This window comes from Eufriesea mexicana, unplaced genomic scaffold (assembly GCF_001483705.2).
Source record: "Eufriesea mexicana isolate 0111107269 unplaced genomic scaffold, ASM148370v2 scaffold4954, whole genome shotgun sequence".
NCBI lineage: Eukaryota > Metazoa > Arthropoda > Insecta > Hymenoptera > Apidae > Eufriesea > Eufriesea mexicana.
The window spans coordinates 153976-226064 of NW_016912911.1; positions in this window are offsets into that span (position 1 = coordinate 153976).

The following is a 72089-nucleotide window of genomic DNA, read 5'->3' on the forward strand; positions in this document are numbered from 1 at the left end:
AATCCAACAGCTACAGTAGTGTGATGATAGCTGTACATAGCACCGAGTTTTCGGTTCTTAATATATCTAGCTATAACAGATCTGCCTTTTCCCTATCAAGAATTGCTGTAGAATCCATTTAATCGATGAACAGACCAATCCAGCGTCTATAGATCTCTGTTCATTTATGTACCAAGTTGGGTACTGTCATTTCGAACTACCTCCAGCCATAATTTTAATATACATTTTTTTATTCTTGAATTGCTGTTAAATTAAAGTTATCAGTGAAGAGACTAGTTCAACGGCAAAAGTACAGTGATGACGGCTGCACTTATTTCTGCTATGTGTATATTTAATATCTCGTGTAATAACGGAACTGTCCTTTGTCATTCTAGAACTGCTGCACAATAAAAATCATCATTGCATAGATCATACCAAAGGCTTCAGCGCTTTGTCGATAGACGTAATAGGATCCGTACTGACAAATGTAAGTATCCCAAGACATAAGAGTGTTCGACTACCCTAAACTTGCATTTGAATTAAAAAAATCACTTTACAGGTTAGTCTAACGGCTACAGAACTTTATTGGCGAATGTAACAACAACCGTATTCAGAAACGTAAATTTCAGCAGCCGTTACTGATATATTCGTAGATGGTTCAAGAAGTACTGTTGAATTTAAATCGTGAGTGAACAGAGTAATCTAACGGCTGCAGCAATGTAATGATGGCTGTACTCTGTACTGTTTCGTTAATTACTCTTTTCTCGAGCGGTAATGGGTCAGTCCTTTGTCACTCTAGAATGGCAATAGAACATAAATAAGCACTGAACAGCTTAACACAAAGGCTACATTACCCTATAGGTCGATGTACCACCTAATGTGACGAGAATAGTAAATATCTCTAGACATAAGTGATGTATACACTCATTATTCTAGAACTACTGTGTAACTGAAGTCATCACTGAGCAAATCAATCAAACAGCTATACTGCTCTATTGGTGGATACATCAAGTACCGCACTGGGAGCTTTAGATATATCTAGCTATAACCAATATATGCATTGATTATTCCAGAACTGAAGCGGAATTTAAGTCGTAAGTGAATAGATTAATCCAACGGCTGCAAAAGTGTTATGGTCGCTGCACACCGTATTGTTGTGTCGATTGTTAATATCTCGAGCTATAACGGATATTTTCTTTTTCATACTAGAATCGCTACAGAATCTACATTATCATTAAACAGGTTAAGCTGACGAATACAGTGCTCTGTTGATGGATGTACCAACTACGGTACTGGGAATTGTTAATATCTCTAGACATATCTGATGCATGCATTCGTTATTCTAGATCTACCCTCGAATTTAATTCATCACTGGTCAGACTATTCGAATGGCCACAGTACTGTGATGATGGCTATTCATAGTACTGCATTGTCATCTGTTTATGCCTCGAGCTGTAACGCATATGCCTCTTCTAGTCCTAGAATTACTACAGAATACGAATTATCATTGATCAGAACAACACAAATGCTGCAGTGCTGTGTTGATAGATGTCCTAAGAACCGTACTGTCAATTGTAAATATCAATAGGCATAACCGTGTTGTACATCGGCTGCTCGAAACATGCTTTTGAATTTACACCGTAACTGAAGAGATTGATCCGCCGAGCGCTGTAATTTATCGGCGGATGTGCTATCCATACATTGATCCTTCTAGAACTACTGCGCAATTTATATCGTCAGCGAGCAGTTTAATCCTCGGCTGCAATAATGTAATGATGGCTGAAATTATAACCCTTATGTCAATTATTAATATCTCGATATATTACGGATCTGTATTTTGACATTCTGCAATTGCTGTTGAATCCGAATCATCACTCTACATGTTATTCCAATGGCGACAGTGCTCTGCCGATGGATGTACTAGTACCGTGCTGTCAGTTGTAAATATCTCTAGCCGTATCCGTACTGTACGTTGGTCACGCTAGAATTGCTTTTAAATGGAAGTTATCAATGATGAAATCTGTCCAACAGCTAAAGTACTGTAATGGTGGGTGTTCTCTGTCCTGTTTCTTCAATTGTTAATATCTCCGGAGAAAATGGGTCAGTCCTTTGTCACATTAGAATTGCAATAGGATATAAAGCTTCTCTGGACAGATTAATACAATGGCAGCAATGCTCTATTAGTAGATGTACCAACTACCGTACTGGGAATTTTATGTACATGTAGACCATAACTGATGCGTACATGCATTGTTCTAGATCTATGGTGGAGCTTATATCATCACTGGGAAGATTAGTACACCTGCTTCGTTACTGTGCTGATGGTTCCACTTATTACTGTGTTGTCAGCTGTTAATAGCTCGAGCAGTAATCGATATGCCTTTTGTTATTCTAGCAATGCTATAGAATGTACGTCATTATTGAACAGACCATCCAACGCTTTCAGTGTCCTGTTAATGGATGTACTAAGCACCGTTCTCTCAGTTGTAAATATCTCTAGCCGTAACCGTAATATGTATTGATTATTCTAGAACTGCTGCAAAATTTAAATTTTCGGCGGAGAAATTTTTCCAACGGCTAATGTACGGTGATAATGGTTGTACTCAGTGCTGTCATGTCAATTGTTCAAATATCGAGCTCTATCTGATCTGTCTCCTGTTATTCTGGTGTTGCTATAAAATCTAAGTCAGCATTGAACAGGTTATTCCAGCCGCTACAGTGCTCTGCTGATAAATGTACCGTGTACCGCATTGTCATTTGTATATATCTCTAGCCATAACCGTACTATATACTGATAGTTCTAGAACTGCAGCTAAATTTTACTTATGAGTGGATAAATTAATCCATCGAAGTAAGATCTGTGATGAAGGCAGCACATAGTACTGAGTCGTCTCTTGTTAAAATATCGAGCTATATCGAATCTGCCTCTTCTCACTCCAGATTTGCTACAGAATACAAATCGTAATTGAACATATCAATCCAATGGCTATGTTGTTCTGTTGATGGATGTACTTAGAACCGTACTGTCGGTTGTAAATATCCCTAGACATAACCGTACCATACATTGATTAGTCTAGAATTGCGGTTCAATTTAGGTTATCAGTGAATAAATTATTCCAACGGCTAAAGTACTCTGATGACGGCTTTACTCAGTGCTCTTTCGTCAATAATCAGTATCTCGTGAGAAAATTGCTCAATCCTCTGTCACGCTAGAATTGCAATAGTGGCTATATCATCAGTGCACAAATTAATGCAACGGATACAATACAGTGATGATGGCTGTACTAAGTACACTACGGTCAGTTGTATATACCTCTAGCCATAACTATACCGTATACTGATTATTCCGGAATTGCGTCGAAACATACATTATCAGTGAAGAAACTTGTCCGCTAAAGAACTGTGATGATGACTGTACTCAGTACTGTTGTGCCAGTCGCTATCGTCCCGAGCTGTAGTGAATATGCCTTTCGTTCTGCAAGAATTGCTATAGCATTTAAGTGAGCATTGAACAGCTACGTCCAACAGAGAGAGTGCACTGTTGATGGATGTACTACGTACTGTACTGGCATTTGTAAATATATATACGCATAACCGTACTATGTATTGAATGTTCCAGAGTTGCTGCCAAATTCAAATTATGAGTGAAGATATTAGTCCAACTGTTAATGTACTGTTATGAAGACTGCACTCAGTACCATTTCCTCAATTTTTAATATCTCGAGCTATAACGGATCTCTCTTTATCATTCTGTAATTGCCACAGCATCGGAATCATCATTGAACAGGTTAATCCTACGATTACAGTACTCTCCTGGTGGATGTACCAGCTACCATACTGTGGACTGCTACTACCTCTCGCCATACCTGATGTATATAATGATTATTCCCGGACAACTGTGGAATTAAGATCATCACTGAACAAATTAGTAAAACCGCCACACGGTGCTGTATTGGTGGATATCCAAGTATCGTGCACGGAGTTGTAAGTATCTTTACCTATAACTGAAGTATGCATAGATTATTCCAGAAATAATGTGGAAATTAAGTCGTTAGTGAACAGCTTAATCCAACGGCTGCAGAAATGTAATGATGGCTGTAATCAGTACTTTTGTGTCACATGTTAGTTACTCGAGCTATAACGGATCTGTCTCTTGCTTTCTACAACTGCTATGGAATCTAAATCATCATTGAACATATCTATCCAACGGCTACAGTGGACTATTGATGAAAGTTCAAAGTACCGTACTGACAATTGTAAATATCCGTAGCCATAACCGTACTATTCATTGATTATTCCAGAATTGCCCTTATACATTACCAGTGAACTAATTAGTACAACGAACAAGTTACTGTGATAATGGCTGTACTCAGTACTGTTTCGTCAATTGTTAATACCTCGAGCGATAATGGATCTGTCTCTAGTTATCCCAGAATTGCTATAGGACAAAGATAATCGCTGAGCAGATCAATCCAACGGCTACAATGCACTGTTGATGGACGAACTCTCTTGCGCCCTGGGAATTGTTAATATCTCTAGCCGCAACTGATGTATACATGGATTATTAAAGAAGTACTGCGGAATATAAGTCATCTCTGAACAGGTTGATCCAGCGGCTGCTGTGCTGTGACGATGGCTGTACTGAGTACTGTTATGCCAGTCGTTAATGTCTGGAGCAATAATGGATATGTCTTGTGTAATTCTAGAATTGTTATAGAACCTGCATCATCATTGTGCCGGTTAATTCATCAGCTACAGTGCTCCGTTGGTGGATGTACTAGGTACCGTACTGTCAATTGTAAATTGATGCAGCCATAACCGAAATATACATTTGTTATTCTAGAATTGCGGTGAGAATTAAATTATCAATGGTCAAATTGTGCCAAAGGCTAAAGTAATGTGATGATGGCCGTACGAAGTACTGTTTCGTCAATTGCGAATGCCTCGAACTCTGACGAGTCAGTCCAAAGCTATCCTAGAACTGCAATAGAGCACACATTATCATTTAACAGCTTAATTCAAGGGCACACTGCTCCGTTGATGGATATACTAAGTGCCGTACTACCTGGTGTAAATATCTGCAACCACACCCGTCCTATACACTGATCATTCTAGAATTTCTGTTCCACTTATGCTATCGGTGATGAAAACAGTCCAACGTCTTAAGTACTGGGATGATGGCTGTACTCCGTACAGATTCCTCAATTGTTAATGTCAAGAGCGATAATGGCACTGTCCTGTGTCATTCTAGAATTGCTGTTGGATCTATGTAATCGTTCAACACATCAATCCGACGGCTACAGTGCTCTGTTTATTCATGTACTAGGCACAGTGCCTTCAATTTTAAATATCTCTTGCCGTAACCGTGCTGTGCACTGATTATTCGATAGTTGTTGCTTAACATACACTGTCAGTGATCAAATAGGTACACCGCTAAAGTTCTGTGATGGTGGTCGAGAACAGTAAGCTGTTAATATTCGTCAGTTGTTAATATATCGAGCGATTTGGGGCCAGATCATTTTTATTCTAGAAATGCAATTTGATTTAATTCATCACTGAACAGAATAATGCAACGCCAGCAATCCTGTATTGGTTGATGTAAGAGCTACCGTGCTGGGAATTGTAAATGCACTTGGCCATAACATGTGTATTCGTTGATTATTCCAGAACTACTGTAGAAAGTAAGTCATCAGTGAACAAATTATTCCAGCGGCGATAGTACTGTGGTGATGGCAGTACTTATTGCTGTGTGGTCATTTGTTAATATCTTGAGCGGCAGTTTATCTGTCCTTTGACATTCTATAGCTGCTATAAATCTAAATCATCATTGAACACATTAATGTAACGGATACATGATCTGTTGGTATATGTAACACGAAGAGTACCGTCAATAGGATATGTCTCTTTCCATAACAGTACCATACATTTGTTATTCTGGAATTTCTGTGCAATTTATATTATTTCTTCAATGAAGAAATTGTACATACTGCTTCAGTACTGTGGTGTCGATAGTTAATCTCTCGCTGGACAGTGGATATATCCGTTGACGTTCCCGAAGTAGTATAAGACCTTCAATATCATTGAAACGTGTAATCCGCAGGCTACATTGTTCTGCAGGTATACGTACTAAGTACCATACTCTCAACTCCAAATATCTCTAGCTATAAGCGTGCTGTAAATTTATTATTCTAATATTGCTTTGGAATTTAAGTCGTCGGAGGACAAATTAATCCATCGCATACGTCACTGTGGCGATAGCTGTACTCAGTCATGCTATATCAGATGTTAATTCTTTGCGATATAATTCTTCTGTAATTTGTCACTATAGAGCTGCTGCAGAATATAATTCATCATTCATCAGATTAAACCATTTGCTACAGTGCTCCGTTGGTGGATGTACCAGGTATGGTGCTGCCATCTGCAAATATCTCTGGTCATACATGTTCCATACATTTATTACCCTAGAATTACTGCGGAATTCATACAATCAGTACACAAACTTTTACGACTGCTACAGAAATATCATGATGGCTGTACGCTGTACTCTGTTGTCATTTGTTAACTTCTCCATATGTAGTGCATCTGTCTTTTGTCATTCTGAATAGCTATAAAATTAACAACATCACTGTACCAACTAATCCAACGGCAACAGTGCTCTGTTAAAGGATGTACCGTGTACCGTGCTGCAAACTGTAAATATCTCTAGTCACTGCTGGTCCATACGCTGACCGTTCTAGGATAGTAGTAAAACTTAAACCATCGCCGATCAAATTAATACAGCGGCTACAGCAATATAATCGTGGTTGTACTCAGTTCAATACTTCAATTGTCAACATCACGAACAACAATATATCTGTCGTTTGTCACACTAGAATTGCTCCAAAATATAGATCATCCGTGTACACACTAATGCAACGGCTACAGTGACCTCGCACTGCACGTACTAAGTGCCGCACTGTTAAGTGCAATTGTCGCTAGCCACAACTGTACTATGCATTCATCATCCCAGAACTGCTGTGGATCTTAAATCGCCAGTGAAGTCCTTAATCCAACGACTATAGTGCTACGATGATTGCTGTTCTCAGTACTATGTTGTCTATTGTTAATATCGCGGGCGCTAATGGACATGCTGTTCGTCATTCTAGAATTACTGTACCGTCATCAGTGACCTGGTTAGTCAAACTTTTGCAGTGCTCTGGTTATTGCTACGCTCATTACCGTACAGATATATGTCAAAGTCTCCAGCAGTAATATCTCTATCCATTGATCATTCTACTGTTGCTGAACAACATGGATGATCAGTGAACAGATTTCTTCATTGGCTATTGCATTGTTTAGATGGCTACCCTCAGTTGTGTATTGTGAAATGTCAATATCACTACCGATATATGATCTATATATTGATCACTCTAGAAGTGATAAGATGAAATCATCACTGAACAGATTAATCCAACGGACACTGCGCTGTGTAGGTGGATGTACCAAGTACCGTACTGCCAAGTGTAATTATGTCTAGCCACAACTGACCTGTGCATTGGTTATTCCACTATTGCTAAAAAATTTAAATCATCAATAAACATATTAATCCAAACGCATCGTTGCTCTGTAGGTGGATGTACCAGATATCCACCTGCCAATTGTAATTATGTCTAGCAATAACTGATATAAACATCTTTTATTCTTGATCTGCCGCGCAATATACATCATCAGTGGACAAATTAATCAATTTCTGAAGTACTGTAGTGATGACTGTACTCAGTACTCTTTCGGCATGTGTCAGTGTCTCTAGCGACAATTAGTCTATACGTTGATCATTTTAGAACCCTTACACACTTTACTTCAGGTCTGAAAAGGTAAATCCAATGACTACAGTGCACTGCTGGTGGATGTACTGAGCGCCATACAGCCAAATGTATATATATCTAGGCATAACGGATCTATATTTTGTATATTCTAGAGATGCTGCGGAAAGCGAATCATCAGTGAACAAATTAATAAGATGGCTACACTCCTGTGATTATGGCTGCACTCCGTTCTGCTTTGACATATGTCAATGTCTTCAGCAACAATTACTGTATCCATTGGTCATTTTGCAGTTGGTGAACTACTTAGATGGCCAGTGAACATATTATTTCAACGGCTATGGTATTCTGCAGGCGGCTACACTCAGAAATGCATTGTCATTTGTTAATAACACTAAACATATCTGACCTATCTGTTGATCATTCTGGTTTGATCAAACAATCCGTTCATCTAAAAAAGTTTACATCAACAGTGAACAGATTAATCCAACGTCTGCTGTACTATGACAATGACTGTAATCAGTACCGTATCGTCAATTGCAAATGCCATGAGCGATAATGAGTCAGTCCTTTCTCATTCTAGAATTGCAATAGAATATAGATCATCACTACTCAGATTAATCCAATGATAACGGTGCTCTATTGGCGGATATTCCAGCTACCGTACCGAGAATTTTAAATACCTCTATCCATAACCGTAACATGTACTGATTGCTCTAGACTTGCTTTGGCATTTACATCATAAGTGAACACATTGACCCAACTGCCACAGTACTGTGATCATTCCTGAACTCAGTGCTGTTTCATCTATTGTTAATGCCTCGAGCGTTAATGGGTCAGACTTTGTCATTCTAGGATTGAAATAGAATCTAAATTATAGTTGAACATATGAATCCAACGGCTGCAGTGCTCCGTTGACGGATGTACTTAGAAGGGTATCAACAATTTTAAATATCTGCAGACATAACCGTAATATATATTGAACATTCTGTACTTGCTTTCGAATGTACATCATCAGTGAACAAACCAATGCAGCGGCTACAGCACTGTCGTGATGGTTATATTCAGTAGTATTTCGTCAATTATTTGTGTCTCCAGCGATGACGGCTCAATCATTCGTCATGCTAGAATTGCAATAGTATATAACTCATCGCTAAACAGATTAGTCCAACGGATGCAGTGCTAAATTGGTGAATGTATCAAGCACCGTAAAGGGAGTTGTAAATATGTCTAGCCACTACTGAAGTATACATTGATTATTCTAGAACTACTGTGGAATTTAAGCCTTCAGTGAAGAAATTAGTCTAACGGCTATGGTACTGTGATGACGGTTGTACTCAGTACTGTTTCGTCAATTGTTAATATCTCGAACGGAAATGGGCCAGTCCTTTGCCACTCTAGAATAGCAATAGTATATAGAGCGATTCTGAACAGATTGATCCAACGTCCGCAGTGCTCTAATGGAGGATGTACTGACTGCCGTACTGGTAATTGCAAATATCTCTAGACATAACTGATGTATATATTGATTATTCTAGAAATATCGTGGAAATTAAGTCGTCACTGGAAGGAATAAGGCAACGGCTACTGTGCTGTGATGGTGGGTACAACTACTGTTGTACTAGGAACTGTAAATAATTTAATGTACGGCTGATGTAAACATTGAATATGCAAGATATTCTGTGTAATAGATATCATCAGTGAACAAATTATTCCAACGGATAGAGTACTGCGATGATGGCGGTACTCAGTACTGTTATGTCAAATGTTTATACTTCGAGCTGCAACGGATGTCAATTTTGTTCTCCTAGAATTGCAATAGAAGCCAAATCATCATAGAACCGATTTATCCAAGGACTAAAGTGCTCTATTGGTGGATGTACCAACTACCGTACTGGGAATTGCAAATGTGTCTTGCCATATCTGATGTATGCATTGGTCATTCTATAATATCCCTGGAATCTAGATCAACACTGGACAGAATAATCCAACGGCTGGAATACTGCGATGACGGCTGTACTCAGTACTGCTTTGTCAATTGTTAATATATGAAGGTATAACGGATCAGTGTTTGGTCATTCGAGAATAGCAAAAGATTGTACATTTTGATAGAGCAGGTTAATTGGACGGCTACAGTGATCCGTTGATGGATGCAATAATTGCATTTGTGTTAATTGTAAATATCCCTAGCCTTAATGGTACTACATACTGATTTTTCTAGGTTTGCTGTTGTACTAAATTTATCGGTGAACGAACTGGTCCAGCTGTTATAGAAATGTGATGATGTCTATGCTCAGTACTCTTTTGTCAAATGTTAATGCCTCGAGCGATAGAGGGTCAGTCCTTTATCACTATAGAATTTCAATAAAGCTGAACTCGTAACTGAACAGATTAATCCAACGGCTACAGTGCTCTATTGGGGACTGTACAAGCAAATGTGCAGAGAATGGTATATATATCTTGACATAAATGATGTATACATTCATTATTCCAGAACTACTGTGGAATTAAGGTCATCAGTGAACAAGATTCTACAAAAGCTGCAGTACCGTGATGATGCCAGTACTCAGTACCGTTTCGTCCGTTGTTAATGTCTCGAGTGATAATGTGTCAGTCCTGTGACATTCTAGGGATGCAATATTACGTAAATCATAGTTGACCTGATGAATCCAACATCTAATGTGTTCTACTGGTTATAGAACCAAATACCGTACTACGAACTCTAAACATTTTTTGCCACAACTGACGTATACATTGATTACTCAAGAACTACTGTGGAATATAAAACGAAGGATAATAAATTAATTCAACGGCTACATTACTGTGATTATGGTTATCCTTAGTACTGTGTCGTCAGTTCTTAATATCTCGAGCTATAACGGTTCTGCCTTTAGTCATACTAGAATTGCTATAGAATCTGTATCATCATTGGACAGGCTGATTCGACGACTAGGGTGCTCCGTGGATGCATGTAATATGTACTGTGCTGTCAGTTGTAACTGTCACTAGACAAAAACGAATGATATAAGGATAATTCTGTAATTGCTGTTAAACATAAATTGTAAGTGGACAGATTAGTCAACGGTTGGAGTGCTGTGATGGAGGATGTACTCAGTACTGTTTCCTCAATTGCTGATGTCTCGAACGATAATGGTTCATCACTTTTACATTCTAGAATTTATATAGGATTTAAGTCATCACTGAACAGATTAATTTAACGACAGCAGTACTGTGATGATTGCCGTGCACAGTATTGTTTCGTCACTTGTTAATATCTGGGGCGATAATCGGAGAGTATTTTGTCATTCTTGATTTGCAATGGTACATATCTCATCACTGAAAAGATTAAACCAACAGCTTCAGGGCTCTATTAGTGGATGTACTGACAACCGTACAGCCAATTGCAAACATAGCTAGGCATAAACGTGCAATACACTGATTATTCTGGAATTACTGTCAAATTTAAGTTATCAGTGAACTAATTAGTCCAACGGCTAAGCTAATGTGATGGTGGCTGTACTCACTACTGTTCCTTCAATTGCTCCTGTCTCGAAAAGTAAATGGTTAGTCCTTTGTCATTCTAGAAATGAAATAGTATTGAAGTCCTCACTCAATATGTTAATCCAACGGCCGCATTATTCTATTGGTGGATGTACCAACTTCCGTCTTCGGAGTTGTAACTATCGCTAGCCATGAACTGTATATGCATTGGTTATTCTAGAAATACTGTGAAATTTAAATCATCAGTCACCAGGTTAATCCAACGGCTGAAGGGCTGTGATGATGACCGTACTCTTTACTATTATATCAATTGCTTATACTTCTTGCTGTAACGGATCTGTCTTATGTCATTTTGGGATTGCTATGGAATCTATGTCATCATTAAACAGATTTATCCAACTCCCACAGAGTACTGTCCATGGAAGTACTATGTACCGTGCTGTCCATTGTAGAGATCTCTAGCAATAACGGTACTACGTAGTGATTATTCTAGAATTGCTGTTGAACATAAACTCTCATGGAACAGTTTAGTCCAACGTTTAAAGTGCTGTGACTATGCCTGTACTCAATACAGCTTCGTATGTTTCTAATGTCTGGGGCGGTAATAGGTTTGTCCTTTGTCATCCTTGGATTGAAATGCAATTTAAATCTTCACTGAACTGATTAATCAAACGGCTACCGTGCTCTATTGGTGGATGTAACATCTGCCTTACTAGGAATTGTAAATATCTCTAACCGCAACCGATGTTTACATTTATTACTACAGAACTACTGTGGAAAATAAATCGACATTGAACAGGACAATCCAATTATGCAGTGCACGCTCGGTGGAAGTACTAAGAACCGTAATCACAATCATAAATCTGCCTAGATATAGCCTTACCATAAATTGACTATTCTAGACTTGCTTTGGAATTTACATCATCAGTGGACCAATGAATCCGCCGCTGCTGTGCTGTGACGACTGCTGTACACAGTACTGTTCCTTCAATCGTTAGTGTCTCGAGCGATAATGGGCCATACATTTCCATTCAAGTATTGCAGTAGAGCTACAGTCATCACTGTACACATTAATCTAACTGCTGCAGTGCTCTACTGGTTGATGTACTAGCCACCGTACTGAGAATTGTAAACATCGCAAGCCGTAACAGGTATATACATGGATTATTCCAGAACAGCTGTGGGCCTTAAGACATCAGTGAACAAATTAATAAATCGGTTACAGTACTGTCATGATGTCTGTACACAGTACTGTTTCGTGCCATGTTAATATCTCGAACGATAATGGGTCCATCCTTTGTCATTCCTGTATTGCCACAGAATTTATATCACCATTGAACAGATTAATCCTACAGCTACAATGCTTTATTCGCAGATGTAACATCTACCGTCCTGGGAATTTTAAATATCTCCAGCCTTGTCTGATGTATACATTGATTATTCTAGAGCAATTGTGGAACTCACATCATCGGTGAACAGATTGATCCAACGGCTGCAGTACTGTGCTGATGCTGTACTTAGTACTCTTTCGATTATTGTTAATTTCTGGAGCGGTAATCGATCTGTCCTTTGTCATTCTAGAACAGCAAGAGAACCTATTTCATCACTGAACTGACTTATCGAACTACTACAGTGCTCTGATAGTGGGTGGACGAACTACCGTTCTGGGAAATGTAAATGTCTCTTGCCATAATTGATGCATACATTGGTTATTGTAAAATAACGGTGGAGTTAAAGTCATCAGTCAGGTATTATTCCAACGGCTACAGTACTGTGATGATGGCGGCACTCAGTACTGTGTTGCCAAATGTTAATATCTCGAGGGTTAATTGGTCTCCAGTTTGTCATACTAGGAATGCAGTAAAATCCATATCATCAAGCAACTGATCGGTCCTAATGCAACAGTGCCCTGCTGGTGGATGCACTATGTACCGTAATGTCAGTTGCATATATCTCCAGCCGTAACAGTGCGATACATTAACCTTCCTATAATGGCTGTGGAATTTAAATCACCACTGAACGAATTAATCCAGCGCCTGCATTACTCTGATGATGGCTGTACTCAGTACTATGATGTCAACTGTTAATACCTTGAGCGATAATGGAACTGTTCCTTGTCATTCTAGAATTATTCCAACGGCTGCAGTACTGTGATGAAGGTTGTTCTCTGGACTGATACGCCAGTTGTTAATATCTCGAGCGATAATGGATGTGCCTTTTGTCATTCTACAATAGCTACAGAACTTACATCATCACAGATGTGATTAATCCAACCAGTGGAGTACCCTGTTGATGGTCGTACTAGGTACCGATCTCCTAGTTTTAATTGTCTCTAGCCACAACAGATCTATACATTGTCATTTTACAATTGCAGAATGACTTACATAATTAGCGAACCGAATACTTCAATGGCTCGTGTGTTCTATAGATGGCCAGACACGAAAATATATTGTCAATTGCCTATATCACTACCGACATATTATCTATACATTGGTCATTCCCGAAGTGCTATAGAGTTTAAGTCATCTGTGAACAAATTTTTTCTAAGGCTAAATAAATGTGCTGATGTCTCTACACAATACCGTTTGGTCGATTGCTAGCAACTCAAGCGATAATCGGTTTCTCTTTTGTCATCCTGGAATAGCTATGAAATGTAAATCATCAGAGTACTGATTTATCCAGCGGCGACAATGTTCAGCCGGTGGATGTACCAAGTACCGTATTGTCAATTGTAAATATCTCCAGCTACATCATACTGACGCATTGTTTATTCTGTAATTGCTATATAATTGAAGTCATCTGTGAACAGATTAATTCATCGGCAACATTACTGTAATGATGGCTGTACTCCTTTCTGTTTTGTCAGATGGCGATAAGTCTGGTGATAATTGCTCTGTCCTTTGTCATTCTTTACTTCGAACAGAATTCAAGCAACAGTGATCAGACCAATCCAACGGCTACAGTGTCCTCTTGTTGGCTACACTCAGCGATGCTTTGTCATGTGACACTGCCTCCAACGACGATTGCTCTATCCATTAATCATTCTACGCTTGCTGACGAACGCAAGGGACCAGCGAAGAGATTAATGCATTGGCTATAATATTGTGTAGATGGCCACACTCCTTATTCTATCGTCATTTGTCAATATAACTACAGTTGCCTGATCTATCCATTAATCGTTCTAAAAATGCTATTGTGCTTAAGACATCAGTGAGCAGAATTGTCCAACGGCTAGGACGCTGTGTTGGTGGATGTCATAGATGCCGTACTGTCAACTGTAAGTACCCGTGGCCATAACCGTGCTGTCCGTTAATAATTCTAGAATTTCCCTGGTACTTATATCATGAGTGTACAAATTAATACAACGGCTATAGCACAGTAATGGTGGCTGTACTTGTTACAGCGATGTCGGTGGTTAAAATCTCGAGCGGTAATGGATATGTCTTTTGCCTTTCTGGAATTGCTATAAAATCTAAATCAACGTCGAACAGATCAATCCAACGGCTATAGATGTCTGTTGATGGATTTACGAAGAATAGTACTGTGAAGTGTAAATATTTCTAGCAATAACCGTCTTACACATTGTTTACTCTAGACTTGCTTTGGCATATACATCGTCAGTGAAGAAACTTATCCATCGGCTACTATGCACCATTTGTGGATGCATCAACTGCGGTGCTGGGTATTTTAAATACCTCCAGCAGTTACTGATGTGTACATTGATCATTCTGTAACTGCCGTTGAAGGAAAGTCAACAGTGTTCAAATTAATCCAAAGGCTACAGTATCGTGATGACGACTGTACTTAGTACTGTGTTGTGAGGTGTTAATGTCTCAAGCGATAATGAGGTGTTAATGTCTGTAGGATTGTTACAGGATCCAAGTCATCATTGATTATGTTAGCCCAACGGCTACAGTGAGCTCTTGATGGATGCACTAGGAACTGCACTGTCAAGTATAGAAATCTCTAGCCATAATCGTACAATACGTTGATTACTCTAGACTTGCCTTCGAGCTTGTATCTTCAGTGAACAAATTAGTACAACGTCTACAGTAAAGTGGTCACGGCTCGACACAATACTGTTTAAGGAAATATATAAGGAAACATATCACCACTAAACAGATTAATTCAGCGCCTACAGTGCTCAGATCATGGATGAACTTAATACCGTATTGTCAACTGTAAATGTCTATAGCCATAGTCGTACGATGAAATGATTATTCTACAACTGCTGTTAAACTTAAATTATAAGCGAACATATAGCTCCAACGGCTGAAGTACTATGATGATGACTGTACACAGTACTGTTTCATCATTTCGTAGCGTCTCGAGCGATAATGGGTCTTACCTTCGACATTCTGGAATTACAATATCAGCTAAATCATCCATGAAGAGGCTAATCCAAAGGCTACAGTGCTCCATTGGTGAATGTACCAACTACCGAGCTGCGAATTGATAATATATCTAGCCGTAGCTGACGTATGCTTTGATAAATATAGCACTACTGTGGAATTCAAGCTGTCAGTGAGGAAATTAATAAAACGGCTACAGTACTGTGATGGTGGATGTGCATAGTAGTGTGTCGTCAGTTGTTAATTACTCGAGCGGTAATGGATCCTTCCTTTGTCATCTTATAACAGCTATTGAATCTAAATCATCAATGAACTAATCAGTTCAAAGGCTGCAGTGCTCCGTTGGTGGATGTACCAAGTTCCGTACCGTCCATTCCAAATATCTTTATGCATAGCCGTGCTATGCATTGGTCATTCTGGAATTATCATTAAACTCACGTTATCCGTGATACAATTAGTATAATGGTTAAATCACTGTGGTAGTGGATGTACTCACCTCTGCTTCGTCAATTTCTAATATCCCGTGCTGTGACGTATCTGCCATTTGTTATACTAGATTTGCTGCTGAATCTCAATCATCAGTGAACTGATTAATCCAACGGCTGCTGTGCCCTATAGGTGGACATACCGGCTACTGTACTTGGAATCTTCAATTTCTCTATACATAACATATGTATACATTGATTGTTCCAGAAGCACTGTGGAATTTAATACATCAGTGAACAGATTAATCTGACAGCTGCGGTACTGTGATAATGGCATATCTCGGTACAGTTATGTCAATTGCTATTACCTCAAGATACGACGGATTCTACTTTTGTCCGACCCATTATCGCTCGAGGCATCAACAATTGACGAAACAGTACTGAGAACAGCCATCGTCGCAGTAGCACGGCCGCTGTATTAATCGGTTCACTGATGACTTTACTACCGCAGTAGTTCCAGAATAATCATTGTGTACATCATTTATGGACAGAGATATTTACAATTCCCAGCACGGCAGTTGGTATGTCCACCAATAGAGCAGTGAAGTCAATGGATTAATCTATTCAGCGATGTTATATATCCTAATGCATTTCTAGAATGACAAAGGAATGCAGCTTTACCGATCGAGATATTATCAACTGACGAAGGAGTTCTAGCTACAGCCATCACCATAGGAACGTAGCCGTTGGACTAATTAGTTCATTGTTAATTTAAGTTTAACGGCAATTCTAGAGTAAACAATGTATATTACGGTTACAGCTACAGATATTTACAATTGACAATACGGTCCTTAATACATCCAACGCCTGAACACGGTAGCAGTAGAATTAACCTCCTTACTGATAATGTAGGTTATGTAGTATTTCTAGAGGTATTAACAATTCGGATAAGTGTACTGAGCACAGCCATCAACACAGTTCTGGAACCGCTGTATTAAACGGTTCAGTCATTGTTTAAATTCCACAGAAGTTCCAGAATAACCAATGTACACATCAGTCATGGCTAGAGATGTTAACAAATCACCAGTCGCTATTTGGAACATTCACCAATAGAACATTGCAGCCGTTGTATTAGCCTGTACAATGATGATGTAGTTCCTATGGCAATTCTATGACGACAAAGAGTCATCCGTAACATCTCGAGATAGTAAAAATTGAAGAAACGGTACTGATTACAGCCATCATACCTGTGGATTAGCCGATAGACTAATTTCTTCAGATGTCATAAATTTAGCAGCAATTCTAGGATAGTCAATATATGGCATGGTTATGGCTGCAGATGTTTACAAATGAGAGTACGGTACATTGTACATCCGAAAACAGTGCACTGTACCCGCTGGATTAACACATTCAATGATGATTTAGATTACATAGGAATTCTAGAGCAAACGACACATCCGTTACAGTTTGAGATATTAACTATTGACATAACAGTACTGAGTCCGGCCATCATCACAGTACCGTAGACTTTGGATTAATTTGATCTCTGATGATTTATATTCCACTGTCGGTCTAGAATAATCAACGTCTACATTAGTTATGGATAAAGAAATTTACAATTCCCTGTACGGTATTTGGCGCATTCTCCAATACAGCGCAATAGCCGTTGGACAAACCTTTTCAGTGACGATTTAATTTCTACGGTATTTCTAGTACTATCAATGCATATATTAGTTACGCCTAGAGGAATTTACAATTCCCAGTACGGTAGTTGGTGCATCCAGTAATAGAGCTCTGTTGTCACTGGATTTATTTGTACAGTTATATTTTATATCCTGTTGTAATTCCAGATTGGCAATGGGCTAAGCCATTATCCCTCGGGACGTTAACAATTGACGGAACAGTAATGAGTACAGTAATCATCGCAGTAATTTCTCCTTTGGATGAATTTTTCTACTGACAAATTACATTTAACAGCAATTCTAGAGTAATCAATGTATAGTATATTTGTAGCTAGAGATATTTACAATTGACAGTACTGTACTAAGTAAATCTGTCAACAGAGCACTGTAGCCATTCGATTAACCTGTTCAATGATGATTTGGATTCTGTAGCAATTCTAGAATGAGTAAGGTAAGATCCGCTATAGCTCGAGAAACCAACAACTGACCACTCAGTACTATGCGCAGCCATCATCACAGCACCGTATTTGTTGGATTAGTTTGTCCACTGATGATCTATATTCCGCACTATTTCTAGAATAATCAACGAATAGTGCGGTTATGGCTAGATATATTAAATAATCGAAGTTCGGCAGTTTGTACATCCTTAAATACAGCGCTGTAGCCGCTGGAATGATCTGTACACTGATGATTTAAATTCCAGAGTATTTCTAGAAAGACCAATATATAAATCTGTTACGGCTAGAGAAATTAACAATTTAACGGTTGGTATTTTTCACGTTCACTAACAGAGCACTGCAGCCGTTGGATTAGCCTGTTCAATGATGATGTACTTTCCATGGCAATTCTAGAGTGACAAAAGAGAGATCAGTTGCAGCTCGAGACATTAACAGTTGAGGAAACGGTAACGAATACAGTCATTATCAGAATACTTTAGCCGATGCACTAATTTGTTCACTTATAATATAAATAGGACCGTAATTCTAAAATAATCACTACATATTACGGTTATAGCTACATATACTTACAGTTGCCAGTACGATACATAGCATATCCATCATCGAAGCATCGGAGCCGCTGAATTAATCTGTTCAATGCCGATGTAGATTGTATAGCAATTCTAGAATGACGAATGACATATCCGTTATATCTCGAGGTATTAACAATTGACATAACTGTACTGAGTACAGTCATCGTCACATTACTGCGGCGGCTGGATTAATCTGTTCACTGATGTCTTAAATTCCACAGTATTTCTACCATAATCAAGGTATACATCTCTTATGGGTAATGGTTTTTCAATTCCCAGTAAGGTAGTTTGTACATCCACCAATATGTCACTGTAGCTGCTGGATTCCTCTGTTCAGTGATGCTTAAATTCTATTTCAATTCCAGAATGGTTAAGTGCTGACGCATTATTTCTCGAGATATTAACAGTCGACGAAACAATACTGAGAGCAGCCATCACCACAATACGTTAGCCGTTGGAATAATTTAAGCACTTACAATTTGAGTAGAACAGCAATTCCAGAATAATCAACGCATAGTACCGTTATATGTGCATATGTTTGCAATTGCTAGTACTGCACACAGTACTTCCAACAACGGAGCACCGTAGCCGCTGAATTAACATGTTCAATGACAACTTAGATTCTAGAGCGTTTCTAGAGTAACAATGGACAGATCCGCAACAGCACGAGTTATCAACAATTGACATAACAGTACCGAGTACATCTATCGTCACAGTGCTCTAGCAGCACGATTAATCACTCCAACGATAAATAAAATTTATCAGCAATTATAGAATAATCACTACATTGTACGGTTATGGCCAGAGATATTTACAACTGACAGTACGGTACCTAGGACATCCATCAGCCGTGCTCTGTAACAATTTTACTAAAGTGCTCAATGGTGACTTGGTTAACATAACAATTCTAGAAAGAGAAAAGACACATTCCTTGCAGCTCGAAAAATTATGAAGGGAACAAACAGTACTAACTACAGCCACCATCAGAGTACTTAGGCCGTTGGAATAATTTCTTCACTGATAAATTAAGTTTAGCAGAAACTCTAGAATAATCAATATATGGTACGACTGTAGCTAGGAAAATTTAGAACTGACATTACGGTAATTACTACATCCGTCGACAGTGCCCTGCAGGCGTTGGATTTACCTGTTCAATGATGATCTGGATTCTGTAGCAATTCTCGACTGAGAAAAGACAGATTCGTTATATCTCGAGATATTAACATCTGACCACTTGGCAGTATGTACAGCCATCATCACAGTACTGTAGCCGGTGCAATAATTAGTTCTCTGATTATTTATGTTCCACAGCAGTCCTAGAATGACCAATGTATGCATCAGTTGTAGGTAAAGTTATTTACAATTCACAGTACACTGGTACCTTCACCAAAGGAGCACTCCATCGGATTAATACCTTCAGTGATTACTCAAATGTTTTTGCAATTCCGGAATGATGAAGGGCTGACCCAATATCACCTGAGGCATTAGCAATTGAAGAAACAGCGCCGAGTACTGCCGCCATCATACTACCATAGCCGTTGGAACAATTTGAACACTTATGACATAAATTTAACAGCAGCTCTAGAATAATCGACTCACCGTACGACTATGGATACAGATATTTAAAATTTACAATAACGTACTATGTACGTTCGCCAACGGAGCACTGTAGCCGTTGAATTGATCTGCTCGTTGATGTTTTAAGTCCTTTTGCAGTTCTAGAATGGCAAATGACTCACCCATTATCGTACAAGGTATTAATAACTAACGAAATGGAACTGAGTGCAGCGTTCATCACAGTGCTTTAGACGTTAGACTTATTTTGTCACTGATAACTTGTGTTTAAGGGCAATTCTAGCGTAATCAATACATAGTAAGGTTATGGATACAGATATATGCCATTGACAGTACGGTACGCGCTACACCTCTTAACGGAGCACTGTAGACGTTGATTTAACCTGTTGAATGATGTTGTGGATTTTATAATATTCTAGGAGGACAAATGACTGATCTGTTATAGCTCGAGACATTAACAATAGCCCTAACGGCGCTGAGAACAGCCACGATCTCAATACTGCAGGCATTTGATTAATTGCTTCACATACGGCATAAATTCCACAGTAGCACTCGAACAATCAAGGATACATCTGCTATGGTTAAAGATATTTGCAATTTCCTGTAAGGTAGACGTTACTTCCACCAATACAGTTCTCTAGCCGTTCATATATAGGAATAACCTGTTCAGTGATGATTTGAATACGACGCTAGGTCCAGAATGACCAAAGTATATATCAATCGTGTCTAGAGATATTAACAATTCCTAGTGCGGTATTTTATACATTCACCAATGAAGCACTGTTGCCATTGAATTAATCTGATCACAGATGACTTAAACGCTATAGCAGTACTAGAATGCATATTTTATGTCCATAATTGGTCGAGATAATAACAAATGCCTCCAGAGTACTGAATACAACCATCATAACCGTACTCAAAGCGATGCACTAATTTGTACATTGGTGACCTATTGCCGATAGCATTACCGGAAAGGTCAGTCTCTATATGAAATACCGGTAGTGGTTTTGACAAGTGAAAAGACAGTAATGGGCGCAGCCATCTATACGTAGGCATTGCAATAATCTGCTCGCTTATAGTCTGAGATCTTCAGCGATTGTAGTATGATAAATGTGCACTGCAACTGTCGATGGACAAATTCACTTATGTCAATACATTACATAGCGTAGGTATCAACAGGGCATTTTAGCCGTTGTGTTAATCTGTCCTCTGCCAATATAAATTCTGTAGCAATCCTAGAATGATGACAGGCAGATCCATTATCGTACGAGACATTAACAATTGTCGTCAGTGTGCTGATTACATCCATTATAACGGTACTGCTGCCGTTGGAATAATTGTTCACTGATAATTTAAATTCTGGAATGAACAACGGATATATCAAATATATTTAGTGGCAATGACAAATGGCAGTATACTACTGATTGTAGTCACCCACAAGTTATTATAGCCACTGCATTAATAAGTTCGCAGATCATCTAACTTCTTCAGAAATTGTAGAATGATCAATGGATAGAGAATGGTGGCAGGTGAAAGTGTCACATGACATAACGGTACCAAGCACAGCCATAATTACGCTACTGTAGCCATTTGATTAATTTGTTCCCTGATGATTTAAATTCCACACAAGTTCTTGAGTTATTATTGTGTTGATCAATTATGTCTATAGGTACTTACAATTTGTTGCACGGTGGTTAGTATATCCACCAACAGAGCACTGTGGCCAATTGTTTAATTTGTTCGGTCATGAATTAGACGGTATAGGAGTTCTAGAACGATCAACGGATAATGCAATTGACGCCGTAGAGGTTGGCGTATGTCAAAGGAGTACTGAGTACAGCCATCATTGGAGTCCTCCAGCTATTTGATTGACTTCTTCATTGATGATTTATATTCCACCGCAACTCTAGAGTAAACAATGTGTATATCAGTCATTGCTAGAAACAATTACAATTGTTAGTACGATAATTCGTACATCCACCTGCGGGTCACTGTAGAAGTTGGATTAATCTGGCACTGCTGATTTAAACTATGTAGCAGTTCCTGAATGGTCAATGCATAGATCAGGTATCGGTAGTGGTATTTACAAATACCAATACAGTATTGAGGATACCCATCAAAAGAGCAATGCATTCGATTGATTAATCTGCTCATTGATGACATGAATTTTATGGCAATTGTGGGATAATCAATGTGAAGGTCAGCTATGGCTACACAGAGTTGCAACTGGTAGTACGATACTAGGAACATCCACGTACAGAGCTCTGTAGCCGCTCGATCAATCTGTTCACTGATAATTTAAACTCTATAGCAGTACCAGAAGTATCAACGGATGCACCACATATATTTAGTGACAATGGCAAACGATAATTCAGTACTGAGTGTAGCCATCTACACAGTCCTGTAGCCAATGAGTTTACATTTTCGCTGATCATCTAAGTTGTTCTGCTATAGTAGCCTGATCACTGAATGTAGCAATTGCTGCTGATGACATTGGTATATGTCAAAGCAGTGCTGAGTAAGGTCATCAATACTCTAAAGTAGCCATTTCATTAATTTGTTCACTGATCATTTAGATACCTCAGCAGCCCTAGATTAAGCAATGTATAAATCTGATATAGCTCTCCATATTAGCAGTTGTCGACACAGTACTGAGTACAGCCAACATCAAAGTGTGGCAGCCGATGTAATTGTCCGTTCATTTATTAAGCAAGCTCCACAGAAATTATAGAATAGTCAAGGTATAGATCATTTATGTCTAGTGAAATATACAATTGGCAGCACGCTGCATAGTGCATACACAAGCATATCATAGCGGCCGTTGGATAAATCTGTTCACTGATGATCTCTACTCTATAGCAACTGTAGAGTTATCAAGTGCTGGACCACACGTCTCCATTGACATTGGTGAATGACAATGCAATACCAAGTGTAGCCATCTACAAAATACTATAGCCACTGGACTAGTCTGTCCCTTCACCATCCCAGTTGCTCAGCAGTTGTAGAATGATCAATGGATATGGCAATTGCCGCTGGAGAAACTGATATACGTAAAAATAGTAATGAGTACAGTCGTCATAACGGCACTGTAATCGTTGGAATAATTTGATCATAGATCATTTAAATTCAACCGCAAGTCTAGTATAATCGATGTATGGAATAGTTGTGTTTGGAGATGCTTATAATTGTCAGTATGGTACATAGAACGTCTACCAAAAGGACACTGCCGCCGTTCTATTAGACTTTACACCGATGATTTATATTCTACAGCAATTCTAGAATGAAGAAAGGCAGATACACTTCCCCTCGAGATATAAACTATTCACAACGCAGTACTGAGTACAGCCATCGTCACTGTACTGCAACCGTTGCATTAATTCGATCACTGAAGATATAAATTCCTCAGTAGTTCTATAATAAGTAGTTTATACAACACGTATGGCTACTGATATTCACAATTCCCAGTACGGTAGTTCGCGCGTCCACCGATAAAGTACGGTAGTCGTTGGATTAATCTGTCCAGTCAAGGCTTAAATTCCAAGGCAAGTCTAGGGTAGTCGATTTATAGTACGGTTATGTCTTGGGACATTAAAAGTTTACTGTACGTCTTTTAGTACATCCGTCAACGGAGATCTGTAGCTGTTGGATTCATCCGTTCACTGATAATTTATATTCTACAGCAATTCTAAAGTGACAAAAGACAGACCCATTACCGCTCGAAACATTAAAATTTGACGAAACATTATTGAGCAAAGCAGTCATCACGGTATTGTAGCAGTTGGCTTAATTTTTATACAGCTCATGTAAATTGCAAAGAAAGTCTAGAGTAACCAATGTGTGGTAGGGCTATGACTAGAGATATTTATATCTGACAGGACTGTTCTTAATACGCCCACCAACAGTGTACTCTAGCCGTTGGAGTAACCTGATCAATGATGACGTGGATTCCGTGGAAATTCTAAAATGAAAAAGGGCATATCCGTTGTAGCTAGCGGTATTAATAAATGACCAGAAGGTACTATGTACAGCCACCATTACGGTACTGTAGTCGGTGGATTAATTTGATCACTGATGATTTATGTTCCGCAATAGTTCTAGAATAATCAGTTTACGCATTAGTTATAGATAATGATATTCACAATTTCCAGATTGGTATTTGGTGCATCCACCAGTACAGCAGTGTAGTCCTCTGATTAACCTTCTCAGTGATGACTTAAATTCCACGGCAGAACCAGAATATGTAATGTATACTACAGTTACGTTCAAGAGATATATGAACCTCCTGCCACGGTAGCTGATACATCCACCAATACAGCACTGTAGCGAATGCATTAATGCGTTAAGAGGTGCTTTATATATTATTGCAATTCTAGAATGACAAAGCACTGACCCATCTTCGCTCGAAATATTAACAATTGACGAAACAGTACTGAGTACAACCGTCATCACTGTGCTTTACCAGTTGTACTAATTTTCTCACTGTTAAATTAAATTTAACAACAATTCTAGAATAACCAACGTATAGTGTAGTTATGGCTAGAGATATTTACAATGAACTTCACGGTACATAAAACGTACATCAGCAGAGCAGTGTAGCTTTTGAATTGCTCTTTTCAATGATGATTTGTATTCTGTTACAGTTCTAGAATCAGAAAAGGCGGATTCGTTGTAGCTGGAGGTATTAGCAACTAGAAACTCGGTAGTACGTGCAGCCATCACCACAATATTTTAACAGTTACATTAATCTGACCAGTGACGTTTTAAGTTCCACAGTAGCTCTAGAATAATCACTGTGTGCATCAGATGTGGCTAGAGATATTTACAATGAACTTCACGGTACATAAAACGTACATCAGCAGAGCAGTGTAGCTTTTGAATTGCTCTTTTCAATGATGATTTGTATTCTGTAACAGTTATAGAATCAGAAAAGGCGGATTCGTTGTAGCTGGAGGTATTAGCAACTAGAAACTCGGTAGTACGTGCAGCCATCACCACAATATTTTAACAGTTACATTAATCTGACCAGTGACGTTTTAAGTTCCACAGTAGCTCTAGAATAATCACTGTGTGCATCAGATGTGGCTAGAGATATTTACAATGAACTTCACGGTACATAAAACGTACATCAGCAGAGCAGTGTAGCTTTTGAATTGCTCTTTTCAATGATGATTTGTATTCTGTAACAGTTATAGAATCAGAAAAGGCGGATTCGTTGTAGCTGGAGGTATTAGCAACTAGAAACTCGGTAGTACGTGCAGCCATCACCACAATATTTTAACAGTTACATTAATCTGACCAGTGACGTTTTAAGTTCCACAGTAGCTCTAGAATAATCACTGTGTGCATCAGATGTGGCTAGAGATATTTACAATGAACTTCACGGTACATAAAACGTACATCAGCAGAGCAGTGTAGCTTTTGAATTGCTCTTTTCAATGATGATTTGTATTCTGTAACAGTTATAGAATCAGAAAAGGCGGATTCGTTGTAGCTGGAGGTATTAGCAACTAGAAACTCGGTAGTACGTGCAGCCATCACCACAATATTTTAACAGTTACATTAATCTGACCAGTGACGTTTTAAGTTCCACAGTAGCTCTAGAATAATCACTGTGTGCATCAGATGTGGCTAGAGATATTTGCAATTCCCAGCACGGTAGTTTGTACATCCACCAATACAGCACAGTGGCAATTGTATTAATCTGTTCAGAATCTCTCTATATACTATTGCTGTTCTAGAGTGGCAAAGGACTGGCCCATTTCCGCTCGAGATATTAACAATTGATGAAACAGTACTGAGTACAACCATCGTCACTGTGCTTTAGACGATGTACTAATTTATATCCTGAAAACTAAAATTCAACAGCAACTCTTGAATAAACGATATGTAGTACGGTTATGGCTATAAATATTTAAAATTGACGGTAAGGTGCTTAGTAAATTCAACAACGTAGCACTGTAGCCTGCGGATTAGCCTGTTCATTGATGATGTTATATTCTGTAGCAATTCTAGTATGGAAAACGACTGAACCATCATCGCTCTAGGCATTAACAATTGCCGAAACTGTTTTGAGTACAGCCATCATCACATAACTGTAGCAGCTTGAATAATATGTTCACTGATAATGTAAATTGCAGTTCAAGTCTAGTATAACCATTGCATAGTACGGTTATGACTAGGGATATTTATAAATGTAAGTGCAGATTTTAGTACCTTCAACAACAGAGGACTGGAGCCGTTGGATTCTTCCCTTCAGTGATGATTTAAGTGGCCTTGCAGTTCAAGAGTTGCATAAGGCTCGCCCGTTATCGTTCGAGGCGTTAACAATTGACGAAACGGTTCTGAATACAGCCATAATCACAGTACTTTGGGCTTTGGAGAAATTTGTACACATATAATTTAAATTTAACAGCAATGGTAGAATAACCGAAGTGTAGTACCCTTGCGGCTACAGATATTCAAAATTGACAGTACGGTACTTAATGCATACATCAAGGGATCACAGTAACCGTTGAATAAACCTGGTAGATGATGATGTAATTTCTGCAGCAATTCTAGAATGACAAAAGACAGTTGCGTTGTAGCTCGAGGCTCTAACAATTGACATACGAACACTAAGTACAGCCAATACCACAGGACTGTAGCCGTAGGACTAATTTGTTCTACGATGATTCAAATTGCACATTAATTCTAGAATAATCAATGTATACATCAGCTGTGGCTAGAGATATTAACAATTCTCTGGACGGTGGTCAGTTAATCCATCAACAGATCACTGTAGCCGTTGGGTTGACCTGTTCAGCTATTATTTATGACCAATTGCAATACTAGAATGCCTAAAGAGAAATCCATTACCGCACGAGGCATTAACAACTGGTAGCACAGTGCTAATTACAGTCATCGCCACTGTACCGTAGCCGTTGGAATAGTTATTTCACTGATACTTTGAATTTATCAGTAATTCGCGGATAATCAATGAATAGTACGGTTATGGCTAAAGGTATTTGGAATTAGCAGTACTCTTCTCAGTACATCCATTAACGGAGCAATCTAGCCGTTGGAACGATCTGCTCTCTGATGACATAGATTCCACAGTAGTTCTAGAATGATCAAAGCATACGTCATTTATGGGTAGATATATCTACATTTCCAAGTACGGTACTTGGTACATCCACCAATAGGCTACAGCACCGGTTCAATTAATGTTATAATTGACGGTGTAAGTTGTATTGAAAATCCAGAATGGCAAAGAACTGACCCATAATCGCTCGAGGCGTTAACAGTAGGCGAAACAGTACTGAGTACAGCCATCATCACAATACTTTAGCCGTTGGACAAGTTAGTACATTGGTGGTTAGAATTTTAGAATTATTCGAGAATAATGAATGTATAGTACGGTTATGACTGGAGACATTTTCAACTGACAGTTCAGTTCCGAATACGTCCATCAACAGGGCACTGTAGCCGTCGGTTTAACATGTTAAATGATGGTTTATACACAATAGCAATTCAAGAATGACAAAAGACATATCCCGTATGGCTCGATACATTAACAATTGACGAAATGGTTATTTGTGCAGCTCTCATCACATTACTCTAGCAGTTGGACTTATTTCTTCACTGATAAGTGAAATTTAGCAGCAATTCCGGAATAATCAATATATTGTACGGTTATGGGTAGAGATATGTACAACTGACAGTACGGTACGTAGGACATCTATGAACAGTGCACTGTAGACGTTGGAATAACCTGTTCAATGATGATTTGTGTACTGTAGCTATTCTAGAATGAGAAAAGACAGATGTACTACCGATCGAGGTGTTAACAACTGACGACACAGTACTAATTACAGCTATCATCTCAGTACTGTAGATGATGTATTAACTTATTCGGTGATGATATGAATTCCATGGCAGTTCTAGCATAATATATGTATATGTGAGGTATGGCTAGAGATATTAACAATTCACAGTAAGGTTGTTGGTACATCCACCAATAACGTACTGTCGCCAGCGGACTGATCTGCTCAGTGACGAATTAAATTCCAAAGTGGTTCTAGAGTATCCAATGTATACATCAGATATGTCTAGAGATATTAAGAGTTCGCTTTGCGGTAGGTGGTACATCATGCAATAGAGCACTGTAGCCTTTGGATAGTTCCGTTCAATGTTGATACGTATTGTGTAGCAATTCTGGGATCGGTAAATACAGATCCGTTATACCTCGAAGTATTAACAACTGACATCTATGTACTATGTACAGCCATCACCATAGTACTGTAGACGTAGATCTACTTTGTCCACTGATGACCCATATTCCATCACAGAAAAGGTTAGTCCAACGGCTAACGTGCTGTGTTGATGAATGCTCCATGTATCGTGCTGGGAGTTGGAACGATCTTTCTCTGTAACTGATGTCTACATTGACTTTTCAAGAACTACTGTGGAATATGGATCATCGGAGAACAAATAATCCAACGTGTGCAGTAATGTGGCGATGGCCGTAGGCAGTAACGTAATGTCAATTGTTAATAGCTCCAGCTGTAACGGATTGGTCTCTTGTTGTCACTCTAGGAGTACTTGAAGGTAAACATCATCAGTGAAGAGTTTAATTCAACAGCTACAGTGCTCTGTTGAAGGATGTACTATGTGCCGTACTGTCAATTGTGAAGATCCGCAAACATAATCGTACTATACGTTCATAATTCTAGAATTGCTGTTAAATATAGACTATCAGTGAAGGAATTTGTCCAACTGCTAAAATACAGTGTTAATGGCTCTACTCATTGCTTTTATGTTAACTGTTAATACCTCGAGCTATAACGGATCTCTCTCTTGTCATCCGAGATTTGGTGTAGAATCCAAGTAATCGTTGACAGATCAAACCAACGGATAAAGCGCTCTCTTCATAGACGTTCTAAGGACCGCACTGTCAATTCCAAATGTCCCTAGACGTATCAGTTCTATACATCGGCTACCCTAGAGTTCCTTTTGAACTTAAACTATCACTGAACAGATTAATACGACTACAGTACTTTACCGGTGGTTGTAACAACTACCGTACTCGGAATTGTAAATATCATTAGCCTTAACTGATGTATACATAGATTATGCGATAACTGCAGTAGAATCTGAATCATCACTGAACCGATAATTCCAAAGGATATTGTGCTCTATTGGTGGACGCACCGATTACCGTATTGGGAATTGTAAGTGTTTCAGATGATAACTGAAGTGAAAACTGATAATTCTTGAACTACTATGGAATTTAAGTCATCACTGAACAAATTTAGTCAACTGCTCCTGTACTGTGTTAGTGGCTGTGCTTAGTACTGTGTTGTCAGCTGCTAATAACTCTAGCGGTAATGGAGCTTCCCTTTGTCACACAAGAAATGCTATAGAACCTTAATGATCATTGAACCGGTCAATCCAACGGCTACAGTGCTCAGGTAATGGATGTCCTGAGAACAGTACTGTCAATTGTAAATATCTCTGGCCACTACTCGTGTATACATTTATTGTTATAGATCTACTATTGAATGTATGTCATCATTGAACAGATCAATCCAATTCTAAAGTGCTCAGTTAAATGATCTACTAAGAACCGTGTCTACCAACATAAATATCTCTAGCCATAAACGTACCATACTTTGATTATGCTAGACTTGCTTTGGAATTAACATCATCACTAAGGAAACTTAATCCAGCAGCTACTGTAGAGTGATGGTGGCTGTACTCTGTACTATTTGGACAATTCTTAATGTCGCGAGCGATAATGGGCCTATCCTTTGTCATCCTTGGATTGCAATATAATACATATCATCACTGAGCAGAGTAGTCTATCGGCCAAAGTGCGTAAATGGAGGATGTACAAACTACCATACTGGAACTTGTTAATGTCTCCAGCCGTAGCCGATAAAAACGTTGATTATTCTATAACAACTATGGAACACGAATCATCACTGAACAGTTTAATCCAACGGCTGCGCTCCACTCTTGGTGGACGTACCAACTACCGTACTGGGAATTGTAAATGTCCCTCCTTATAACTGATGTATACGTTGTTTATTCTGGATCTACTGTGGAATTCAAGTTTTCAGTGAAGAGACGATTACAGCGGCTGCATTACAGTTATGATGGCAGTAGTCATTACCGCTTCGCCAATTGCTAATGCACCGAGAGATGATGGGTCAGTCCTTTGTGATCCTAAGGTTGCAATAGAATTTGAGTCATCACTGAACGGATTAATACAACGGCTACTACGCTCTACTGGTGGACGTATCGGCTACCTTGCTGGAAATAGCAAATACCTCAAGCCATGCTTAAAGTGTACATTGGTTATTCCGGAAATACTGTCGAATATAAGTCATCAGTGAACAGGTAAATCAACTACTGCAGTACTCTCTTTGAGGATATACCAGCTACCATACTGGGAATTGTAAATATCTCTAGCCATGACTGATGTATACATTTATTATCATGGAACGACTGTGGAATTTGAATCGTAATGGAAGTACTTATTCCAACGGCTACAGTGCTGCGATGGTGGCTGTGCGTGGTACTAAATTGTTAGTTGTCATTATTTCGAGCAACGCCGGATCTGACTTTTGTCATTCTAGAATTGTTAGCGAATCTATGTCATCATTGAACTGGTTACCCGAACGGCTACAGTGCTCTGTTGATGCATGTACCATGTACGGTACCGGGAATTATTATATCTCTAGCCATATCCGATGAATACATTTACAAACTTAGAGCGTCTTTGAAATTTTAATCGTCAGTGAACAAATTAGTCCAACAGTTGCAATACAGTGCCGATGGCTGTACTCTGTACCGTTCTTTCAATTGCGAATGCCTCGAGCGGTAATGAATTTGCCTTTTGTCATGGAACGCGTCAATCCAACGGCTACAGTGGCCCGTTGATTTGTGTAATAAGTACCGCACTGTCAACTCTGGATTTCTCTAGACATAAACGTAATATATATTGACTATCCTAGAACTGCAGTTGAATATAAATTATCAGCGAAGAAATTAGTCCAACGGCTGAAGTAAGGTGGTTATGCCTGTACCCAGTGCAGTTTCGTCACTTGTTAATGCTTAGTGCGATAATGAGTCAGACGTTTGACATTCTAGGAATGCAGTAGGACTTAAATCGTCAATCCATAGATTTTTACAACAGCTACAGTGCTCTACTGGTGGGCACAACAACTACCGTACCTGGAATTTTAAATATCTCTTGACATACTCGACGTATACATTGATTATTCAAGAACAACTGTGGAATATATATCTCCACAGAACAAATTGATACAGCAGCTACAGTACTTTGATGATCGCTGTACACAGTACTGAGTTATCATGACTTCCTCGTACCAAGAACATATATCCGCCGCCAACTCTTCCGTACCGAAAGGGTTAAATTATCAGTGATGAAGTTATTCCATCGGCTAATGTACCGTGACCACGGCTGCAGTCATTACTGTTTCATCTATTGTTAATGTCTCCAGCGATAGTGCGTGTGTCCTATGTTATTCCGGAATTGCAATGCAATTTATATCATCGCTGAACAGATTAATGCAACGGCTACTGTGGTCAATTGGTGAATGCACCAACTATTGTTTTGGGAATTGCAAATACGTTTAGGCATACCTGACGAATACATTAATAACTTCAGGGCAACTGTTGAGCATTAATCATCAGTAAACAAATTAATCTAACGGCTGCAGTAGTGTGATGATTTTTGTATTGAGTTCTGTTATATCAGATGTTAATATCTCCAGCTATATCGCATTCGTCGTCCATCACCCTAGATTTGCTGTATTATCTAAATCGCCATTGAAAATGTTAATCCAATAGCTGTAGTGGTCTGTTGGTGGATGTACTAAGGACCGTACTGCCAGTAGCAAGTATCTCTAGCCCTAATCGCACTATAAATTGATTATTCTAGTATTGCAGTTAAATTTAAATTATCAGTGAAGAATTTAGACCGACTGTTATAGTACTATGATGATGACTGTAGTCAGTACTGTGATGTCAATTGTTAATGCCTGGCGAGGTAATGGATCTGTATTTTGTCATTCTAGAATTGCTACAGTATCCATATAATTATTTATGACACTCACCGACGACGACATTGCATGTTTGGTGGATGTACGAAGTAACGTGCTGTCATTTGCAAATGCCGCTAGCCATACCTTACTATAAATACGTTATTCCAGATTTGCCTTCAATTAACATCATCAGTGAACAAAGAATGCCAACGGTTTCATTATTTTGATGGTGGCTGTACTCAGTCCATTTATGTCAATTATTAATGGTTACAGCGATCATGCATCTCAATGTTATATTTCTCAGTTGCTACGGTGCTTATATCACCAGTGAAATGATTAATCCAGCGCCAACGGTGCTCAGTTGAAGGAATTACTACGTAACGTACCGTCAATTGTACATATCTCTAGCCCTACCTGTAGTATAAATTAATTATACTATAATTGCTTTTGAGTTTACATAATCTGTGAGCAAATGATAAAATTTCTACATCACTGTGGTTATGGATGTACTCAGTGCTGTATTGTCAACTGTTTAAATCTCGAGGAAAAATAGATCGATAATTCTTAATTCCAGGATTGCTGTAGAAAGTATATCTCTGGTCAAGAGATTAACCAAACAGCTGCAGTGCTCTTTTGGTGCGTATACTGAGTACCGTGCTATGGCATGTACATCTCTAGCTATTATAACTCTAGCATTCACTGATTACTCAAGAATTGCTTCGGAACTTACATCGCTAGTGAATAACGTATTTCAACGGCTACAGTACTGTGATTATGCCTGTACACAGTATTGTGTTGTCACTGGTTAATATCTCGATGGATTATGGACCTGTCTTTCGTCATTCTAGAATTGCTACAGAATCTAAATCATGATTCAACAGACTAACCCATCGGCTGTATTGCTCTTTTGTTGCGTGTACTGAGCTCCGCACTGTCAATTATAAATGTGTCTAGCAATATCAGTGCTATGCATTGACTATTCTAGAGTTGTCGGATAATTTAATTCACCAGTGAAAAATTGATCCAACGTCTACAGCACTGCGGAGATGGTTGTACTCAGTACTGCGTTGTCAATATTTTATGCCGCTAGGTATAATGGATCTGTTTTTTGCCGTTCGTGAATTGCTATAGAATATAAATCATCATTGAACGGATTAATCCATCGGCCACAGTGCTCTGATGGTGGATGTACAAAGTACAGTATTGCCAATTGTAAATATCTGTAGCCCTGACCGTACTATACATTGATTATTCTAGTATTGCAGTTAAACTTAAATTATCAGGGAAGAATATAAGCCAACTGCTATAGGACTATGTCGATGACTGTAGTCAACACTGTGGCGTCAGTTGATAATACTACGAGCGTTAATGTATATGCCCGCTGTCATTCTAGGGTTTTCATACAAACTTTATCATCATGGAACATTTTAATTCAACGGCTACTGTGCTCTATTTGTGGATGTAACAGGTACTACAACGTCTATTCGAAATATCTCTAGCGATAACCGTACTATGCTCTTATTATTCCAGCGGTGCTCTGGAATTTACTTCAGCAGTGCACAAACTGGTCCATCGGCAGCTATAACGAGATGATGCTGCTCTAAGTACCGCTACGTCAATTGACAATATCTCGAGCGACACCGGACCCGTCCTTTGTTATTCTAGTATTAACATCGAATCTGAACCATAATTGAATAGATAAATCCTACAGCTACAGAGCCCCTTTGGCTGATGTACTAATGCCGTAAAGTCAATGGTATATATCTCCAGTCGTAATCGTACTATATATTGACTATTCCCGAGTGGCAGTAGAAGTTGCATCATCAGTGAACAAATTATCCAACTTCTACAGCACTGTGGTGATGGCTGTACTCGGTTCTGCGTTGGCAATTGTTTACACCTCGAGAGGCAATGTATCTGCCCTTTCTCATGCTAGGAGTGCTATGGCACGTAAATCATCACCGGGCAGATGCATCCTACGGCTACAGTCATTTGTTGGTGGATGTAATAGGTACCGTAACATCGATTATAGATATCTCTGGCCCCAAATGATCTCTGCATTGATTGCAATGGAATTTCTGGAGAATTTAATACATCAGAGAAGAAATTAGTCCAACGGCTGCAGTAATGTGATGATGGTTGTAGTCGGTCCTGCCATGGCAATTGTTAATGCCTGGTGAGGTAATGGATCTGAGTTTTATCTTTCTAGAACGACTGCTGTATCTAAATCATCATTGAACATGTTAATTCAGCGGCTACAGTGCTTCGTTGATTAGTGTAATTGGTGCCGTTCTGACAGATGTAAATATCTCTTGCCACAACCGTACTATACATTGATGATTCTAGAATTTCTATCATAAGTGAACAATGTAATTCGGCGGCTACATTAATGTGATGATTCGTGTACACAGTACCGTGTATTGAGTAGTCAACATCTCGAGGGAAAGTGGGCACCTCTTTCGTCATTCTAGGATTGCTACGGGACCTACATCTTCATGGGACAGGTTAATCGAACGGCTATTGTGTTCGATTGGTGGATTAACTAAGTACTACACTCTCCATTGTAAAAGTCTCTAGACACAACAGAAGTATACATTTATTATTCTGGGAATGCTTTGAACTTACGTCATCAATGAACAGAGAAGTCCAACGGCCACATTACTGTGATATTGCCTGCACTCGGTACTCTGTTGTCAGTTGTTAACGTCTCGAGGAATAATCTGTCTGTATTATGGCATTCAGGAATTGCTCTACAATTTAAACCATCAGTGAACACTCTAGTCCATCGGCTGAAGTATAGTGATGACGGCTGCACTCAGTACTGTGGTGTCAATTGCCAATACCTCCAGGGATAATGGATCTGTCTTTTGTCATCATAGAATTGATGTTGAATATAAATCATAAATAAACAGATCATTCCAAATGCTGCACTACCTAGTTAGTGTACGTACTACGCACCGTACTCTCAGTTGTAAGTATCTCCTGCCGTGACCGTACCATTCGTTGTTTATTCTAGAATTGCTTTGGAACATACATCACCTGTGAACAAAGTAATCCAACTACGACCATACCGTGATGATGGCTGCACTCAGTACCGTATTGCAAATTGTAAATATCTCGTGGGATAATGGATCCGTCATTTGTCATTCTATATTTGCTATAAAATATATATCATCATTGAACAGAATAATCCAACGGCTACAGTGATCATCTGGTGGATGCACAAGGTGCCGTATTATCAGTTGCAAGTATCTATAGCCATAACCGTACTATACACTGAACGTCCTGGATCGGCTTTGGAAAATACGTCATCAATGAATTAGCCCATCCAGCGGCTACAGTAATGTGATGGTAACTGTTCTATGTACTGTATTGTCCATTGCAAATGCGTCGGCATATAATGGATCTGCATTATTAATTCTATTACTGCTGTGCAATATAAATCGACTGTGAACAGATTAATCCAACAGCAACTGTGATCTGTTGGTAGATGTACTATGTACCGTATTGCTAATTATATTTATCAAGAGGCATAACCGCAAAATACATTTGTTATTCTAGAGTTACATTGTAATCTATGTCGCCAAGGAACAAATTATTCCAGCGGCAAAAATACTTTGACGATGGCTGCACTCAGAACTGTGATGTCAATTGTTAATATCCCCGGGGATAATGAATAAGTCTTTAATCATTCTTTAAGTGCCATAAAACCTAAATCATCATTGAACAGATTAGTGAAACTGCTCCAGTTCTCTGCTGGTTGACGTACTAAGTACCGTCTGGCAGTTGTAAGTACCTCTAGGCATAATCGTGCTATACATTAACTATTTTAGAATGCCTGCGGCTAGAATAGTAGTAGAACTTAAAGAATCGACGAGCAAATTAATCCAACGAATACAGAAACGTCATGTCGCCTGTACTCAGTACTGTGTTTTCATTAGCTAATGTCTCGAGCGATAATGGATCTGTCCTTTGTCATTTATGTGTGGCTGATGAATAAAGATCATCAATGAACAGATTAATCCAAAAGCTAGAGTGTTTTGTTTGTGTATGTGCTGCGTACGTACTGTAAGTTTAAATGTCTCTATCAATAACCGTAATATACGTTGATTATTCCAGCACTACTATAGAATTTAAGTCATCACTGAAGAGATTAATAGAACGGTTACAGTGCTCTGTTGGTTGATGTACTATGTACCGTACTGTGACGTGTGAATGTCTCTAGCCATAACATTAATTTACACTCAGTTTTCTAGAAATACTTTGGAATTTACGTCACTAGTGACCAAAGCAGTCCAACGGATTCAGTACTGTGATTATGGCTGTACACAGTACTGTGTTGACAGTTGTCAGCACCTCGTGGGATAACGGATCTGTATTTTGTAATCCTAGAATTGATAGGTTTCTTTAATAGTAAGTGAAAAGATCTATCCAACGGCAACCGTGCCCTATTTTTGGATGTGCTAATTACCGTACTGCCAATTGTAAATTTCCGCGGCAATAAACGTACTGTACGTTGAGTATTCTAGAACTGCTCTGGTATTTACATCACTAGTGTGCAAATTAATACAAAGGATGCAGTAATGTGGTGATGGCTATACTTAGTACTGTGTCGTCATCTGTTAATGTCTCGATTGATAATGGATCTGTATTTTCTTTATCCCAAAATTGCTAGGGCTCTTAAACCGTAAGTGAGCAGAATATTCCAACGGCAAGATTGCTCTGTTTGTGGATGTACTAAGTTATACACAGTCAATTGTACTAACCTCTATATATTCCCGTACTATACGATGATTATTCTTGAATTGCTGTAGAATTTACATCATCAGTGGACAAATTAACCCAACACCTACGTTACTGTGGTGAGGGCTATTCTCAGCCCTACTATTTCAAATGCAAACAACTGGCGACGTAGTGGATTTGTAACTTGTCGTTCTATTATTCCTAGGCTATTTAAATCATAAGTGAAGAGGTTATTTCCACGGCAACTGTTCCTTGCCGGTGGACGTAGACTAAATTTTGTGCTGCCAGTTGTATGTATATCTAGACGTACCCGTATTCTAAACTGTCCCACATATGACAGATTCTTAATTTGTCATTATTCAACCAAAAAGATAGGGAGTACTCCCCTTTTATGCGAAAAAATTTAGAATTAAGCATAATCGACGAATTTGGAACTGAGTAGTAGGAATGGAATACTGAGTGGAGGAGGAGAAATTTTGAATTAACCGTCTTAAAATTGAAATTGCTCTTTTAAACGACTGACTCAGAATTCGTTATTATTTAAAATTAAGGATAAAGAATGTTTCTATGCATGATATCGAACTGTACCTAACGAAGATATTTCCTTTCTGGGAAAAGATTGAAAATATTAATTCATTTGAATCACAATTTTTAAACAATTTCGCCATTAATTAATATTCGTGGCTATTTCTAACTTTCATTTTGAGGATACATTTCTAATTCGCAATTCAGTCCATTAACGAATAAAGACTATTGAATACATTTGCACAACATTTGACTATTTCTTTCTTAAGCAATAGGCGTGAATTGTGTGTACTCTATGTGAAATCTTTCAAAATATCTATTTCAGATCTACAAAATAGTATACTATTCTTACCTTCCCAAGCCTTTCCAAAATTTATTTTTGAAAAATTCAGAAGAGACTATTTTTGCCTCGTGAAAAGGAAGTGCAATAATTTGTATGTTGAAGTTGGAAGTCTTTCGCAGAAAGACAGCAATTCCTGTAATGATGCTTCAATGTAAGATGTTATTCCTCCATCGGTACACCTTTTAAAGGCAAATTTCACCAAATAAATGGTAATGATTTTAATATATATTAAGAAATTTTTATTAGTTCCTTAAGAAGGCTTTTCTCCTTGACATTTCACAAGGGGTTGGGGAAAATGAAATAGAATCGTGCAATGGGATGGAGTTAGGTTATTGCTGGAAGTCAGTGCACGTTCACTTTATGCGTTGCCAAGTCATGTTCCATTGGTGGAGTTCGGAGTTTCTTGGAGGACGTATAATGGCGAAGAAGCTGAGGCGAAGAATTGGATGGTGCTTTGCATTTTAAATTCCTCGCTGAAGATATGCATGCGTATCGTTTGTGGTTCATCGGGTCCCATTTATTTAAGAAATAAAATGTACTATTAGCACATATTCTCCTATCGACCCATTTCCAATTATTTACGTGATTGGTTTCCCTTATTCGATAAACGATTTATTCCCTTAAATAATATAATCATTTAAGTCTAACTTAATTATTTATATTTTATTAAAATTTGTTTCCTTAAATTATTTAGCGTTTAAGACAGTGCTATCTGTTCAAGCAAAACTAAACTATTAATAATTGATATGCATTAACATCTCTGTTTGTAATATTAACAACTTAATCTCGTAGTAAAGATTTATTGGAAGAGTATAAATTCCAAATTTTCAAAGGTGCATTATTATGATGTGGAGAAATGGAAACAAAAGCGTTAGAATTGGAACAGATGTTAAACGCAGATTTATAACAACGGTTTGTACCGGGACTCGAATTACTAGTTTTTCGAATGTTATTATATTCGTCCGTTATAGAGTGAGCAAGAATGTCCGAGATGTGAAGAATTACACGCGAAGCGATAGAGAAATTGAACCGTGTAATGTGTAAATGGTAACCGAGTGGAATGAAATCACGTTGAAAAATAGGGTACATAAAAGTTATGTCCTTCGTCATTTATTTAATAAAGCAGATGAAGAAAAGCAACTCCTATTCTACTCTCGCTGAAAGTTTTACATGCCTTTTCTACCACACAGTGCGTAACTATGGAAATATCGTGATCACTATGGAGGACCACCGCTTTGGTGATTGTGAGTTGAATTTGAATGGTGCAATTTATCTTTGGAAAAAGCGATAAGGAGATAGACATTTGGGAAGCTAGAATTTGAAGTTTGGACATTTGGAGATCTCGTAATAAGGAATTTCACTGATTATCCAGAAAATAAGAAATGAAAGAGGAACGTCTAATTAGAATAAATAAATATCGTCGGATCCTTCTAAATCACTGCCTAAATTATCAGTAATACTAGTATCCATGTTATTTTTATGTCATAACCTACTATATTTCTTACGTCAGTTTTATGCATCTAACGACGGAATTTAGAAAGAGGGTTGAAAGGAAAACCGAATTACTTTGAAAAGCGATGTATGACTGTCCTCCGATTTAATTATACCATCGAATACTTAATTATTAATACTTGTGATTGATATTACTCCGACGCATGATGCATATAACTAATAAGAAGGTTTAGTGGAGAGTATTAAAAATAATATGATATAGAACGTAGGTTTGAAGTTTATATTAGAAAATTAAAGATGTGTGCAACCTTTCCGGTGAAAATATGGATTTAGTCTAAAGTCTTATAATTAACCACGCAAGTACGTAACAGGGACGAAATTAATTACCGGAGTATGCAATTAGAATATATTCAATCAAAAGATTTGAAACAAGACGTAATCAAACGGTTGGTTGAGAAATAGAACAACACCTGTCCATTTTGGAGACGGTTTCATCTTTCACTGGCTTCAGAATCCCTTCAACGGAATCACAATTAATTATCCCAACTAATATTACGTTAAAGCCTAACTGCTGCTGCAGAATATACATCAGGATTTCATTTCGAATGCTAATATTTTATTCTGTTCGTAATAGTTCCTATTTCTCCAGTATCTCATTCTATAAGGAATATTTAATGAAATTGTTTGCTAATTAAAGCTAAATAATTCACGTGCTTCTCAGGTAAATTTTATTACTATCATCTGTTATTATTAAATGTATTATTAATTGACTCAGTGGAAATGCATCCGATTTGTAATATCTCGTTCCTTACTATCAACACCAGAGGAGTAAATTTCAAGATGTTTGTCTTATTCAACATTTTTATTACCTTCAACGTACGTTAATTTTGACATTACTATAAATGCAGCTACTGCGTTACATCTTTACAAATATTCATCAACAACTCCAAGAATTACATTAAATCGATTGCCAATAGTGTACCAATGTACTGATTTATATATTAAGTACTGAAGAATGATAATTGGTTGTAATGATCTACAAATATTACGGAAGTAACATTTTCCAGATAAGGTTTGTATAACACTACTGTTGCAATTCTGTCAAATACTCCGTGATGTGAAAAAGGTAGACCTCAAATCTGACGAAAGCATTTCATGCTGGATATTATTCACGATAAAAGATTGTTATCTTCATTACAAATGAAGTGATGGTATAAATATTGTAAGCCATATTTCACTGGAAAGGATATTTTAAATTCAATATTCTGCATATCAATTTTACTCCTTTAAATTTAAATAACAAATTCAAAATGTGTTTCTGCCTTATTAAATGCGAAGGAACTTATAAATTAGAAGCAACCACGTAAAATTTCACCGGTTTAGCACTAATATTCAATGGCAAACTTGTCGAATAACTGTGAAACAGGAAGGCAACCGAAATTTCACAGCGCATATAAGCACTGACCTTCGAAACCCTGACCTTTCAAACGGTCGCCACAGGAAAACGAAAGAAGGTAGAAAAGCACATTGCATTCAACATTTTCTTCCGTACACTCGTTTCATTTGTCCACGTGGAATCGATCAGTGCGATCAGATATCACCTTGATGAAACCATTCGATGCATATTCGTTTACAATCCTCCACTCAACAATGAACATGTGAGAGTGGTACCGCTTCCGCTTTAGAGTGTGCCGCTGAAAGATCAGAACCGCGATACACATTATTGCCTCTCATTTACTGCGATCGAATCATTAATATCCGTAGAGGATCCTGTTGGCGAATCGATTAAATTTTGTGACGAAGCTTGGACAGATACATAGTGACTGCAGAATTAGACACAGCAAGATACAGCGAAGAAATTCCATTGAATACAGGTAATACGGCAGGGGTGAATTATGTCTGTTACACTAATAGAAATAACAATTAACACTTTGAACTCTGAGAACAATTTCATTTCTTCTATCTATAGCGAATCCGATTAGGTGTCTGCACTGGGACATATTTATGAAACAAGAATTTTTTACCGAAGAAAATAAATCGAAATAATTGCGGGTTTCTTCGAAGTACTGTGATATTCAGTGTTTCCATCGTTACAGGTTACTGAAGATAAGAATAAATAATAAACTGCACATCAACGAAGTTGCTCTCGAGGGACAAGAGTTGTGCAAATGGTTGATAAATTTCTCCTAATGGTAAGCTCTGACAAATATCTTTAAGTAATGCTAGCACTAAAAATACTTATAACATTATATAGATATAAGGAAGGGAATATGATAGGTAGATTGTACAAAGCGAGAAAATACCTCATTTTAAAAATATAGGTGAAACTTTGTATGACTGGTGAAATAATAGGACCTATGTAAACAAATACAAAATATACAGATTAATTGCGCTCCCACATACACCCATATTTTTAAAACGAAATAATTCCGATTTTTCAGTTTTTACTAGTACATACTGTTTCTGCAACTTACATTAATATTATACTGCATATTTACCCTAATTATATCTGCATTTTTAGAATTAGGCTTTTACGAATTCTAAGATTCGTTTTATCATATTCTTCTATATGTGAGCTCATTAATCATCAAAATCACTTCACTTTCCTTCGCATCACCTTTCATCCCATAGTAGCTGCTTTTCCTAATTTCACGCGAATCCTTACATTAATTTGCGATTCGTGCAATCTACAACTTCATATGCACACATTTTCTAAATGTGTGCCACCTTCTTCACTAATACCGTAGTCAAATCCAATTTCGTTAATCCCTTGCACCAAGAAAATTTTTCCTTCATTCACAATTATGTGCTCATATTATTGTGAAACGCTATCCGAGGCTGGAAATTTTGTGTGTGGAATGGATGGAATTATAAATAGGCGCTCTCTCGCCTCATATCTGTGGTAGGAGACAAATCAAGTAAAGAAATGCGGATTATTAATCTCTTTAAAGCGACGCCAGTAGAGTGCAGAGATTTAGTGACCCACCTGACACGTACTATATTTAACAGAGCCGAAAACATGTACGACGTGCAGTTTCGTATCCCGGCTTAATCACAGTATTCCAGCATGAGTGTTTCTGACAGGCACGTGAACGCGCACGGGCAACTTCTTCCGAAATCGTTCAGCTCCAACTGAGACAAGATATGGCTCATCAAACTCGCACGTTTGGGCACCGACTGTACGTTTCTCCTTCGCGCTTCCTGCTTTCGCTGCGGCTAGAACGTACCGCGATACTGTCCCGATTGTGCCTGTGCAAGAAGGATCGATCCTCTTTCTCGTGACTTCTTTCGATGTGATTGGCTGAGCAAATGGTAGACGGGTTAGATTACGAGGATAAATTACGAAATCAGGACTCGATAAACGATGAAGGTACATCTGAGCATGTATATAACAATTTATAGTGAAAGGGCAACTCTGAGAGGAATGGATGAGAAACCTTTCTGCCAAATTCTAGGGGAAATGCGGTGAGACGAGATTCTTTAAAGGAGAACAGCGAGGAACGTGTATCGGTGTTATGAGTGGTGTCTTGGTTGAGAGGCTTTGTTATATTGGAATTCTTCGTGGAGTAAGATTGAAGTGAAACTGGAATATGATTGTTGGTCCTTCGGCTATGCTTCAGCGTATGCAAACATATATTAAAATGTATATTTGCAGCGTAAATAGGATAACTAATATTAATCGAATGAGATAGAGAGAGGATTATGAACAGAATGTATAATTAATGCGAAACCCTGATGTGTGGCTGTAGGTACGTTTAAAGATAGAGAAGGTAAACGTGGTATCGTGAAAGAAAATTCTTGCCTTAGAATACACCATTGCTTCCAAACAAGTTTAACTATGGCAACATAAAAATGATAAAAAGGTTACTGAACTATCAATATTACAAGCTAACTATAAGAAAATAGCATTTGCTACTTAATTATTATCGAGCCTATTAAATATGCATTCAAATAATATACGAATTATTAAGTTTACTCTTAATAACAAATTGCTCAGAGCATGAATTTGCAATAAAATTGGAACACACGAAAATAAGTTACAAGATTTAACTATAAATTCCTCATATCACTGATTAAATGAATCTTGTATGGGAGCAGGTAGCTTTAGGTAACACTGTTCAACAAATTTTTACTTTCTTTTAAATCTGTAACAACCATTTGGTAATTCTTGTAGAGTTAACTTTAACAAAGGCGAATGCGCATACCCAGTTCCAAATGCAATATTGTTGGATCTTTATATAAAGGTTATTATATGGTACGAACGCGCTTCACAGTAGAATATTCCTAAAGTCTTTCTAAAGAAGAAACCATCCTGAAACAATATTATATGATATTCAACATTGATAGAACAGTAAAGTATATATCCGCAAACCGAAAGCAAACACAAAAGGTAATACGTGTAATTTGCCACATCGATACGTACAAGAGAATACCTTACCTTCGAAATCCTGTAAATGGTAATACTAATTTTGCATACATAATTGAATTTATGGTTAATAACTAACTGATATTGTGAACAACAAATTACCTGAATGACGAATTTATAATAAAAGTAGAAAAAGTTAAGAACGTGTTGACAATTATAGAGGAAAAGTTATTATGTAGAAATCGACGAAATTCAGAAATATTCGGCAGATTTCGGAAACCGGTGGTGGGTCATACATGGCCATATATATAGGGCACCTTGCGAATGATCGCTCCTTTTCCGGCTAGAGCTCGGATGGGACACTTCAGGGTCTGGACGAGGCGCTTCCGGGACTTCACCATCGTGACCTTGGCGACCTTCCCGAGGATCAGATGTGGTCAGCTGGCTTTGGCGGGTGGGCTTTGGTAAATCAATTCTAATACCATCTTTTTCCCAGTTTTATTTTCTCATTACTATTCAAACATTTCGTTGTTGTTTTTAATATGTCTCATCGTTCCCCTTACTAATCAGTTTTTTCCAGGACTAATCTACAAATTTCCCTTATAGATTTATTATCTGAATTAGTCGATTTGATTTCGAGCTCACTTGTCGTTTTGACTTCTTGCTGGTAACTTCTAAGATTTCGAGGAAGGGGTCGGAGGAGTGGTTGGAGGTTGCATTAGGTTGGGGTGGTGTTGAGGTGTTCGTGGATCGTGGTCATCGACCAGATCTTCGGAATAGCCGTTGGCCATTGTCCACTCCACCTACATAACATCCCCCACCCTCGTTCAATTTAATAACAAAGATTTTCTTTCAGTGTCTACACTTGTTTACTTCCGAATTCTTTTATCGTTGATTTGTCATCATGAAGTCGGCATTATTTCACCGATGTGATGTTTCTGTCTCATCGGTTGGTTCTTTTTGTATCATGGACTGATTGTTGCATCCATTTGGTCAAGCTTAACGGTTTCTATTCTTTTCGCTTTTATTTTGTATCCCTTACTAATACGTTTCCTTGCAGGTTTATACATTTTCCCTTCAGGCTTCCAAGTTTTTCATGTTATTCAATATTTTATGCAGAAGACATCGTTGAACGGCGAGGCATGCTGGCGCTTAGATCCAAGTATTCATAAACAGTTGTAAGATAGATTACTAGGACAAGAATCATGTGAGCTTTATCTGTACAAGCATAAGATATCCAACATGGAGCGAATACATCCATTCTGTATTCCTTCTCGTTCACCAAATAGAACGAAATTGTTCCCGCTATAATAGCGATTTTTCTTAGGAACCGACTAGCCTACGTAACGTACTCCCGTGTATTACATAATTCCATGCTTCATAAGTCATCGACATGACTCGTCTCCAACACACATTCCAGCCACTGTCAATCTCGTTATGTATCGGATTCCAAGGTGATTCTCGGGTCACAGGATCTTCTGGAGTCAACGTGAGGTTCCAGCAACCGTGGTCGTACGCGACTAGGGTATAGGCCTGCAGTCGGTCCGGAATATATCTACGATCAGTCCACGGGACTGATTAAGTTCTACCCCGTGTGGCAGGGGCATTTAGTGCCAGTCCGGCTTTCAAGGCCCCGCTGGAACATCGATGCGACTCCTGGAGTTTCATTGGTACGGGGACTACCTTGATTCACGTGTAAGTCATGGCAAGGTCGGCAATGACTGAGGTGGTCTAGGCTTGATCGTGAGGCTACTGAACTTGGAGTTGTCTTGTACACGGGAATACTTCGCGTATGCTAGTCAGTCTTTTAGAAGAGATTAACTCTGTTTTATGTTTCACACATATTTTTGGCCTACGGGACATCAAGACTAAAAGACACTACGGTAACCAGGATTCGGAGATTGTTATAGTGTGCATTCCATTGTATATTACCAGTACACTTCGACTAGAACTACATAACGACTCGGATTTTAGAAAGAGCTTAGAGTTATCGGAATGAAGATTTACGATCCGTGGTACATCGTTAATTTATTATACGAGAGATTAACAAGGTCTTAAATTAGTAATAATATTATTAAATCAATATCATTCATTGTATCATTAGAAATAGGTCCTCCATTTATTATATACAGTATTGTATTTTCCAACACTTACATCAATTACAGACCTAACATTTTCTGTATTTTTAGAACTTCCAGTCTACACGATACCGTACTTGCAGCGATGAAGGGATTGGCACGAACGAGTTAATACAGCGTTTCAGTGACGCCTGGCGAAATAGGTTATATTAGGCATATTTCCATAACGCTTAATCTTCGTGAGTTGTGAGTAATGCAATACTTGACGTTGCAAGGGAATTTCGTAGTTACACTTACCGCAGAGGGACGGGTCAGACTGCAATGTATGTCAGAACTTCTCTCCCTTTTTCAATAGACGAGAAAGCTTTTCGGGACCGTTTCACTTCGTAAAGGTAATTGCTGTAGGCTGGTTTAATTAATGACTAATCACTGTAATTGCCGATGCTCGCAAAGGTTATAGTTCGCCTAACCAACCCTTCATTAAAGTTGAGAACCACGATCAACGAGTTTTAATTCCATCTCGTTTACCTAGATTTAGACTCCTCCATTCAATTTTATTTATTGACCGGAATTAATTACTGCATTACTTTATTAGTAATCCCGCCTAAATTTTAGAATATATTATCAACAACGTCGTCACTTTTCTTCACCCTCTAAACAATGGAGGTTGATTAGCTTAGATTTTCAATGGTACAAGCTTCCATTATCTTTTTACGGGAACCTGCATGATACATTACAGCTGCTGTCACACACGTGAGGCTAAACTACGTGCTACGTATATCTACCCACATTAGAAACTTATACAGTGCACGTGTTTAGCGGCTTTTCACAATCCTCTTAATATCCTCGATGCATATCTTCGAATTCATCAGCCAACACGAAATTTAACGGCATTCTCAATTCTCTTCGAACTTTCTATACTGCGGCAAAGGGACATCTGTTTTCAATACATGTTCCTAAACTAATTTTTTAATATACTTCATCAAACTTTATATAATCCCTCGCTGAATCGGATATAATAAATCTTCTCCATGAACGTATACTTATAAGTTAGTTACCTAAAATACTTCATCAAAAATGCTCATTCAAATTCTCTACACAGCCCATAAATAATTGTCCAATGTTAATATCGATAAAACACATATTAACAATAGTACAATCAAAGGGGACAAAATGACTTACTTAAATTTTGTATATTTGCATTAGTCGAGAGTATGCAGTTGCTGACGGCAAAATTAGCTTAGTATCGCACATTTTCCGTCGTGCACAAGTGGCTGTACATAGGTGCCGAGAGAACGTTTGTCGAATACGCATAGCCCAGGATAGTAGGGAAACCTTAGGCGAAGCATCGGACACATAGTACAACCTTATATGGTCATATTAATCCCTCGCACTCAACGATTTATTGGCTAGAGGAGAGCAGAAAGTCAAAGATTATCTACCAAAAAACTGACGATATATTTCTGGGCAGTAAATAAAGTATTATATAATAACAGGGTTGTAGAACCATTTGATTTCGATACACCGCGCACTATTACAATACACTAAATTTGACATACTAATTAATATCGATCATGCAAATTTTATGAAGTGGTGGCGTAAGCTAACCCCTCGAGTGCAAAGGTTTAATATTTAGTTGGAGTCTAAGACGGTTGTCGTTGAATCGAGTTGTAAAGTTGCGAGTCCAAGCCGAACAGGGTCGTAATATTGTAATACTGCGTGAACGTTGCAGTAAGCCGAGAAGTAATTCGTAACTTTATTGTCATTCTCGGATATTTTTATTTTAGTTAGCAATAAGCATCATCGCCGTCAAGTCTCTATATTATTATCGACCTTTATTCGATCGTGATCATAATTACGCATTCTCCTTTAACTTTATTAGACCGATTTGACCCTTTGTGCTCGAGAGGCGCCCTTCAGTCGCCATTTTACAAAATTTCGTAGCTCCATATTCATAACTATATCAAATTCCATATAATGGAGCTCTGTGCGATGTATCAAGATCAAGTAACCCTGCGTGCTAATTATCATACGATTTTTTACTCCTGCTCATGGTAATACCGTCAGCTTTGCAACGGAAAGTCGTTAAACTCCTATCCTTCCTTGGCCAAAGAATCATCGAGAGCAAAGTTTTAATATTTCAAATTTAGTGCAATGTAATAGTGTGCGAAGTATCGAAGTCAAATAATTTTGCAATCCTTCAGTTACTGCAGGAAAGCGTATCGTCAGTTTTCTTAGTGGAGTACCTTTGAATTTCTACACTTCTCTAGTCAAGAAGTCATCAAGTGCAGGGTGCGAATAGGATGATGCTAATTAAAATAAAACTTCGTGCTAAACCAATTGACGAAATAGACAGGAAGTTAGTCACGAGATTTGTTAATCGATTATGCATATATACTAATTATTGTGGGATACACTTTAGAATAGAGTTTGTAGTTAAATTAATTATTAGGTGGACTAAAACTTTAAATTGATGTCGTTTGGTAGCACATTAATTCTGATCAAAATCAAATTTAACTTTGGAGCAAGTTTTGATACATTTATTGTGTATATTAATATAAATTCGGCTATAACCAATCAAATTCTGCAGCGAATTTGTAGCTTTTCAATGTATTTCGCTGTTGACAGGAAAAGATATTCAAATTATCTGTAATTGTGATGGATGTTACCAGTTTCTTACTTGACAATTTGGAGGAAAGCGGGTCAGTATTGGAGATCAACTAGCTAGATATAGCAGATCCTAAGAATTTTCAAGACAAATAATGGTCGTTGCTACAGATTAATATGGCACTGCAAAACATGTTCACGGTTTACGTGACCTTATTCCTGTGGGTCTAATGTTTCGTCTGTACTATTTCAACGAATATTTTGTTTGGAGTACATGCTTAGACGAGATATTCTAGTTGGAATGTAGCTGATGTTATTAATCTTTCATAGAATGTACATAACCACTACCATAAATTTATGTATATGGAATACGTGTTCGTAGAGACTGCCGAAAATGATTAGAGACAGCAAAGGATTCGCATGATGAAGTGTTTGGTATAGAAAAAAGGAAATATTGCCTCCGAATGTACTTGTGCCTGTGTGTTGAATTATTCACTGTCTATTAATTTCCTGCGATTAGGTTAAGAAGTTATAAGCGAGTTGAACGCTTAATATCGATTGATCAAATTAATTAATACTCTAATTTCAAGTAAACCCTATTTGCGATTGTGCAATTAGCGTGGAGACTACGTGTATGTATAAAACGTTTTAGAGAAAGGAGGAAGGTCGCAGAAAAATGAATACATATTTTATTCCTAATTGCATGCACAATGCGAAAGAAGGAATGTTCAAAGTATAGTAATGGGTCATTTACGTACTTGGTGCACTATATCTGTTGAAGCGTGAAAATGAAGCTAGCTTGTTACCATCTACAATGTAACGCAGCATTCTATATTTCTGTATACGTGTTTTCTCGTATCTTTATGTACCAGCAAGTGCAAGAGTAGCATAAGCTTTAAACCATCCGGATCGAGACACTTCAAACTTTCCTTCCTGAATATTAAAAAATAAGTACATAACGCTATATGGTAATTGACTTAGAAAGCCATCCCCTAAAAATGATTATACTTTTCAAGCTTGTATATTATTAAATTTAACAAATTATCTAAAATTTCAAAATACCAAATTAATACATTTAATTTAACTACGCCGCGGAGAGAAACTCGTTTTTAAATTGTTTTACCCATTATTTTTTGATTTATGGGACAATTTATATGTGCTTGTATTAAATTTTGTTACCGTGTAAAAATGCTACACTTCTGATGGCTTTAATCACCATCTCAATTAGGTCGTTGCATATTCAATGGACCACCTAATCAATTCAAGCATGCTTTCTATCGACACATGCTGTGCTTCTTCTTATATATACAATTATAATCCATTACTCATATATGATGCTATATGATGTAACAATGTCATAATGATCCTTCAATTGACATTGCTATAGCGAAAGGGTTAAATTTACCTGTTATCTGTGTTGTGCCTTTTCAGAAACGTCTTCGGTTAAGGAATTAATAGCTAACGAAGTTGAATCAATTTTCGTTAGTCTCCATTTTAGTTAGTGCTGGTGAACGTATAATTAATTTCAACCTTAGATGCGAAGAAATATAAACCATACCAGTTGGGTCATCTCATCAGAGACCCCATCTGAATTATAAAGCTAAATATATCTTGATGAAATTACCCAAGAGCGATTTAATTTCAATCGCACGTTGCAAACGTGTGCATGACAATACGTTCTTCACGCAAATGTAGCGTTAGATCATGTACAACAAATAAATTACTAGATCTCGCTAAAACCAAATTCAAACAAAAGGATTAAATTGATGTAAATTAATTATTAGATCTGACCCAGGCATAGCTCAAGACAAGAAATATAGGCATAAATCATTTATTAGACAATAAGCTGATGTACCTAACCTAATGAGTTACTAGACTCAGAAGGAGAGAGCAAATCCTTCGGGTCATTGATTTAGTTGAACCTTTGTAGGTTTGTAGATTTAGTCATCCGGTTCAAGAAGATGTACCATTATAAGGGAAACTACTCGATAGCTCTTGGGATATTAATATTTAAGTATTTATTATACTTAACGACATATTTCTTCTGAAGGGTTATCGATATTTACCAAGTGGCGTTGTAGCCTGACGGCAGCATCATTATAGGATATCAGGATATCCGTATTAGACCGCAACGGTACCAGATATGTATTCGATACATGTATGTAACTAAAACAATAACAAAACTTCAGTCATAAATATATCGAAAGCTACCGAGTACTTGTTATAATGACATATTTTCTTGAAATGGATGACTAAATCTAAAAACCTGCAAAATTTCAGCTAAATCTATGGCCCGAAGGACTTGCACTATTCTGTTCAGTCCAACCTATTCGAATCTGGCACAAACGAAGAAGAATTTACATAAGTAAAGTATGAGACTCAAAAAACCTTATAATTCGATATATTCCATAAATCGGAGCGCACCAAGAGTATGCCTAAAGTACCCATTCATCGATACAAGACCAAGTACTCTCCTCATTTCGCTCTAAAAGCCATTGAAATATCCGTATAAATCGACACAACCACAAATCATTGCACGTCATGGATAACATGTACACGCGTAATTCAAAATGTCTCATATACATGCACATAAATGACACGAACTCCACATATTGAATATTAGTACATGAGCGATATATCTACATAGATCGGTTTATGTACAATCAGGGCTCTTTGATGGTGTCACGCTAAGACGAATGATAACGAGATTCATCACCATGGTCCCATTCTCGCGCAATCGTGTCGAATTTTCTCTGGCCGTGGAAAGATATTGTACTCGCGTGTCACGACACGGGTGCAACAAATTTCCAGCTGCACAAACCTCGCGGCTATAATAATTTTCAAATAATTCCTACTTGTAGCCGGAGGTATGCTTCTTTAGCAGGACAGAACGTGTTGCTCGAGTTCTCTGGCTTCGAAGCGGTTGGGAAGATTGGAATTATGTTCATAGGTGGGTCATAGTGGATGATTTTTAATCTTCTTGTTCTTGAAAGCTTTACCAGTGACGATTCTCAAAATTTTTCGGAAAGTTTGCGAAAAATTAATTTTCCACTTCGAATTGTAAATACAATAAATGGCAATAAATGAATCTAAGCTTACTTTCATTTAGAACTGAAAAGTTATTATAATCTAGAAAAAAGAGTTGGCCAATGCAATGACAGAGTGTAATTATTGAATATAGAGTACAATACGAGGTTTATATTTCTGTTAATATTTCAAGAAAATGTCCTGAAAGTCCTAGAAGCTAACAAATAACTAATGAATTTTAAATAAATCTTACATCTCAAGTAAAATGTATCTTAAGTAGTGACGAATTCTATGAATATAAGTCAATGATTCCATATTGCTATCAAAGGAAATAAATAATAAGCAAAAGGTATCCATGATCATAGATTGATAGCTACATCTATGTTCTGGTTCGTGAATCGTTTAATGCAGTTTCTCTAATTTATAACTTAATATATCGTCATATTTCTGGCTCTAGGTTAATTTGATGCACCACTGATACATATTTAATGACGAGGTTGGAAATTCTAATTTTTTACGGACAATTCGTTTGCTCGTAAGGTATAATTAATTATATTCTCAAGCCAAATTGCGATATCCTCCTAACCGAGAGCCAATGAAAATGATAAAGCACATTTACTCAGGCGTGTACAAATATTTGTAAGGTATTAGCACGTTCTGCTCCTTGATTTAATTTTTATACCGACGGTAGAAGCTTGAGTTAGATTTAGAGATAGATTTTCACCGTTTAATGTGCAGGAGAAGCCAAAGTTTTCTGTGTTTCACCCTGTAAACATTGTAAGTTAAACATTTTATTTAAGACGATTGTTCAAAGTCATATATAATACTACCACTGCAATGACAACTATATACTATACTAACGTGTTGTGCTATATACACCATGAAAATTCCAAACCAGAAAATAAATTATTTTTAGGTTTAGACAGAAGCTCACCATAAAGCTGCACGATTAATTATCATAATTTTTCTTCCCTTTGAGACACCTAATAGTGGATGGTACACAGACGAGTATGAAGGTGTATAATTTATCGGAAAATTCAAGCGATTTCCCCGTTATATAACATCTTTAGGTGCATGCACTCTGTACAACGGACGTTCCACGAAGTGATTTCCAATCCAACTATAAAAATTCTAGGCCCTTGCCCAATCCCTATCTAATATCCTACAGATGAAACGGTTTACCTCCTAAATAACAACACATAGTCTACGAGTTTCGATCAATGACAGAAAAGTCAGGCCAGTGTCCCATGTTTAACATGACCAACGTACACACGGTACACGTGCGTATATACTAGCCATGTCGTATCAAGGATCGACCTCATAAAAAGCACAACAAGACCCAGGAACAAAACGTCTGCAGATTTGGTATTACGTCGATAAATTCCGAACCGTGACGATACTACTCAAAACCATTATCTGAACTATTTACCCACAGCCACAGCCCCCTGTATTAACTTAGCAGCCCACAGTAACGCTTCCAAATCCACCTATTATACGTCAATCTGCGAGGAGACTATGACATAGCCAATCAAGACCCACGTCACAGCCATACAGGCTGACATAAAATTACGAACTCGTGAAGCTCCCGTACGGATGGTCCCAACACACCATCTCCTTATTTATAACCAGCCATGAAATGTTTACTTTAATTAGCACAGAAACATTATGAGATGGTACCGACTAACCAGTGACGCATCGGTAGCTTAATCCCACGATTAAGAAGCGCATCTGCTCCGAGAAGCAACACTGCTACACAAGGCTGAGAAACGATGTTTCGACCTGCCCTCTGTCCATGCTAACTTTCCATCCGCGAAGCCTAGTAGCTTATAAATTTAGCATCCGTGGCAGAAGATAGCCTGTGCCACAAAGTATCGAGCCGTAGTGACGGGAGATCGACTGGCAGATTGCGTTCGTGTTTGAAATGGTGAAATCCAGCTGGTAACGGGAAGTTTCCTTCCTTAACAGGACGGAACACGCGACATTGTTCTGGTGTCCGAGCTCCCCAGTGCACGGCGTGTCCCTTCGTAATTTATAACATCATCACGTGCGCGAGATGTGTAGCTGGCTGGCTAGAGAACGGGCGAGCCGACGTTCTACCGTCTCTTCCCTCTGTTATCGTCTCGCATGCAGGCCGTTGGCTGAAATGTCGGGTGACGTTTCACTCTCGATGCACATCTACATATGACACACAAACTGGAATAGGTAGTTGAATATCCGAGATGCACCGACACGCTTGGCATTTCGCATGCGGGGTTATGAGAGCGGTCGTTGCGTCGAGAATTTGGAGTAAGTTGAGTATTTAATTGCGAACGTTGCGTGCTGACTCTCAGACCTGCGCGTGATGTTGATCGATAATATTTGGTCTTTCGGTGCCCGTTGACTGATGGCCAATTTTTCACGACTTTGATTTTTCCCTTTAGGACATAGCATTAGTTGAGTAGTTGACTGGCGATGTCTGGTAATGTAATGCTGAGTTAGGTATGGTTTTGTGGTATAGACGAGTTCTTATTCTAGCCAGGATTTAGCGCTTGGTATGTAGTTAGCACAATGCCGCATCCTGTGGCACCACGTTTTTGTCATGAGAAAACTATCAGATAAATGCCTGTGACACAACGTTAGCACCATGCGAAAATGATGAGTCAGTCCTACTGTCGCCAATGAGATGAAAAGAATTTCAATTAGACGCGCGGACGTCCTTGTGTTAAATGGGAATAAACATTTGTTATTTGTATTTGAGAGTTAGGTGCTATTTCATGATTTTCGTGAGTTTTGTTCACTCAATTGAGAAGCTGGAATTAAAATTAAATACGTTTTAGGCATCTAATATGGGACACTTGGGGACAAGGATCGAGAGATGGCTGTGTTAATTCTTTTGTGTTCAATTTTTGGCGTTGCTCAATCGTTTGGAGTTTGTTTTGTCGATGAAATTCAGCGTTAATTGGTTATTGAAAGAGAGACATTCGACTATTGAATTTGGAAGCTAGCTGAATATGTTATTTGATGCAGTTGTTCATCTGTTTGAAATTATTTGATAAATTTTGGTGGATTTTTAAGTAACAGTGAAATGTCCATTTATTTTTGACGATTATTTTAGTGTTGTGCAAAGTCGTGCGGATAAGAGGAAAAGTGTCGTAACAGTCTACGAATTGTGGCGTGCGGGTCAGACGGGTTGCTTGATATATGCTCTACCTTTTTTGGATAAACTATGGGAACGTGTCATGCTTAGCTAAGCATAATAATTTCGATATAATAGTAATAATGATGAAAATGGAAATAAAAGTGAATCTTTTATATAGAACACAGTGTATAATATGTACGACATTTGTTATGACAGACCGCGTAATAGAAAGAAGAAATCTATACCCGGTTATGCAACAGAGTATATGACAAAGTGATGTTTTGGCGAAGCTGATCGGGATTATATGCACATAATAGGGATCAGTAAGCAAAGCAACAAAATATTGTGAAAGCAAGTGTGGTTTGTTGAAGGAATATGAATAAGGAATTAAATGTGACATTACTGAAAGACCATAATATTAGACTGTGGATACAGAATTTCATAGGAGACGAAAAATTGTCATATAACTTCAGTACTTCGATAAGCAAAATGGACGCAAATATTGCATTAATATAAATATAAAAAAATTCAGTCATTGACATAGAGGAAATTGTTCTATCGTATTTCTCATTTTAATGAAAAATTAATTACTTCATTTGTTGTATGCACATAACTTTCCAAACTTTCAATTATAAAAAATTTTAAATAGCATCATACCGGACTTTATGGACGATTGTAATTACACGTTGTTAATTAAATTTAATCTTTTCGGTACCTAACGTTCCGCTGCTATAATTATTGATAATATGTTCTTCCCCATGGCTGACTACTCTGTTTTAATAAAGCATCGTTCGACGCAGTGTTTACTCCTCATTTTCATCTGTAAAAGTTGTCAAACGTGCGTCGAAAATGCAAGCCAAGCTATTAGTACTGAAAAATACAGATGCAAATATATCCACCACTTGGGATTATATTATTTTGTTCGGCATTAAGTAGCCGGTGACGTCCACGGAATTACACGATTCTGCAAATAGTACGTACCGTGTACACTGCATCTGCACATCATAAAGCCCTATATTAAAGTTCCGCTGTACGTTATGGACGAAATTTCATAGAGAGATAACGCTTATCGTTAATTAGCAACAATAGATTTAAAACAGAGCACATTCAACAATTGCTATACTGAGAAAGAATTTAATCTAAATTTCTTAGAAGCTACCACATTTTAGATAATTCCATTATATTGTTTTTGGACAATTCAGTACGGATATTGAAGTTATTTCAACTACTAAATTAATTTATACCATTATCATCGAAAAATGCTATTTTGAAGCTATTTACAAACAACCTGTATATAAGTATTTTACACAGTATTCATTAATTTCTTCTTTTGTTTAACCATATTGCGTGTACGCAATTTACACTTACTAAATGAATTCAAACATATAATATGCGATTTGAGAAATTATGTAATACACATAATTCAGGAATTTTATATTCCGCAAATTTTCTATTTTATAGGAAAAAGAATTATTCAGTTAATTTTCATATCGATAACGCTAATAGTTATTTAAGGCAATTTAATGCAACGAGATTTCGTGTAAATGAGATAGTACGAACAAAGGCACGTTAAATGAACTAAATGGTAACACGATGTTCACGATATGTATCTGATTCACAGACTGGCACAAGCCATGTGTGACAACGCACTAGATATACAACCCTATATACTAAACGCGAAATCGAGTTTAAAGCTGCACGCCCCACATGCGTCAAGGTTCACGCGTCATTCGAAATTACAAGTAAAGTTCCGGAAATAAAGAATCTCTCAAATTTTATCTCCTTCGATGATCTTCGATGAATACATCTTTAATTTCACCAATTTAAGATTCCCTGTCTATTATTCAAATTAATTTGGATTAACTTCTTTACATTTCTACGATTGTTAAAGTTATGTTCAATGTACCGTCTTGTATGCGGAATTTCGCGTATCATGAAATTGCTGTGTCACCCACGGGCTTCGAAAAATGTGAGATTCCCTAATAAGGCACAACTTTTACACGATATGCAGCTTTAATTTATGAATCAAGCATAAATTAACAAATTTATTATTAGTAACAAATTGCTCACATTGTGAGCTTACAAAAAAGGTGAAAGGATGAGTAAATAATTGACTTTTACTAGAACTTACGGCGTACTTACGGCAAAACGTATTTGTATAATTAGCAGAAAGTTAATAAATTATTACAGTGATTGCTAATAATAAATTAATATCGTTAATGACAAATTGCTCACAACGTATATTTATAACAAAAGCAAAAGAATTAATAAATTATTCGTTATTAAAGCGGCAAAATATAATTAGTAGACTTGAAAATATTCTAAAATTTGAAATCTGGGCGGAGGGGTAGCATGTAAACTTCCGTTGTGCGCGAAGGGTGTGCATTCGGAGAGACCTTGGGTCTGCCACCCGCCCACACCCCCACCCACTAAACAATTTACTAATAATTTTTATTCTGTCTTAGGGTATAAACAATTTTTTATTTTTGCTTCTAATTTTTAATTCTTTTTCAGCTTTTAATCATTCCTGAAATATTCGAGTGTCCCATCGTTGCGCTATATATGTCTCATCGTTGGGTTCATTGATTCATTTACACAATTTTTGTATTTCCCCTTGCCGTTCCGCTTCATTTTAGGTTTTAATAATTTGCATTTTCCCAGATTTTACTTTCATTCGACGTCTCCAATATTTCGATTAATATTCGAACGTCGCATAGCGGGGTCGTCTATACGACTTCACTAATCATTATTGTTTACATTTCTTTCGCTTTTATTATGTTTCACTAATCATTTACTAACCTCTCCTTTTTCAGCTTTCAGATTTTTCACGACTTCGTTGGACGACGCGGGATGCGTGTGTTTAGACCAAAGTAGATATAAGTAACTAAAAGATAGACGCATAGGCTGAGTATCATGTGCGCGCTATCTGTACAAAGGTAAGCTACCTAACTTGGATCGAAACATATCAATTCTCTTACCCCTCCCGTTTACCCAGTAGAACATAATTGTTCTCGCGATATTCGCGATGCTTCTTTAGTAACGACTAGCCTACGCGGCGTACTCACCGCGTATTCGACAACTTCGTGCCACGGAAGTCATTCTCACAGCTCGTCTCCGACATCCATTTCTGATACTCTCAATCTCGTCATGAATCGTGATCTCTGGTAGCTCTCGGGCTGGCGAAGCATTTGGAACAATGTGAGGGTCCGTCAACCCTAGTCGTCATGGGTGCCAATCTGTGCACACGACCGGGGGATGGACACTGCGGTTCGGAATCAATGCATGAGCACGACGCAGGCGGCGAACGGGTGGATCTGATTGTTAGGCCTCGCAAAAGACCCTCGGAATGGCTTTGGGTGTTTCACCGGTACTTTGGTCGCCATTGGTCATCGAGTAAACCATAGCGAGGCCGGTGGTGGCAGGATGGGTAAGGCCTGATCGGGAGGGGACTGTAGCAGGAGTTGTCTTGTACACGGCAGTGTGTCACGTAGGCTAGTCGGTCTTTTGAATAATCGCTAATCCCTTTGTGAGACACGATATTTAGTGAAGTGGCAGTAGACTCACCTTAACTTCTTTCGCTCCAAGTTAGGCAAGGCTACCTTGACATAGAGAGCGCCAGCTTGCTGCGCCATAAGGGCGAATGTCGGGTCTCAGCGTGTAGCCACCTCGCCGTGGTGAGACATGGTAATTGGTATACCTTTCCAGAGATCCTCTTTTGCAATGCGATGCCAAGATAAGGGCCACGCAACAAAGTTGAAATATCAGTTATGAGCTAGATGTAAGTTAGTTGTAAATTATTCATTAATGAGCTAAGCGTTATTTACATGTTATAGACAAGTTGTTAAAAAGTTTAAAACATTTCCCGCCTATCATAGACATTACAAGCTTTTGAAGGGTGATGAACGAATTCCGATTACACACTCGTATCCAGGGAAGTAAATTATACAGGAATTACCAGGTAGGAAATTACAGAATAAATGTCGTGGTGAACAGTGTAATTCAAGCTTTGATAAACGCGTGCTTCTCGTAGAACTCTCCGATCGAGACTGAGGTTCACTAACCGCGATCAAGTTATACGTACTCGACATTCCTTCTGTCTTCCTAGATAGGAGGAGCTCTCGACCGTACGCGTATTCGAGTCTTCCACGGAGGGAATACATGCAGACTCGTTTAGAGGCAAACGACCACTTACGATCAATTGAAACTATGTCAGATGCAAATTAGATAAGGCATAGCACATTCACCACCTCGTCATTCCTCTAATAAGTATCGATCCGTGAACGACACTCCGCTAAATGTTATCCGAGCTGTTCTCAAAATAGCGAATTTCTAAGATATGTATACTACACGCTGATGTCGCAACCCATCACAGCTCGTTACCGCTTCTATGCATTCGTGATTAGCATAAGCGAACGTTTCTAAAGCCGTGGCAAATTTGACGTACAAGGTGATGTAAAAATGCTTCGACTGCGGAGATGGATGATGATTGTGGAACGAAGAAGGACGTAGCTCCCTTGATAGTTCCAAGCATTGTTTCTGTTTGAATGAGGAATATCAGTGCGGGAACGTTGGTATCGAGGAATGACTATTTCGTTGTAGAATAATCGGTTCGTTCATTGCGCCTGATAGTTTGGGAGGAACTATTTCGTTAATCGACTTGTACATTTGCTGCATCAATAAATCCAAAATATTCAAATTTCGTTCAGATTTACAAGTCTCTGCAAATATAAAAATGTCGATAAGTTTGCAACCATTCGGTGCCTATTACACGTCTAATTGTCGGTCAAATATCCGCCGTTTTATATGTGGGGCAAGGCGCCAAATCGTGACGCGCTCAAAAGCCAACGGTGTCATACATTCACGATCAGCTAAGTGTAGCGTTACGTGTAAATCAAGTTTCGACCTCGCCACGACATCGCCAGTTTGCTTCTAGTTCGCGTCATATTGCGACGGGTCCGCAACGACGGCCGTTGAAGCCAGCGTTGCAGCATTGACCTCGATACTTGGCATTCGATGCTGCACTCACGATGTCGACGATCCATGCCGCGGATCATCGTGTTCGCGGAATTTCAATTTGATCATAGGAAACTGCGTGGATTTTGAAGTAGATACTACACGACCTTCCGTCCTTCGAGAAGTTTAACTTTGTTCTTTCAGAGATTTTGGTACATTCGAAACCCTTCGCTAGAATTCTATTACTATTATTTTATACATACTTCCATATATGTCTGTTCGTCTTAAGAGTACTTAAACGTCTGTGACTTTTATTACTAGCATCTATTAGTCTATTGCTATCATTATTATTATTATTAGTCCTTTTCCTTTATGTAAATCTTCTGCTTTCCCACATTTCGGTATATTCATGTGCTTTATTACTATTATATACCTTGTTCCTCGTCTTGTATATGCTCCTTTCCTTCATAATTACTGTTTTACTTTAAATCGAATTCCGGAATTTTGAGGCTTTGAAGTATTCGGCAGGTTTTACTTATTTTCCCTTTTTGTCCCACAGAGGAACGGAAAACCACTTAACCTTCATTCCGTCCTCTTCTCTTCTGAAAGCAAAAGTTCATTTGAACTATCCGAAACAAAAATCTGATAATAACATACGTTCTCGCATACCTACGTTTCTTTGTTGCAGAAAAATTCTGCCGCCTTTTTACGAAGATAGTGGAACAAATATGATTTTTGCGAAATCAGTCTGCTGAAGTAATTGAGTATTACATAATACCATCCCAGTCCACAGTTGTAAACCTAGAATCTTTCATGCAACTAATTTAGCAGACCCCACATTGTACGTCTTTATGTGAATAAAAAAATCCTACCCTCTGTATCACATAATGCAAGCATAGTTCGCAGCCATAGACCAGGAAACTTTTTCATATGACTACCCCAACAAAGCCCACTTTGCATGACTTCAGTAAATAAAAAAATTCTATCTCCTTTATTTATAATGCTAACATATTTCACTGCCATAGTCCAAGAATTTTTGACATAAAGCTACCTGAATTTACCCAATTTTGTATGACTGTATCTAAATAAAGGATCCTACATGCTGTATCACATAATACGAACATAGTTCACTGTCACAGACCAGGAATCATTTTCATCTAACTACCCCAACAAGTCCCATCTTGCATTACTGCATTCAAATAAAAATGTCCAGTCTACCTTATCACACAACACTAGCGTAATTCACTGCGCCATAGTACAAGATTTTCTGACATCAAGCTACTTGAACATACGCAATTTTACATGACTTTATCCAAACCAAAGATTCTATCAAGTGTATCGCATAAGACTATCCTAACACACAGTCATAAGCCAAAAACCTTGATTGTAACTACCCCCGACAACCCCATTTCTTCTGATATTATGAAAACCAAGCATTGAACCTACTGTATGACGAAATTCAAACCTAATTCACAGTCGTAACGGTAGAATCGTTAACCCTTTGCTGTCGATGGCCCCGTAGAGGGGACATTTGCAAGTCGATAAATACAGGAAGCTACAGAAAATTGCAGGTACTTATTATACTGTATTCCCACGTATTATAAGGAGTATTAAACACAACGAATCAGTTTCAACAAATTCTGTTTTAATATTTATATATTGCTTTGCGGCTGAATTATGCCGAATCCTTAAGGGCTACCAGACACATACGGCGTGTACTAAGGCGCAGTTTGCCTTGGATTCATACTTCATTGCACGCCTTGACGGGTTGTATGAGTGACGCGTGTGAGTCGTTTCGTCTCCGCCTTCTGCCATTGTACGTTTTATGTCTCCTGTACTCTGACCCCTATCTTCTAGCTTTGGCTCCCGGCTACCATCTTGATGTGATGTATCCGACTTCTAAGGACCGCCTTGATGTGCGCCGTCTGACATCCAAGAACCGTCTGACGTTTCGTCTCTGACTTCCACTTATTGCCTTCTGTAGCCTAGATTCAGGTGATTGGTGGAGAGTGATTTTAGGTGTAGGGAGAATATAGTTTTTGATAGGGCAAAGAGTTTTAGCAGGACCTCGGTTTAGGCGAGGGAAACTGTCAGAGCAGTTTCCCTTTGGTATTGTTTAGTTTTACAATATACAAGTATGTATGGTTAGGCGGGTCTGTTGGGTCTGCTTTTTCGTGATGGTCATACGTGCAGCCTCTCTGTTTGGTCTGGTCCCGAGGGCTGCTGCCCACAGTCGTTGCCTTCGATTTATAATTCCTCAATCCCCAAGAAGGACGGTAGCGCACGTCTCGCACGTATTATTTCCGCCGCAAAATGGTGCATTCAGCTAATGGACCTATTCATTTGGAGATAAGCACAGAATAGGAGCACGCCGTTCAAACTCTGACTACGTTAAATAATTTCTTTAAATCTGGAATTTCGAAATCATTCGCAACGGGGTACGTCAGTTATTATAATTAATTATCTTACGTTCAATTGTTGTTTTGTATTTTGCTCTTGCTCAACAAACACTCTGAACCAAAAACGGTACTCGTCACTGGTGCGTCATCGAGCAATTTCAATCGGTACATACGATTTCAGGCGGAATTCACTAGAAGGGCAGCAACATTCTTTTCGACGGCAAAAAATGTCGCTTATAAAACCCGTTCTCAGACGGTCCTCAAACACATTCACGTGTTAGCTAACACCACCTCTCTATATGCGCTTTAACTTTCTCGCATTCGTAAATTCTCGTTTTCACCAGAAGGGGGCTCCGTGGGCCATTCGGTGCTCCGGAATGAGCAAACAGCCCGAGAATGTTCCGTGCGATGCACCGCTCTGCCCATGCGATACTCTACGACCGGCCTTCTTCTCGACGAAGCTTTTACGGGACACAAAACGGCCCTAACTGTGTGACTTATCGAGACGGATGATTTGGGTCGTGTGAATTGCTGCCGTGTTATTCTAACTTTCATAGTCAAATTCGTATTGCTCAGCGTGCCTGGGAGTTGCCGAGAGCGTCCTCTTGCACAGTAGCGGTTTGGAAACTTTGCAAGCTCCTTTGTGCCCCACAGACACGGTTATTGATGGTGCGATGGTTAAGTTCTTGGGCTTACTCGTGCGATTTTCCGCAGTAACTGTGTATCGATGTAATTATGGGCGTATTTTGGGCGTTAGAGCCGGCAAAGGGCCGAAAATGTTTTGTTAAGTACCCTTTATTCCTGCAATCTATGAAAATACGCGGCGGGTTTCGCATAGTTGTTATCGACACGTACGCTTCCTCTTTCTCGTTGTACTACTGAAATTAATATCGACAATCTGCTTTATATTTGGGTATATAATAAAGCTCGGTAGGTCAACCGTTATTATTAACACTAGAACTACCAATCCTTAGTTGGTGCCAAACTATAACGTGCACAGTTTGAAGTAACAGTAGCGATACGATGAGCATGAGAGAATATATTGATTACACTTCTTTCTTAATATGAGTCGATACCAATGTTATTTTTAAAGCAGTTGTATACGTTCGGTGATAGCAAAAAGCAATATTCTGGGACCGGTTATATTGACTGGGTCTGTAGTTCTAGTGTTAAGTTTGAGAACTGGAGTATTTTAGGTTGATTGGGTGTTCTCTTATTTGCTTTCTAATTTCACATTCTGGTTGAAGTCCGTAATTTAATTATAGTGGCACATTGACAAGAAATATTGCAAGTTCTACTGTTAAGGCGACCGAGATTTTGGTCTCTCCATTAATCATTCTTTACCAGTCACGGTTTACGAAATTATTATATTTATTAGTTTGACTATCATTGAAAAATTACGTAGGAACGTGAATATGAACCTTTTTACCTCCATCGTATCGTGTTAATTAACCATTTGCACTCGACGATTTTTTGGCCATTGATGGATATGGACTGAAAAATTTTCTGCTTTACAGCTGACGATAATTGTTGAGCAGAAAATAAGAAATCGTGTAATAATCGACACGTAGAATTATTTAATTTCGATACCTCACGCACTGTTATATTATTTAAAATTTGGCGTGATAATTAATATCGGGCTTCGAGATTTCATGAAATGACGTCAAAAGGACGTCACTCGTGTACATGGGGTTAATCTCACAGTACGGTTAGCACGTACGTCACCCTATGCGATGCGAGAGAGCTTCACGCGGGTCCCAAGTCCTACTGTCCGTGCGCTAGAACGAAACCGGACTGATGATTTGGATGGGCCTGGTACAGGCACCGCTCGTTAGATGTTGGTCAATGGACCATATTTAAAATCTGCCATGTCCTGCAATCGTTTTGAATTACTATCAGCAAACTTGCATTTTGCAAACAACGAAGCGATTGAACAGGGTGGCGGACTTGGTAAAGTTATACCACTCATAATGATAGTGACAGGCAATTACGAAAAAATGCAGAAGCAAGGCGTCCTATCCTTCCAATTGTCCAAAAGTTGGACAAACGTGTTTGGACTGTTTTATCGAATATCACGTGACATAGTGCAATGGTATATCTTACCCTAAATGTAAATAAATAGAAAGTACAGTATAATGTGTGTATTCTCAATATCTTCATGTTGTATGAGCGTCAGACATATTTGGGTGACGGGGCCCCCACGGAACCATACCCTTCACCAAGCCTTGTGTGATGCGGCTTCGAACTTTGCACTCGGCCTTATTTTGGCTAGAGAGGTGTAGAAATTCAGAGATTCTTTGCTAAGGAACTGACAATGCCATTTTGTGCAGTAAATAAGGTACTGTATCGTAATAGAAATATAGAATTATTTGACTTCGATACTTCGCGCACTGTTGCATTACATTCAATTTGATATATTAGTTAATATCACCTTCCAAATTTTATGGAATGATGACTGAACGTCACATCTCGAGAGCGAATGTGTACCATACGCTACAGTATACCATAGAAACAATTGTTTGCATTGTAGGGACTCGGAATATGTGATGATTAACACGGACTATCTATTAATTAAAAATAATGGTAGATTAAAGTAACAATATGTGCTATAACACGGTAAATAGGTTCCTAGAAAACTCCGTGTTGTATGATTCGGTGTTGTCTGAGACACAATGCCCTCTCGAGTGCAAAGGGTTAAATGTTGCCAGTGTTATCGGCCTGACTAAAACTTTTCCAATGCAGAAATAGGCAGGATAAACCTGCACAAACCTCTGAATTATTCCAAGGATTGCAAAAAGATGCTGGGGAGTCGCAAAATTCACATCTCTTTGCAGAACTGCCCAAACTACTCCAACCAACCAAAGATCCATAAGGATCTCTGAATAGCAAAAATGCCGCCACTATCTCCGAAATTTGTCGGATTCTTCGTTCGTTCCGCATAAAAATTCTGCAACAACGATGTATTCACGACTAAACCTAAGCTCCCCGAGTCATTTCTTCTCGACGACGAATCGCACGGACAAGGCCGTCAAAATGGACACTGCGTTTCACTAACGAGGTCAAGTTGGGAGAAGCGTTCCGCGATCGTTTGCAAACGTGGCCGAGCACACTTGAGTCATGCAATTTCTCCGGTATCGAAGGCCTCAGTTCGCGCAATCCATTAAAAGTCGCCACCTTATATACCTATCCCACGCTATGCTCGACGCCATCTGCCGTTTCGAGACGAGCTATCATTCGGTGCACCATTTGTCGGATAATACGAATGTTTTTGAGCGCTTCGCAAAGGGGAAATTGAATTTTTGTGAGACGGATAGGGTGTACTTGGTGATTATGAGCAACGTTAAAGCGATTATTAAGTGCGGCGCGATATTACAACAATTTCTTAAGGTTTTACGCAAGTGCAATAGAGCTTCTGTGATTTCATTTTAGAAGGCAGAGGTGACAGGGAGCTTGGACATTATGCGAATATAAAGAGTGATGTTGGGTGCAACGTTAACGCGAGATGGAGCAAATTTTTGAAGGTTATGTACAGGTCAAATGGAGATTACGTTTCTGAGCGAGAGAAAGTAGAAGGGTTGGAGGTTATGCGAGTATGACGAGGGACTATTAGGTTCATTGCTAACGTGATATTGCGAAAATTTGTTAAGACTCCAGCAAGGTGAAATTGACAATTTTTGGTGGAATTCTTGGAATTTTGTTGTTGAAGGCAGAGACGGTATGGTATCTAATCAGGTATTATCGGAAAAAGACGAGTGATTAGTAGATGTGTCATGAAAGTTATAATACCATGAACCTCGAACGTTCTCAACTTCTAAACGTATTCCATGTCCTATCCTCACGTTCAAAGTTAATGAACTCATAGTAAAGAACATTCTACGGTATACTTCTCCAAGCATGACTATATTTTCACGTTCTTGCAAACAACTAAGCGTGTACGTTGGTGAGATATCTGGACATTGTCGATAAGTGCAAAGATGACGATTTTGACGTTGGGCATTGTAAAGTAGCACATGAACAATTAATTAAATATAGGACCTACGAAAGGCAACATTTATAACGGAAGTGTCAAACAACCACCCTCTGCCAAGGTGCACAATGTAGCAAATAGAGAAAAGCATAAGCTGAACCCAATCTTAGGATAGAAAACTGTAAAATTGGTCAAGGACACTTAACTCTTGCAAAGGTTGAAATTCATAATGGCTTCCAATTTCTTTTACTCATAACGGTATATATAGCTTCTCCAAACAACATGGAAGAACCCCTATCACACCTAGTACAGTCTCTTAAGTTGACCCACGGAGGCAGAAAGGAAAGGTGGTGAATCTTAAGAAGAGATTGAAAGGTTGATTACACGTATACAAAATGGGAAATCACGTGGTCAAGTGATCAAAGCGGAATATATCTATGAATGCAGAGATTTACATCAAGCCACTTTACAACAATATCATATTGGAAGATGACACTTTGTCCTGGTATGACTATACACTAAATAGTTATAGAGAGCCTCTTGTGTATTATGGGAAGCTTTACTGTATTTTCTATGAACGCAGAAGGGCTCGTATCCTTTCTGCCTCGGATGGTTCTAATGTTAACATTTGAGCTCGGTGATGTTTTCGTTACAGAGGAACGCTAACTCGAATATCTGCCGCCGTAGATTCGACAATTTCTTTAAAACGGAAGCTAGGTGTGCGTATGTGCAACCACTCTAGAGAGCTCAGAAAAAGTCAGTAATACAAAATTCAAATGATAGCGGACGCGTTAACTATATTGGTCTTTTAGTCCCACGTCAACATCTCAAACGTAGGAACTGGATCCATTGTTGACCTATGAGTGTAATTAAAATGAAACAATACCGATAGTAATTGTCAAGCTCCGAGTAAATGCACCTACGGGAGAAATTTGAATTAATGTATAATAGAGTGCTATAATTTAGTTGTTCGATTTAGAGAAGTCAATAATTTTATTGGACCTTAAAAATCATATTTTAATATAGTAATATAGTAATGTCTTATTTTAATATTATTCTTATATTTTTATGTATGTTTTATTTTTATTTTTAATATTTTTAATATAATTTTAATTTTTTACGCAGAAAGGTCTTTTTTCTGACTTTACATTTAGATATAATATAAAAAAGTGTACGTTCTGCATTTGGTGGTTGGTATATCTATCCTCAAGCTGACACTGGAGATAATAGTCCCGATTATAGGCTTGCTTGATTACAATGACTTCATAAGGCGTTTCAAACATGATTTCTTCCCTTCGTGACGGTGCAGTATGTTCGACTTCAGTTTTTTGCTACTACGAGCAGTTGCATTTTGCATATAGTATAATTAATTCTATTTGCAAAGTAGAATCACATCGCTAACGGATATTTATTGATTTCCAATAGTGAGTCACTTAGGAAACCGTAATATACGTAATTTAATTTTTCGTGACACAGAACTCATAGCGCTTGAGAGAAAACACTTTATACGTATTCCTATATATTCCTTGGAGAACACGCATCCTTCTATTTAAAAATAAAAAAGTTGTTCACTGAATCTCCTATTAATTTATGTTTAAATTTTCGTTTAGGATTAAACGAATTTATTTTACATATATTGAACTTATGCCGATTACGGAAAATTATAAAGAATAATATTGTTCTTTGAAACATTGTGGATATACTTATCTTTCCAGTACTTATTGAAACCGAGCATTTACACAGAATACTTCCTTGCTATGCAATTCCTTAAGCCAAAGCAAGGGGAACGAAACCAGGAATAGCTGGAAAGAATTACATCTTCGTATTACCTTTCCGTGAACAATGTTCATTTTCGAAGAATTGGTTTGCCTATTTATGAAGACAGGTAACTGTATGCAGATCAGGCTATAACCTAGTTGCATTCCATGTGGGTATCGGTATCCACTTAAAGAGAGAAACTTATAGACCGAAACGAATAAATGAAATATGTAGACAGGAGTATCAGTATATTATTTAATTCCCTCGAATTATACTCCATTTTCAACCTGGCAAACTGCTTCAGAAGGATGAACGAAAGAAAACACATATCCTGTCTACTATAAAACAAAGTTTTACACTTTTTAACAATTATTTCGTGAATTCCAAGTACAAGCAGGCCACAATTCTTCAAATTAAGTCAAAGCTTGAGTCAAAATCGGAGGAACTGGATATAACTGAAACATTTTTATTACCTCCTTAAGAACTGCATACCAATTTAATAATAGCATTATGTAACTATAATAATACCAACAACGTGCTAAACGTAATTTATATCTGCTGTTTATCATTACAAATTCTGCTCATACAGAATGCTAAAGAATAAATTAAAATTATCTACCAAACGACCAAAACTTCTGTAATCTTCAGAATAATTTTATATGACCCACTAGAACAATTTTATTTTCCTACGTTTAAGACACCGCTGCCTTTCAGGTACAACAGAAGTACTAGGGAACGAAACTACTGCAGAAATGTGCATAGACTTGACACTTGCGTTGAAATTGTATTGAAAACTACAGTCTAAGTATTATCCAGTCCAAAGAGTGGTATATCTTTAGAGCTGGACAAGATTCAAACGATTGTTGCGGTGCATAATTTTAGTTACATTGTAGTTCAATTTTACGATATATTACTCAACGTTTTACAGCCGAAAGCCGCGATTCGCGAAGGAATTTGCCATTCTTACGAATACGATTAAACCGAGAAATTACATAGCGCTGTCAATCACGTGAGAGATCGTCGAAATGCTCAGCAGGTTAAGCTCGACATTGTGATTTCACAACTTCGTCGTTTCGAAAAGCATTTGTGCCAGGCGTTGCCCAAGAACCGCTTAAGACGCTACAAATTTGGAATACTGCAGAAGTGCTGCTAGATTTCAAACTCGATGGGATTCGAGATAAAATTCTAAACCAAGTAATGTCTCCTTACCTCTTATTGTGTTGTATTTGAGCAGAGAATTATGTTAATGCGTTTTGTGCTTGAAGATAAGCGCATAGCCGGTTTGGTAGAAGATTAGATTTGGAAGGATGACACATTTTATTTGCGAGAAATGTCAGTTGACACCGATTTTCCATTTTGGCGCATTAGAAAATGCATAGAGGGATTATTTTGCTTGTTCAATGATAGCTGTGTCTCTGCCAGCTGTCGGGAGAGCTATCTTCAGGGAGATCAGGAGTTCTGTAGAAATTGTATCTTGATGTGGCCATTTTTCTAAGTAACGCATCTATAAATGTGATATCGTGAAAATAGCATAACTGTTACGAACGCAATTTTGGTTTTCCATTTGTTCGATGTATTTTATTATAGCGAAGCAGTTGATTTTTTCAAATGTGCATACAAAATCATATATTTTATTTAGAAGGAAAATTTAATAATTTATTCTAGACATTTGAATACGGACTACGCTGCGTAATTTGCATTGCCTTACAACATACCGAGTTAATGTTCGTTTAAACGGATATAGAGTCATACACCTACACGTTTATTTACCCAAAAAATTGTACTTTACTTTCCTATCTGAGCAAATCTTGTCTGAATTAAAAATATTGTCAAACAACTTGGGATAATAAATTATTTGACTTTATCTGTTATCCTTATTTTGAAAATAACTTACAGAAAGTTACTCTGCCTAATGCTAATATCTGGTAATTGATCTTGAAACAATTTTAAAATTTACCATTTCTAGCTTGAAATTCTACGTTCTGTTACACATTCAAGTTGCAAGCAATACAACTGAATTATTATTGATATAACTGTCCTCATTTCAATCATCCTCGGATAACAAGTCCATGAATACGGGTATACAGGCCTGTGAAGAAAAACCTGTACGCCTGACACATTCCAAAATATTACAATCCGCAATTGTCTGAGAAATTGTATAAACAAACATTTAATCAAATAACAAACGCCGTAAACTAAATAATTAGTCTAAGATCACCAACTAATTTGAAATAGACAAGTGCCTAATTATCTCAGAATAACTTTGACCTAAATAATCGATATCGTACCTTAAATATATTCCGATACAAGTTTAAAGTTTGTCGTATTCATGCACCAACCCACCAATTTCATGCAATTATGGATTTTTAATTTTATATAATATTATTGATATTGCATTAAGTACTATTACTTATAATTAATATAAGGTATACTTTTATGTACGTATTCTCGAGTATTTCAGTTAAGCAGTTTCTAATTCAATTTTCGTTTATCGCAGGAGAAAGGAAAAGACAAAGATGGTTACCAAACCAACTACGTCAACTTATCATGTATTGTGTCTTCTCGCGAACATTAATGCCGTATCAAACACGCAGAAAATTTGAAACGTCACTGTAGACCACATCCTCGTTTTCTAAATAATTGACTGGCTTTCGATAGCAGTTGGCCGAAAAATGCAATAAATCATCTCATGTTGCGCCGCAACTCAACGATGCGCGTCTCTCTACGTACGAGACTAATCCAGCCAATGTTTGCTCAGGATATCCCCGAGATACTCCTACACGTGAATTAAGATCTATATCGCGCGAGAACGACCTGGCAAGTTCGCCATCTTCCCAAATCAGCGTAATGCATAGTATCCGACTTATGGGAGCTGTCATGCACGAAATCGACCATCCATGTTCCAGAAGAGCTGGAAATTCTCTTATTAATGTCTTCTTCTATGTATCTATCAAGAGATAATACTCAACCCGCAATAGTTAACCAAACATAAAAACATGTTTGCCATGCTGGTAAAACACGAGCCAGAATGCTCGTCACTTGGTACAATGGATGAAAATTGTTTGCATCAAAATTATTATTTATCGGCACAAGATTACAAATTCCATAGACATCCTCTTTTTGACCTATGCATCACAAAAATTCATTTATGCGAGTAGGAATTAATATTTGGTGATGCAAATGGTTAAAGTCGAATACTTCATGTATAATTTAATACGTTGAGCCTGGCGCAAGTATTGCTGACCTTTCATATGTTACGAGAAAAGTTCAACGCTACTCGGATGCAAACAGTCAGAGATTTGAGTAAGAAGGTCGTCACATTTTGTGGTACATGCAAAACCGAGCCATATTCTCGTTTAGGGTGTTCCAATAATTATCATTAATATTACTACATCTATTTTTGAACTTTGATACGCTGGACAACCGAAAAGTACACTTTAGATCACCAGGGGACTACGCGGTTGAGAAGTGGCCCTTATTTACAGAACATTGCTGATAATCATCCGCCACAGACTCAGGAAACTCATGGCCAACGCGATCAAAATAGTTTTGTCATTTCCCCTTACTCATGACTTTCAAAGCCTAGAAAATGTGCAGGTCAACCCGTGACCAGGACTAAGGTCACCATCACACATACTCTAAGAAAAATCAGCAAAGACCTAGAAAAACAGCGCAGGAAAATTATATTTGTTGCAATCACCGCTCTGTCGAGTTCCTACGTGTATATTATTAACAAACTTATCTTATTATAGGTATTGTGAATTTTCCAGTGACGACGCACTCAACGTGGGTTAACCATGTCGCCTTGGCAGTTCAATCCGCCCAAGTGCCTTCACTAAACTGAACAGTGTGCCAGAAATATGCACAATGCGCTTGATTGCTGTATATTCCTGTACGTATCCCTAAGCCTTAAATAACAACTCTGCTGAGTAAGACAGTCGCATACAAATCGCACTTGTATAGGCATAATTTGTAAACCGGATATACGGCATGCCCGTACCCAGGAGTAATGGGAAAGGGTTAAACAACCTAATCCTTCATAATTATGTCGGCATGACTACATTCCCCGCGAAAAAAATTTTTACAACAAAAAGGTTCACACGAACACTTTCGGGTCTCAAGATATTTCAAGATTTTCCAAGATGCCCTCAACCCATATCTTTGAAGGTAGATTTCACCCCCTCGATATGAACAATGGTCACTGAAATGCACGTGACAAGTATTTCTCCTGTGAACTACCTCTCGCAGATATTTCAAAAAAACCGGTATGTACGAGATGAATATGGTACTTTGTGAATCTAACTTTCAGACAAAATCTGATGCCAAATTTTTCTATAATAATTTGTGTATTTTCAAT